Raw genomic sequence first — 72,089 nt, 5'->3', positions numbered from 1 at the left:
AATCCTTAGAAGCTCCAGATCTTTTTCCTTCTAACATTTCACAACACATTTCAAACAGGCAGAACAGATACAAGGTTGGGGAATTGGTGGTTGTGCTCTCCTTACCCAAGGGTGGGGAATGTCCAAGGGTAGTTGTGACTTAGGTGTGGCAGTAAAAATCTTGAGATTATTTTAAGGTCATTTCAGTTCTTTCAGTGCCATAAAAAGCACTCAATCACATATATCTACTCCGAGAGCTTACTTTATAAAGTTGGACTCAGATAATGCTTTGGGACTTGAGGATTTATTACTTAGAGATGTTTAATGGACAAATATTTACTAAGTGCTATGGCACTTTGCGTTACTGTTACCAAATATTTGCTGCCCCCTCCCTGTGGAAAGATTATGAATCTCTCTGTGCCAGGGATATCAGGGGAAACCACTTAGCTTATTTATCCAACGAGGAGTCAATAACAATGACATGTGTAACTCCCAGGCAGAAGTTGTAAACGCCAATGTGAAAGTCCCCATGTCCTTGTGCCAAGGACGAGCACCGTTCCAGGTAAAGGCTGACTCTGGCGTCTTGAGCCCCCAAGTTCCATAGAACATGAAGTGGAGCCAGAGAAAATGCACAATGGATTTAGGAGTGTGTTATTCTGTGTTCTTTGTTGCTGCAACAGAAACAGAACCAGGATATTTGTAATGATCTGAAGTGTATTTAGCTCATGGTCCGGAGCCTGGGAAGTTCAAGGTCAAGGTGTTCCATCTGGTGAGGGCCTTTCAGCTTGATCATGCCAGGGTGGAAGAATAGGTGAGCACGTGCAAAAAAACAAAGTACAGTGGTCCACATCTGTAATCCCAGCTATTCGGGAGGCTGAGGCAGGAGGATCGCAAGTTGGAGGCAGCCTCTGTAACTTAGCAAGACCCTGTCCCCCCCCAAAAAAAAAAATACATGAAAAGACTCAAGATGTAGCTCAGGGGTAGAGTGTCCCTGGGTTCAATCCCTAGTACTGGGGTAACAGGGGAGGGAGGGGGTTGGCAGAGAAGAAAGCAGAGCATAAGGGATCAATCTTACTTTATGAAAACCCACTCTCATGATAACTGACCCACTCTCCCAACGACACCATGATTCCATTCATGAGGGTGGAACCCCCGTGACCTAATCACTTCCTAAAAGTCACCTCATCACTCTTAGGATGGCAACTAGATTTCGAAAGAGTTGAAACATTTAAACATTTAGATCACAGCAATGAGCATGCGATGGTCATAAGTCTCTGAGGTTTGGAGGTATTTGTTACAGCAGCCAAAGTCAGCCTGCCCTGAATAACACCCATGACGAGTATGTGCTATCGGTATGCTGGCCTGTAATTCATTTACCATTGCACCTATTCGATCATGGCCCCCAAAGAGCTTTGCTTAATATAAACTCCTTTTTAAATTCAGGCTTCGCATATGCCACAAAAGCTTTCCGACTTTCCTTCAGCATCAGAATCCCCCTTACGCAGAACTCAACTATAATGCAGACACCAGCAGATCTGGTGAAAGGAGTGAGGACAAGAAACTTGGCAGATCCATCTCCCCAAGGACCATACACAGCCCAGTGCCAGACATCTGGCCAGCCCTCGGTGAATATTTGTTGAATAAATAAACAGATATGTTGTTTCTTGCCGAATTCTTTGAGGACCCTCTGAACAAAAACCTCGAGTTCCACAGGAGAGAATTTAAAATTTCCTTTCGTGACAGGAAGGTCCCTGTAGGCCACAGATGTGGCTGTCATATTCATGGGTAGAGAACAAGAGGACAAGTGCAGAGACTGTAAAGATTCAGGTCTTTCTCCAACCGATTGTTCCTACATCTCTGCACCCACTGGTCTATCGGAGATGTTAATGGTTATTACTGAAATGGTTTTGTTCAGTGTTTCCTTAGACGTCTTTTCCCAAGGCCCAGCCAACTGTGGAGGCGCTGATGAATACAGAAGAGGGAAAGGGCAAGATATCTAATAATTGACACGTTGGATAATTAGTCCTAAAGCCACCATTCAACCCTCTGTGTCTAGATTGTAAGGGAAGATGCTGAGACACTGGTAAGAACTGGCAGAAAATTTTACTTTCAATGTGAAAAGAATTTATGTCCTTCCCGTCTTCCCTTAACTGTGACCTGCTAAATATAAGCCCAAGACTCCTGTTGTTTGTTTATTTATTCTTGGCGGCGCTGGGGATTGAACCCAGGGCCTCGTGCATGCAAGGTGAGCACTCTACCAACTGAGCTCTATCCCCAGCCCTCAAGATTCCCATTATTCTTACTTTTAAAATAATAACAAGGGTGGGGGATTCTGCCCGCCAGATGGCAGACTAAGGTAAGAGAGAACCTCCAAAACCCCCTCATCAAACTTCTTGACACACTGTCTTAAACAGGGCCTTTCAGAAATTCTTTGAAAATGTACAGTTGAGCTCACATGACAGAAAGAAGAAATCCCAAAGGCGGCCACACGGAGGAGACGGCGGGGAGCTGGCCTGAGAGCTGACGCTGCAGGCAGAGGCCGCTGGGCCTCAGAGCTCTTGTGGAGACGGTTGTCCAGGTCCTGGGCCAGACGAAGATGGAAGAACTAACCCTGGCAGGTGGAGCTGCACTGTCAGAGAGAGGGAGGAGGAGGAGGGAGCTCTCGGGGATCCATTTCAAAAGGACTCAAATCTCACTCAATAGGACTCCACCCCCATGTCCTAGATGGCCTCCCCAGGGCCCCACCTCCAAAGACCATCTCATTGGGAATTAAACTCCAACACGAATAGGGAGTGGGCGGCAAAAACATTCAGTCCCTAACCAGCATATCAGAAAAAAAAAATTTACCTCTTGACCCAAAGAGCAGTTTGAAAAGGAAGTCATACTACCACCGGTGCATGACTCTACTCACTGGGGCATTTCTTTCCTTGTTAGTAGTTTTACTCTCAGGTTGGCCGTCACTAGTGCTCCTGTTACAAAGTTTGTGGTTCTGAGTAGGCCACGCCTAGCCCTGTTTTTCCCACCAGGCCTTCTTGTCTTTAGTGTGCAATTTCCTGAACGTAAGACCTGATTTTTATTTAATGCCTATTTGGTACCAGAGGTTTAGCTTGGTGTTCTAGGAGGAAAACAGATGGCTGGCACAGGCCATAGTACTGATTTTTCCTTTCCAGGCCGGAGATGGAACCAAGCATCATGAATCCTGGCAATCATCCCACCCTGAGTGTACCCCAGCCCTAGGCCTCGCTACTAAAGCCCGTGCAGCCTAAGAAAATAACATTTCCTAAAAGGTGGCAAGGTCCACCAGGGAGGGGAAAAGCACAAGGGAAAGTCAGCTGATTTGGAATTTCAGGCTAATGCTTTTAAAAGAAACATAAGCATCTACTAGTTATTTGGGAAGAAAGGTTAATGTTACTATTGCAACATCACTGACAGTTTTTAGCATTTGTTGACTTTATTTGCAGCCTCTTGGATTTCATCTGGACTTCCATTTTCATGTCCTCTCATGTGTTTAGTATTTTAGTGAGTAATTATTCTCCATTATTCATTGTTAGTCTTTGTAGGGTTTAAGTAGTCCTAGAAAAAAAAATCCAAGTGAGCACTCCACTTATGGGGAATATCTATATGGATAACACATGGTAAATGTAAATCTCCCTCAAACATCTCTGCTATTAAAAGGGCCACGATCGTAGCCATTGGAGAGGACAGAGTGTCTTAGTCTTAGCATCAGAACTCTGTGAGATGGATCCAAAGAACTGCCAATCAATAAATAGCACCCAAAATGTAAAAGTGGTGAAGATAATAAACGTTTATACAGAATCATTGGATTGAATTTTCCAGGGACACGTGACATCTGACATTTCAGATCATGACACACCTCCTGCTCATGTAAAAAATGGCCGGGTTAGTAGCTCTTAATCATGTCAAAGTTTATTTTGACCCAGTGTTTTCTGTCTTCAGATTTTATTTAAAAGTAATAGTCAAGGGGAAAAAACTATTTCCAAGAACACATAACATATACTTATATTGCAGTATTCTTTGAAAATTTCAAGGACTTTCTCTTATTAAACTACAGAGAGACATCACTGTGAAAGGCAGTATAAGGATAGATGGAAACCACTCCCCCACAAAAGCAACAAGAACACTGGCAAAAACAGTCAAAATCAAATTTTCAGAAGCTTAGAAATTAAGCAAAGTTTTGCAACAATCCTTCAAGAAAACACAACAGTTTTGTGTGGGCAGGGGAAGTACTAGGGATTGAATTTAAGGACACTCTACCACTGAGCTATATCACCAGCACTTTTTATTTATTTATTTATTTTTTTGTTTTGAGACAAGGTCTTGCTAAATTGGTGTAGCTGGCTTCAGACTTGGAATCTCCCTACCTCGGCCTCCTGAGTAACAGGCTTCTGCCACTGTAATGACTAAAACATAACAATGATAAACATATATGCACCTAGCAACAGAACCCCAAAATATGTGAAGCAAAAACAGGGAAAATAAGAGATGAGGAAACGGAAGACTTGAACAACATCATGCCACAATTAGACCTTATAGACATCAAGAGAACACCACACATTGTTCTTGGGTGCACATGGCAAATCCTCCAGGAAAGACAACATGTTAGGCTACAAGACAAACCTCATATGCCTAAAAGGATGGAAATCATACAAGTCTGTTTTCTAACCATAACATGATGAAGTTAGACATCAATTACAGAAGGACATGGGGAATTCACAAAAAAATGTGAAAATTTAACTACACATTCCTACTGAATCAATGGCTCAAAGGAGAATTCACACAGGAAATTTGAAAATGCTTTCAGATAAATAAAAATAATATCCACCAAGCAAAGAGAGGAGTTATAAATTAATTCTAGTTTTCCAAAAAAACAATAGCTGGGCTGAGCCTGTGGCTCAGTGGTAGAGCACTTGCCTAGCATGTGTGAAACCCTGGGTTCGATCCTCAGCACCACATAAAGTAAAATTAAAATACTGTGTCCACCTACAATTAATAAATGTATTTTTAAAAAATAAAAATAAGTGGAGGCTGGGGATTTGGCTCAAGCAGTAGCGTACTCGCCTGGGATACGCGGGGTGCTGGGTTCGATCCTCAGCACCACATAAAAATAAAATAAAGATGTTGTGTCCACTGAAAACAAAACAATAAATAAATAAATATTAAAAATAAAAATAAGTTAGAATTAGAATCTGAATGGTCAAAGCCATGATCTCTACCTTAAAAAAAAAGAGGCAATAGCTGAGGTTTCAAAATCTTGGTTTTTGTTTCAATTTTTAGGATTCTTTTTCTTCAAGACACATTGCTATTGATTTTCTTCAACTCACATTGATACTGATTTTCAAAGAGCAATCATGGAGGCCACCACTCTGTGGCGATACTAAATTGGGAAAGGATTTACTAGTTTTTAGGGCTGCCATATGAAACCGAGGCATTAGTAGAGGGAGAGAACCAACCCCTAGCATCCCTCAGGGAGAGAAGAAAGAGCACAAACACCCCAAGTTCACCCCTTTACTTCTGCCAGTGCCTTCCCCTGGCCCAACCCCAAGGAAGGCAGCAGTCAAGGAAATGCTGTAGTCCATCGAGACGAACCTCCCAGGACACCACGTGGGGCTGATGGCTGGACACTGGCACTGCACAGAGAAATGGAGAATGCCCAGCAACCAAGCTCATGTCAAGTGAGAGGAGAATCCAAGTTACCCAACTTGGAACTGATTCTCCGTCTGGGGAGGACAGGGTAGAGCACCTTCATTTGCTGTCACATTAAGATATCAAGGAGCGTGAATCGGGTTCTCTCAGGAAAACAAGGAACTCGCCTGGCAGAGCATGGCAGATACCATTGGACCATTCTCTTTGATTTCAATGTTTTTTGTCATCTCAAACAACTGGCTGCAACCCCAAACTGAGAATGAAGTGGATTGTGAAAGCCCCGGGATCCTGATCCATGAGAGGTTGAAAATCCAGTGAAAGGTTAAAAACAGGGACCCAGGAATCGCTTCCCTCCTTGGCCCAGCCTCTGGGTTGGGGTGGGGGCTGACAGGGCAAGTATAGAATTGGGAGTGACAGTTCTAAGGCCAATCCCAGGCTCACGTACTTCCAGGTCCTCTCTGCTGAGCTCTGGCGACTGGAGGCATGGACGATGGGGAGGCCAGGCTTCCTTCTGCACATTCTAGTGGCAGGTCTGAACACAACTCTGAGAACAGCTTTGGTTGGTGGACTTGGCCCTGTCCAGTACTAGCCTGCTGGGTGTGAGTACCCAACAGCCTGGGAACAACCAACGTCTCTAATTTCTAGAAATTACAGGTCAGACACAGAGTGGGAGCAGGCCAGATTTTCTGTCATTGAGCTACCTTTCTTCTTACTCCAACATAGAGACTCAGAGCATCTTAGCGCCGGAAGGAATCCTAGAGAAAATAAGTACCTAACATTTGAGAGGCCCTGATTATATACCAGGCCTTCATCATCTAAGGGTTTTCCATGAAATAATCACCCAGAATCTCCTGTTTGCTGATAAGAAAGTGCAGCACATAGTGGTTAAGTGAATTTGTCCCGGATCGTTCAGCTGGTAGGTGTTTGATTCCGGATCAAGCGAGGAGCCCTAGCTTCCCGCACTGCGCCATATTGCCTGAGATCAAGACAAGCCGTGGAGGATCAGGAAGAAGGGAGTTGCTTAGTACCACTCACACAACTGCTTACTGAGAAAGCCAGAATCAGAGAGTCTCCTGACTCCTCGACCATAGACACTCACCTTTTCTTCCCATTTTGACTTGGAAGCAAAAAGATGCATAAGGAAGAGGAGAGACCACCTCATGGAGGTCTGTGTTAATCCAAGTCCGTGGCTTCATTTCTTTCCCCCTTCCCCTCTTTGGGGATGCTGGAGCAACACTGACACAGTTAGCTCTCCACGCTCTTCCCGTCCTGGAGGGCATGGTACAGAGCGTCAGGAGCACGCACCAACAGAAACAGTATGCAAATCTGGATGTGAGGAAAACTCATTTGATTCTCCATCTGTCTCCCCGTTTAATTACTTAGCCATAAATTAGCACTTTTTACTAGCTGTGTTCTGCAAATGTGATCAATGCACTGACTTTAATGTCAAAAAAGGAATATCTTTTTATTTCAAGTATTTAGCCTTTTAATTTACATTCACATTTTGAAATATAAATTAACTGTTGAAATCTACCCAAATATAGCACTGGGGAATTTTTTTTTTCCTATTTGTCTTCTCTTTAATGACATTTCTTTGATTGAATCATTGATGAGATCCTTTTTTTTTTTTTTCTTTTTGAAACATGGCTTTTCCCCCCAAAGGGCAAGAAAAGAAAATGATTCAACATTTAAAGGATGTAATTAGGAAACATCATGAGCAGTGTGGGCTCAGGGCCTTAAAGAAACAGAGCCCAAATCCCTGCTCACGTTTACTTGCAGCCTGACACCAGCCTGACACCTCCCCTACACTAGCCTAACCAGACTTTGATGAATACAAGAGGCCAGCACCTTCGCAGCCCTCTCGTGCACACACTCTCCTGAAGAAGGCAACTTTTTAGTTTGTCTGTTGGTAACATCACCCCATTTATTTTATTGGGTACTCACCCCCCAGACTCAAGAGGGAAATACAGACGACAAAACAACTTCTGATATTCGTAGAAGATCAAGGATAAGAACAGACCCAGGAGAGGAAGAAAACATTTAAGGAAACATAATAAACTGTCTGATGTGTCTATGCACATAGTATTATATCCGTATTCTTTGTCTCTTCTTCCCTTGACTACATAATCCCAGTTTTATTCAAGAAGATAACGTGCCCACCTCCAGGCAGTGGATCAGGATCAATTGAATCCACTTGTGACAATCCTGGCCCCTAAAGTCAGATTTTTCTCAACAACGCATAGCTGTGGGACAGTATTCTAACAACAGGGAGTGTAACAGGGAGTCCCGGGAGGCGGGGGCTCCAGGAAAGCACCCATCTCCTGGATACAAGCTCCGCCGGAGTATTCTCCCACCCTTTTCTGTTATGAATGTAGACGGGATGTTTGGAGTGGTGAAGCCATCTTGAGATCATGAGTTAAAAACAAAAAGAATTTCAAGGATGCCAGCCCTGAAACTTTGAGTGGCGGAAATAATGCCAAAAGCCACCTACCTTTGGACTCATTGTGTGAGAAAAATAAATCTGTTACATGCAAATAAACTCATTCCATATATATATATGTGTGTGTGTGTATATTAAGTATATACATATAGATGAACTAGAAACATTTAGCACAAAAGTACTAAAATATATCTACAAGAGAGGAAATTACTGGAAAGCTAAAACTTAGTTCAATGTCTGCTTCCCAACTGAGCCTCCAAATACCCAGCTGGCCCAATTTCAGGTCCTCGGTTGGGTGCTGATTCATCAACCCACTAAGACAGAGGACTCTAAAGTGTGCCCTCTGGACTGAAACAAATGCAAGAAAGAGGTATGCTGGTGTGTTGAGTGATGTGCTCAGCTAGTTCTGGGAGACAAAAAAAAAAGGCACTGAGTGTCTGAATGATTTCATTGGTTCGAACTCAACATAAAGAGAGTGATGAGCAAAATAGGGTTTAGCTATGCAGTAGAATATTACTAAGCCATCAAAAATGAAGTTGTGCTACATGCTACAACAGAGCTGAATCTTAAACCATCCCAAATTAAATCAGCCAGACACAATAGGACAAATGCTATATGATTCCACTTAAATGAAATACCTAGAATAGATCATTGAGAGAGACAGAAAGTAGATGTAGGTTACTGGGCTCTTGGGACAGGGAAGAAAAGGAGCTACTGCTTAGTAGGTACAAAATTTCTGTTGAGGTGACGAAAACATTTTGGAACCACAGTTGCACAAAACTGAATATACTCGATGCCAATTTAAAATGAGTAAAATGGAAAACTTGTTGTTACATATATTTTACCACAATAAAAATTTCAAATAGCAAGTGCTGGGGCCCATGGCCCTGGTGGAAGGTGTTCCACTCATCCTTTTGGTCTGGTCTGCAGAAGCACTGGAAGATTCCTTGCAGAGCCTGGAATCACACGTCCAGCAACCAAGAATTGAATATTTTAAGGTTGCTCCCTGGGGAAATGGTTGTGAGTTTTCCCTCTTTTTAATTAGTGATCGCAATTGTTTTACACTGATGTTTTCCAATTGCTTTTTTTTTTTTTTGACTCACTGTGAATAACTGTAAATAAACTCCATAAAATGGAACGGGAGTGTCCATACCCCAAACTTTTCTTTGATAGAGTTATTTGATCAAAGAGGGCAGGAGAACTCTGCTTCAGCACTTACGGGGAGAGAGGATTTGTTGCTTTCCCCTCTGAGATGGATGGAGCTTGCTATGTTCGACCCCCCTGCTGCTCCCTGCCTCCTGACAAAGGATCTCAAACCCCCGTCCTGTGCTGGATCTCTGCAGACCCACCACTTCACTGCTGCTAGTCCAAGACCAGTGTGTCCAACAGCCTTACTGGGGGGTCCAGGGTGGTCAGAGGGGATTGGTAAGCACCTTAAACTCGCACGTTCATCATCGCTGTTCTGAAAAGTTGCTTACTTACTCCTGCCACTGGGAACCTGCCTCAGTCCCTGCTTTCCCAGACTCTGACCTCCTACCAATTTGTGGGCCCCCCCTCTCTTAAGAGAGAAGCCTCTTCCATCATTCTTGAAGCTTACAACAATTTCTAGATTTCTATTTTTTTTTTTTATTATTATCAATAGTGACACAGCCCCACACCAGGGTGAGATGCGGCCTGGTGTTCAGCAGGAACACGTGTCAATAAACAATGCTTCAGCCCTGCCTTGGGATACACCAAATCAAAATACTGACCATCTCCCTGGCTTCTCCCTCCGACTTGTGCTACCCAGAGGAAAATGGCAGGAACTGGGATCAAGGTAGCAAATAGCTCAGTGTCTCCATTCGAGCTTTGGCAGTAAGATTGTCTTCTGATGTGTAATTAAAGAAAAAATCATCCTGACATTACATTAAAATGGTAAGGGTGACTTAACTTCGGACGGTTGTAATTGATGTCAAGATTTCTGCAAGTCAGTGGGGAAATGAAGTCCAACTGCAATAAAACAGTGCCTGGGGACTAACAACCAACTAGCCAAGGGAGCCGGCAGTGGGTGGGAACTTCCCAGGAGGAGACTTTGAGGACAGGAGACTTTCAGCCCACTTGACGGGATTCTTGCTGAAGGCAGGCCAGGACCATCAGATATCGGGAGTGAGGAACTCTGCCGAAACTGACTTTATCAGGATTCTTGCTGCCACTGAGTTAGACAAGGGTGGCTAGAGCAGGAGCCGAGGCCCAAGGCTGGCTGAGAAGAGGGCTCACGGGAGCCTGACTAAAGTTTGATCACAGAGAGTCTTTGTCATTGTCCAGTGATCTCATGGTTTACCTCCTTGATTGCTCAATGTATCCTTTATCCAGGTCTGACACCCGCAGTGCCCTTGAGGTGGTGGGCGGTTGCCCCAGGAGACAGATCCCCACCTTCTTAAGTCAACCTGTAATATGTTGGTTGTCACCATTCTCATTAGCCCATTAGCTGTCATTTTGCCCTTCTCAGCATAATTCATCTTTCCAGTTTCCAGGCTCCTGTGAACTAGGGATCCAGGCTGCTGAGTTTGATTCTATCCAACCAGAAATTAAACGAATTCAAATTCCCCTTTAAGAGACTAGTACTACTTATCCTCACTGCTTGTGATTTCTTACCTACCTCGCTCTTTCTGAGGGAAAAAAAGAAAAAACATGAAAGGCGAATTAACACTGTTAAGTGCTGTCTTCAAGGAATAAGAGCAGCATATACCAGGCTCAGAAATGTAAATTTCATAGCATAGTAAGAAATTCAACCCAGGCTTGCAAGACTCTTGTAAGAAATCAGTTCCAAAGACGGTAAAGAGGCAGGCCCCTTAAGCCTGCCCAATTGGATCATGGAGACGTGACTGGACACTGTTGCTGTAGGCCACGTCTATCCCCAGAGGACCATGAAAGTGCCAGCATGATCTCCTCCTGAGCATATTAGAGCTCCAGACTCTACTACGAGTTGGGGGGTCCCATCTGTCAGGTGTGTAACTGAAGCTCCGTCTTCATCCTCGAGGCCAATCCGGTAATGAACACAAGATCTTGAGAAAAAGGAAAAAAAGAAGGTTCGTTGCTTTACTAGCAAAGAAGAAACAGGGGGGACTCCTGTCCCAAAGGCTGTGATTCTGCCTATCCTCAGGAACAAGGGGCTTTTATAAAGGTGATTCCGAGAAAACGAGATTAGGGAGGAGAGATCAGGAAGGAGATCAAGGAAAAGAAGATCAGGGAAGAGAAGTTTAGAGAAAAGACTCTCAGAGGAGATCAGAAAGGAGAAGATCAGGGAAGAAGATCAGGGAGAAGAAGATTGGGGAAAAGGAAAAAATATGTAAGTTTCAAAGCCACAACGGATACAGTCAAAGAATCAATGAACCCTTATTACAGATGCATCAAGCATGAATTTTTGTACCAACAGAAACATGTGTGATTATACCTAAAATATTATTATCATTTTAATAGAAAATAAGGGGAAAGCTGAAGGGAAAGCGAGGAATGAGAGATGGGTAAGGCAGAAATGAAAGACGGAGACCAGGCAGAGAGACACACAAACAGGCTGGGGTTGTGGGACTTTATGGGGAGGCTCAGGAATCAGAGCCCTGGGGTCCTAATGCAGGCGGTTAAGGTTGGGTTGGTATGAGGGAGTGGTGAGACTTTCTCAGAAATGCCCTTGGGTAGGAAAAAGCAAATTTTTTTCCTTAAAATGGCAGCTGTTACTTAAGACGGCTGTCCAGATGCTGAGCAAGGACTTTATAAAAGCAAAGCGACTTTTTAAGGACTCCAGGTCTCTCTCTGAGTGTCCTGAAACACTTACCTCATCACAGGTATGAATTAGCCCAACTAAAGGAGAGAATCCGCTCCTGATTTTGGCCAACAAAGATAATGCTTTTCAAAATGTTTTAAAGTTAAAAATCGTATTTATTTTTTAAGCTACTGTAACAGCGTCCACTTTATGCTTTATGCTTGCTACTCTGCCACTGCAACTGAGGAACTGATGTGACTGCATTTTTGAAAAACCAGCCTCTATCTCACAGCAGGGCCTGTCCAAAGTTGTGGGGGGAATGACCCTTGTTGCTGAGAGCCACAGCAGACTCAGAATGGCCCCTGGCATTTTGCAAATAGTATTTGTTGAGAGGCAAGCCATTAAGATGATGCTGAATTGATTGAATTGTATATTAGAACTTTACTGTCCGCCTCGGCCGGCCCGCTACTTTGGAGTTCTCGAAATACTTTGGAGTACTCATGGGGATTCCTGGAGAGTTCGCATTGGTTGGGGAAGTGCGGGAGGAGGGATTTCCGGTTGGTGGTTCCTGGTGGAGCCCTGTGGCATTCGGGAGAGTTCCCAGGGAGCGTGTGTGGAGTGTGCTGGTGGAGTTCAGAAATAAAGTTTCTTCCTGCTTCAGTGGCTCATGATTTGTGCCCAGCCAGACTGCGGCATTTGGCAGCCCGTGCGGGGAACGCCTGAAGCTCGGAGCTAAGTGAAATTGCTCGCCCCTAAGGGAAGGCGAGAGAATGGGTGACCATTTCAAAAAAACAATGTGTTCTTGTTTTGATTTGTTTTGTTTTTGTTTCAAGCTGCCTATCCCTAGAACTTTCTCAGGCAAACTGGGAAAAATGGTTGGCTCAAGGTTTGAAGTTGTTCGCCCCTGAGGAAGAGATAGAAATAGACCACAAATGCACATGTCAAGAAAATAGGAAAATTGATACAACGATTTTTTGTTCGGTTTTTGTTTCATTCTGTTTCGGTTTTGTTTTGTGTTATCTTGTTGGGTTGCGCTATCTTTATAGTAGATTAGAAATTAGTAAAAAACAAACTGAAAGAGTGTTAAGTAAATTGTTAGAGGTTCAGACCATGGAGAAAGACATTTTAGATCAAGCAAAAAGAGAAGGTCTCTTGAGCTAGTCAGACAGAGGAAGAAAATTTAAAGGAAAAGGGGCTATTAGGGAAAAAGCTACAATAGGAGGCTGCTACTAACACCATTCTATCACCAGAGGGCGTAATTCAACCAACAGCTCCACCTATGGAGACAGCTGAGTGGCCCTCAACCCCCGTAGTTGATAGATGGGATCCTGAGACAGGACCTCAAAGATTAGCATGCCCTGTACTTGAGCAGGCAGGAGGGCAACGAATTCACCGTGCTTTAGATTTCAAAACAGTGAAGCAGTTAAAGGAGGCTGTAACAACCTATGGTCCTCAAGCACTCTTCACTGTAAGGATGGAATCGAATCCATTACCAACTTGGACATGACGCCAGCAGATTGGGCTACCATGTGTAAATCTGTGCTAAATGGAGGACAATATTTGTTATGGAAGGTAGCCAATGAGGAATTTTGCACAGAGATGGCTAGGTGAAATGCAGCAGCCGGTTACCCTCAAAGAAATCTAGATATGTTGTTAGGAAAAGGGCCTTATGAGGATCAGCAGCAACAAATTAGATATGATCCTGCTGTATATTCACAAATTGCTGCAGATGCAGTTAGGGCATGGAAGATTTACAAGGTCATGGAGATTTACAAGGTCAATTATCTAAGATAATACAAGGAGCTAGTGAACCTTACGCTAAATTTGTAGATAGGCTTATTCAAACAGCTACCAGAGTTTTTGGAGACACAGAACAAGCAATGCCATTAATTAAACAGCTAGCCTTTGAGCAAGCAAACAGATGGTGCAAGGAGGCCATTAGACCATAGAAACATGGAGATTTAAACACATATATTAAATTATGTAGAGACATTAATGAACAAGGGCAAGTCTTGGCAGCTGCAGTACAACAGGCTTTAGATGCCAGGCCAAAAACATGCTACAATTGTGAACAAACAGGACATTTTAAAAGGAGTTGCCCCATAGGAGGAGGGTTTAACAAAGCTAGGTATCAAAGGAGTAGAATACCGGGTATTTGCCCACGATGCCATAGAGGGAGACATTGGGCTAATGAATGCCGTTCTCAAACCACCATAGAGGGTACTATCAAAAAACAGACAAGGACCAGGTGTTTACCCACGATATCATGGAGAAAAGCATCAGGCTCCATCACCAAAAAACAGACAGGGGGGCCCAATGCTCCAGGGCCCACGTCCACAAATATACGGGGCACTGGAGGAACCTAGTGACACCATCAGGGTAGTGCCCAGGACACATTATCCATCAGATCTCTCATCAGCGGGAGCACAGGGTTGGACATCTGCGCCTCCACCAGAGCAGTACTAACTCCAGAGATGGGAGTTCAAATCATTCCCACAGGGGTAAAAGGGCCTCTTCCCCAAGGAACAGTAGGCTTATTATTGGGACACAGTTCTTCTACTCTAAAAGGACTTATGATAAGTCCTGGGGTAATTGATCCCGATTATGGAGGTGAAATAAAAATTATAGCTAGCTCTCCAAGGGGTATATCAGTAATTTCACCAGGAGATAGAATAGCACAGTTATTAATAATACCCAGCCTGCATGATAAATTTTCCAGTCGTACTATAGAAAGAGGTTCCAGGGGATTAGGCTCCACAGGTGTAGATTTGGCTATGCTGTCTTTAAATTTAGATTCTCATCCCATGCTAAAACTAAATATTCAAGGACATGAATTTAATGGGCTACTGGATACAGGTGCAGACCTTAGCATCATATCTTGTTAAGAATGGCCGAAACACTGGCCATTACAACAGGCCACTCAAACGCTTCGAGGCCTAGGAGTAGCAACTAATCCCCATAGAAGTGCAATGGTATTAGATTGGAAGGATCCTGAAGGATGTGAAGGAACTATACAGCCATATGTATTGGATCAGCTTCCTATAAATTTATGGGGATGAGATGTCCTAGATCAATTAGGTTTGACATTAACAAATAACATCAATCCAAATGCGCCCACTATTAGGGCTAGACAAGGTTTTAGGAAAGAAAAAAGATTAGGAGAACAAGAACAAGGTATAGCAGCACCAATACAAATAGATCAAAGAATAAATAGACATGGATTGGGTTTTCAGAGGGGGTCACTGAGACAATAAAAATTACTTGGAAATCAGAAAGACCAGTATGGGTTCCTCAGTGGCCCCTGACTAAAGAAAAGATACAAGCAGCCCATGACCTGGTCAAACAATAATTAGCGGAGGGACATATACAACCTTCCATATCTCCCTATAATACTCCCATTTTTGTCATTAAAAAGAAATCTGGTAAATGGATATTATTGCAAGATTTAAGAGCCATTAATAATGAGATGGTTATTATGGTACCTGCTCAATCAGGGATTCCTCAATTGTCTGCTTTGCCAAAAACCTGGTATGTTTTAGCTATAGATATTAAAGATTGTTTTTTTTTTCAATTCCAATTCATCCTGAGGATAGTCCAAGTTTTGCATTTACTATCCCTGCACTAAATCATGAAGGTCCCAATCAGAGATATGAATGGAAAGTAGTCCCTCAAGGGATGGCTAACAGCCCAACTATCTGTCAAATTTATGTTAACAAAGTAATCCAGCCACTTAGAAATCAAAATCTTGAACTACAAATATTTCACTATATGGATGATGTATTGTTAGCACACAAAGATAAAAACACATTGCTAGAATGTTATGCCACACTTACAAAACTATTAAAAAATTATAATCTAGAGATAGCAATAGATAAAGTACAATTAAATTTTCCAATTAATTATTTAGGAGTTCTATTATCCTCAACCATGGTCCGTTCGCCAAAAATTCAAATATGAGTAGATCAACTCAAATCACTTAACGACTTTCAAAAGTTATTAGGAGACATAAATTGCATAAGGCCTTATCTAGGCATACCAACAGGAGAGTTGGGACCTTTATTTGATATCCTAAAAGGTCCATCAGATCCAAATTTACCCCACATATTAATGCCTGAAGCAAGAAAGACATTAAAAATCATTGAAACATATATGGAAAATATGCATTTGGATAGAATTGATATAAGTTTGCCTTTATTATTTATTGTACTACCAACAAAAAATATTCCTACAGGAGTATTTTGGCAAGAAGACCCATTATTGTAGATACATTTATCTTATTCTCCTAACACTATTCTTATTAGATATCCTGAGGCTGTAGGACAATTAATACTCAAAGGAATAAAAGCAGTAAAGGGAGTGTTTGGAATTTCTCCCAATAAAATTATTACTCCATATACTATGGATCAAATTGATGAGTTAGCTAATGAGTTAAATACTTGGGCAATAATCATGTGTAAATTTAATGTTTCATTTGATAATCACTTACCATCTAATCCTTTGTTGTCTTTTTGGTCTTCGCATCCTGTAGTTTTTCCAAAAATGACAAGAAAAACACCTATCATGAATGCTCCAAATATATTCACTGATGGGTCAAATAATGGTACAGCAGAAGTAGTTACCCCTGATCAAACTTTTACATTTTTAGTACCCAAACAATCAGCTCAAAAGGTAGAGCTTCATGCAGTATTACAAGCTTTTGTGATGTTTAAAGATTCTGTATTTAATTTATTTTCTGATAGTCAGTATATAGTTAATGCTATAGTATCCCTTGAAGATGCTGGTAGGATTTCCCCTTCTTCTACTGTTTTCTCTTTGCTTTCCACTATACAAAGTCTAATCTGGGACAGAAAAGATCCATTCTTTATAGGACATATCAGAGCACATACAGGATTGCCTGGAGCCCTTAGTTTGGGCAATGATTTAGCAGATAAAACTACACATGACATACATATTTCCTCCACAATAGAAGAAGCTACAATTTTTCATAAATCCTTCCATGTCAATGCAAATACTTTAAAAAAGCGTTTTAAAATAACTAAGGAATAAGCTAGACAAATAATAAAACAATGTCAAAATTGTGTGACCTTTTTACCACAAGTTAATCTTGGAGTCAATCCTAGAGGACTGATACCTAACCATATTTGGCAGATGGACGTCACACACTTGCCAGAATTTGGAAAATTAAAATATTTGCATGTTACAGTTGATACTTCTTCTGGATTTTTGATGGGCTCCCTTCATGCCGGAGAAAAAACTAAAGATATTATAGCTCATTCCTTACAAAACTTTGCCACTGTGGGCGTTCCAAAACAGTTAAAAACAGATAATAGTCCTGGTTATACTTCTACCTCTTTTAAACAATTTTGCTCATCATTTGGCATTACTCACATAACAGGAATTCCATACAATCCACAGGGATAAGGCATAGTTGAAAGAGCTCATCAAACTATTAAAATGTACTTATTAAAGCAAAAAGAGGGAATTGGAAAGGGGTATATATCCCCCAAAGATAAACTTAAAAATAACACTTTTTACTCTAAACTTTTTAAATTTGGATTCATCAGGGCTTAGTGCTGCAGAAAGGCATATGTGTTCAAAAAATGTACATAATCCTAAGGTACTTTGGAAAGATATTCTAACAGGACAATGGAAAGGTCCTGACCCAGTGATTATCTGGAGTCGAAGGTCTCTTTGTGTGTTTCCAGAGGGAGAACAGCAGCCAATTTGGATTCCAGAGAGACTAACCAAAGCGATTTCTACAGACCAAAAAGAAGATGATTTGACTCAAATCCATAACAGCTGATATCCAGAGGTCCAACTTGGCTATTCTTTACATCTGCAACAGTGGTTCTCCCACACCTGAAGGCTAATGAATAATGAACACCATTAAAGCCTATTTCAAATATAAAAAACCTTGGGGCTTGCTTGTGGGAATACCTTCAGACCCATTATGCAAGTTACAGGAAAAAGGATGGGATATCCAAAGAAGAGTCAAACCCAGGTGGTAACCAGGATGTCTTTTTTCAATATCTGTTTTATTATTGCCTTTTCCCACATCATAAAGTTCTATTTTATTTTTTGAGCTCATACAGACCTAGGTTAATATTTTTCTGATCAGTTCTATTTTTTGACTGTGGATTGTTTAAACATTGCAATGGAGATTTCACCTGTGTATAGCTACAAGGCCTTTACTATTATCTTATGTGTTGTATGTTATGTGTGCACACTTGTGTTTTGTGTTGTTTGTCTGTATATGCATATGTCCATATATCATATATGAGGAGCGCTCATGAAAAAATGGATCCGAATTTTTTTTTATTCACGTGATTTAAATGGTTTAATTTAAATTGGGTAAACAGCTGTTGAGGATTGTTTTAATATGTGAACAAATAAGGAGGTTAACAGATCTGTTTGTTTACTTTCACCTTTCCTTTTCATTATATTTAATAATTCTGTTCAGGATAATGTAAATTGTTCAGAAAATTGTTTTCTTAGTGCCTGTTGGAATGTTACATAATTTTTTTTTAGCCATCATTGCCAGAATTCCTATCTTCATCCTAGTGCCGGTGAAGACAAAGATAAAACCAAACTATAGCTTCTATAATAGCTATCACAGTAAACTGTATAAACTGGTGCATCAATGAATAATAACTCAACAAGTAATGCTCAATCAAGGAGTCAATTTACTTTGGGAGGAAATGGACATATTGATAGATTCCTCTGCTTTGAACTGCTTGCAGAACTTGCCTGGACTATGTATCACTTGTATGCATTGTGAACTATCTGTTGGTGCAGCAAATTGTGGTAGTGCTGGAGTATCTTTGCTGATGGTGTCACCGGTGGTACAATTTTTCCAAAGGAGCCGTTAATTGGCTTGGTGTCATGGAATTTTTGCATCCTCCTCCCTTCTGCTAGTGATGGTCTAAAATTTGGGGGCCAACAGAGGTGAGGCAAAGAACCTCACCCCCCCACTGATGCATAGGCCTATCCACAAGTATGGCCGTATGCTGGACCGGTAGTCAGTGATGGGTAAGATCCAATTGCAGTGGTACCAACCTAAGACAGGAGGCTGACGCCTTGAGGTCAGCTCATCCTATGACGGGTAAGGACCATATGTGGTATTGGACAACCTAACAGGCACGGTCCCTAAGCCACATTGCTTGTTGTTTAATTAAACAGAAGGGGGGAGATGCTGAGAGCCACAGCCGAGTTGGAATGGCCCCTGGCATTTTGCCAATAATATTGGTTGAGAGGCGAGCCATTAAGATGATGCTGAATTGATTCAATTGTATATTAGACCTTTACTGTCCACCTCGGCCTGCTACTTTGGAGTTCTCGCAATACTTTGGGATTCCTGGAGAGTTCGCATTGGTTGGGGAAGTGCCGGAGGAGGGATTTCCGGTTGGTGGTTCCTGGAGGAGCCGCCTGGCGTTCGGGAGAGTTCCCGAGGAGCGTGTGTGGAGTGTGCTGGTGGAGTTCAGAAATAAAGTTTGTTCCTGCTTCAGTGGCTCGTGATTTGTGCCTAGCCAGACTGCGGCACCTTGTCCTTGGAAAACCCGTTCCTAGGCACACAGCTACCCTGTGTGAGTCATTTGTTGTACCAGATGTCCTTAACTCAGCAAATACAAGTTCCTGGAAATACCAAAAGAATGCTTGAGGCCTAATCCGGACCATAGCAACAACCAATCAGAGTGAGACAGAGAAGGTACCTGAAATGCCAGGTGATCCTCCCAGTAGTTTTGGAGATTGATAACATGATTAGGAAACCCTGCACGTTTAACATAGACACTCTTGCAACCCCTCACAGCCTAAACCAATCAGTTCAAGACTTCAATCAGTTCACTTGAAACTAACCAATCACCCTTACCCGACTTGTTCTCCCCAATGAATGTGCTAATCAATGTTAAGAGTTGTTGTTTGATTTTCCCGCGGTGTGAAATGATTTACTGTGTGATGTTGTGATGCATAGAGTACCCCCAAGAAACTTATAAATCCTCACTGAACTAAAGGCCAGGACTCACTCCTCGGGACCACTGCATCAGAAACGGTTGTGAGTCAAGGCTTGAGCTTGCAATAAAGACTCTTGTGTGATTGCATCGGATTGGGTTCCTGGAGGTCCACTGGGGTCCCACGAATCTGGCATTTCACAACTTAATTTTAAAATGGACGGTTCTTTCTGTAAGGGACGGTGGAAAAGCTCCGTAATCTCAACAAGCCAAAACAACCGTTTCCAAGATTTTATTAGCAGGACTGTAGCGGCCAGTCGCAGAAGAGAAGGGGGTGGGGGGGGAGAGAGAGAGAGAGAGGGAGAGAGAGAGAGGAAGACAGGGGGAGAGTAAGAGAGGGGGAGGAAGAGTAAGAGAGGAGAGAGAGAGGGTGAGAGGAGTAGAGAGAGAGTAAGAGAGTGAGCACAAACAGGGGGTTGATATTTATGGGCTTAACACAGGATGAGGAGGAGCAAGGCGAGTAGGCTGTTACTTCTTCATTGGCCACTTCAGGGATTGGAGGTGCGCCATTCAAAGTTCGCGCCATTCACAGGGATTGGAGGTGAGGGTTCGCACACGCCATTCAGTGCCTCACGGGCTCCGGGTGCTATCTTTACCAACACTTTCTCTTCCTATCTCCCCTCTCCTCCCGAATTCTCTGTCCCGTGAAACATGATTATCTTTCAGATTTATCTGTCCTTGAGCACACACCCACTATAGGGTCTTGATTTAACATCTGAGCAGCATCTTAAATGTTAACCACCATCATAAGAGATAAGTTTCACTTTCCTGGACTTCCTCTAACCTGAACTCCCCCCACCCCCATTAGTGACCTCCCCCTGTGGTTCCATAACCTTATCAATCCCAGAAGGACAGGACCCTTTGCTCTGGAAAACCCCATGGTGCCATTGACCTAAGCCAATCCCATGCTATTCCCACCCACCTAGCTCTGACGCAAGCACCCCCAGTCTATATCACAGTGCCACAGCTATGACTCCAAACCCCTACCCCACCAAAGCTGAACCCCTGAACATCTTGGGGCCTCTCTCCTGTCTATAGAGAGATGGCCTTTATTTGTCAGCTTTGACAAACTTTCGTGTGGATCTCTGCCTGGTCTCCATCCTTCATTTCTTGCTCACCCACCTCTAGCTTTCACCCACCACAGGAATGAAGTAATCCAGATTTGGGGTTGGTAACAGAAGGTCTCAGAAATGGCTGTCTCCCAAATTAACCAGTGAATTACAACTCCAACAGAGCATGTGTGGCCTTTGAGTCACCTCTTTAAAAGCCCTCTGTTCCTGCTGATGGGCAGAATCACAGCTTCTGGAACAGGAAGGAGTCCCCTGTGTCTCTCCTTTGCTAGCAAAGCAATAAACCTTCTTTTTCTTTTTTCTCAAAACCATGTTCTTGTTATTGGATTGACATCAGGGACAAGGACCGAGCTTTTGGCAACACTACTAGGGTCTAAAATAAGAATAAAGAGACCAAATGAGGGACAAAGGAGCTTTTCTGTGAATAAAGAAAGTAAACTTCAGGGCATGGGTTCTTTTGACGTTGAGTCTTCCTGACACGTGAACTTTTTTGCTTTCTGCCAGGCTCCTGGGTGAATTCCAAATGGCTGAGGTCATTGGGTAATAAGTTGCTCCCTTTAAAACGATCATTATAAATAATTTGCATTTATAGATCGTTGCTTTGTTCTGAAACAGATTTTTTTTCCTGTCACCCTGGTAAAATAGAAACACTGAATTACACAAATGTGATAAAAGAGATTTCCCTCTGCCAGGCCAGGGGTTTCCACTGAGGGGAAACCAGCAGCCCTCTGCATGCGCTGGAAGTGAGTATGACAAGGGTTCACTTGATGCTTCGACTATATCCCTTGTGGCTTTGAAACTTACATATTTTTTTCTTTTTCCCAACCTTCTTCTCCCTGATCTTCTTTTCCCTGATCTTCTTTTCCTGATCTCTCCCCCGAAACTCATTTTCTCTGAATCACCTCTATAGAAGCCCCCTGTTCCTGCGGCTAGGCAGAATCACAGCCTTTGGGACAGGAGTCCCCTGTGTTTCTTCTTTGCTAGCAAAGCAATAAACTGTCTCTTTCCTTTTTCTCAAAACTGTGTCCCCATTATTGGGTTGGCATCGGGGACGAGGACTGATCTTTTGGCAACAAGAGGACCCACTTCCTATCTTTCCAGTCCTTACCTCAAGGGAGCAGAGGGCTATCCTGTTCAATCCCTGAAGGTGAAGCCCTGTGGGCTCACACTAACCCCGTGTTTTCCAATCATTTTGGGCTATAATTCTTTAACAAGTATGTGTGTAATCAAAATTAAAAATCTATCAAATTACACCCTTTACCCTTTGTGTTACTTTGCTAACACTGCCATAAGAAAGCACCACACACAGCCTGGGTGGCTTGAACAACAGAACATCTTGTCCCACAATTCTGGAGTCTTAAGATCAAGGTGTCAGCAGGGTGCATGTCTCCAGGGCCTCTGTCCTTGACTGGTAGATGGTCACCTTCTCCCTCTGTCTTCATGTGCTCTTGTCCTTTATGATCATCTGTGTCCTGATCTCTTTCTTATAAAGATACCAATCATATGAAATTAGGGCCCATCCCAAATTTAATTTGACTTTGGTCACCCCTTTAAAATGCCCTGCCTTCAAATAAGGTTCCATTCTGAGCTACTGGGGGTTAGGACATCAGCATATGAATTGGGCAGAGAAGACATGGTTCAACCCATAACACCTTATGCACATATACCATGCAGTCTGGTATTGTCTAGTTGATTCTGACTACTCAGATCAGAGGACCTCAAGCATTTGGGCTCCTTCTTTACTGACATCCTAAATCCAAGATGGCCAACCCTCAGACCCTGGTTCCAGAGTTGAATGTCAGTCTTATGTCCTGTGAGCTCTCCAGTAACAGATTATTATCAGGGTTAGACAGTACCTTCTTGAAGGAAATTTAATTTCCCATTCACACAAATTCCACCATAAATCAGAAATTTTGTTCTCTGTGAGTTTGCTTCATAGCTAACCCTCTTCCCCATGCCTCAGAGAGCTGTGTCTCATGTTATATAAAGGCGTGTCTATAATTAGTGTTTCTAATTTGAATTATTTTTTAAAGGATTGTTAACATCCTTACCTTTTTTTCAGTTTAATTCCTAGTGAATTAATTATAAGTGAATTTCTCTTGTGCATAATTAGATAGATTTTTTTTTCTTCTGGAAAAAAAAAGTCTTTAAAGTATTTTTAATAAAGACAAGCTGGTTATTAGTTATGAATTTAAATTCTTGCCACCTACATCTCAGTGTTCAGCAAAATGTCTTATGTTGAGGACATCACATTATCTGCTTTCCAACAACGGGACAAAGCTAAAGACACTCGCAGATTCCCTGGGGAGAATTATGTCCACAGAAGAGCAAAGAGTAGATCTGAGGGTCAGAAACCTCTGGGTTAAGAAGAAGGGAAGACTCAGAGGCAGCAGGGGAAAGCCATGTGCCCGCAACAGCCTAAAAAGGATCCCTTCTCTGCATAAGAGAGAAATGTGGACCCCTTGGTGCCCTGAACATCCACAGACACGGTCATCGAAACGCACATTAGGGTATTTCCGAGTTTCTGACTCAAGAAGTGAGGTGAGAGTGTAACAGGGGTTCACTTAATGCTTTGACTATATCCCTTAGGGCTTTGAAACTTACTTTTTTTTTTCTTTTTTCCAATCTTCTTCTCCCTGATCTTCTCCACCTGATCTCATTTTCTCTGAATCACCTTTCTAACCCCTCCCTGTTTCCCATGATGGGCAGAATCACAGCTTTCAGGGTAGGAGTCCCCTGTGTTTCTCCTTTGCTAGCAAAGCAATAAACCTTATTTTTTTCCTTTTTCTCAAAACCATGTCCTTGTTATTGGATTGGAACTGGGAACAAGGACTGAGCTTTTGGCAATAAGTGGAGAATTTGGGGAAGAAGCAAAAGCACCCTTGATTTTAGAAGGGAAAGGACACCTGGCGGGGAGGAGAACTTCCCACCATCTTCCTCTAGCTGCACCTGCTGTCCCCTGCGTCTTCCTCTCTCCCCACCTTTCCACCACCATTCTGCAGCATGACTCCTTTCTTACCCTCTTTATCCTTCGCTGCCATTCTCTCATCCCACCACCCCATTTCCAAAGTCCTCTTTTTGCCCCTCTCCCATAGGGGTCACCCCCAACACCAGCTTCAAGGCCCCAAAACTCATCCATTCACCTCTGCACCCTGATGTGGAATATAGGAAACAAAAGGCTCTTGATCTTTTCAAGGATTCAAGATTCAATAGTATTCATACTGCTATGCTATGCCTTATAAGATTTGATAATCGATAGGCATTGATCAGTTTTTGCAGGGTAACAAGAAAAACCCAAATCTCGGTCTTCCAACATCAACCCTTTATCTCCTGCTCTTGTTTCACAGGGTTACAGGTCAGCTGTGACTTTGCTCTAGGTGGTAGAAGGTCTCCAAGTCTACCACAGCTGTCTTTCACTCTGGGAGACCCAGAATGAAGGAACAGCCCTTAGCCTCATGATGTTCTTTTGCAAAAAGCAGGGGCACAAGGGGCCAGGCGGAACTCACAATTGTACATTTAAGCTTGTACTCTGTTGGAGCCTTAACTGGGTTTGCTCACATTGCACTGACTAAAGTGAGACACGGGGCTAAGTCTGACAATATACTCCACCTCCAAGGAGGGAACAAACCACTGCGGCCAAAATTGCCACCCACCACAAATGCGTAGGCTCAAACGTGAGCAAGCGTCTAGCAGCTAATGATCTATGAACAGATACTTTCACCAATATGGGCAGTACTTTGTCTCAAAATTTTTTTGTTTTCTGGCTGAGGGATGTAGAACCCTTTCCTAACATGTGTGAGGCCTGGGTTCCATCCCCAGCAACACACACACACACACACAGCAGTTATTTTCTGGGTAAAATTGTTGATTATAGCTGTTATAAAATGTGGTGAATATGGGGAGGGGCCAAAAGAATAAATAAGAATACAAAAAATACCTACAGTATTCCTGCCTATTACAACCCACTGGATAATTTACTACATCTCCTTCAAGGATTTTATCTACAGGTGGGTGTGAGTGGGAAGTAGTGGCTGAATTATGATTATACTTCAAAATCTTACAATTGCTTTTCTTCAAACTGTGTAGCTCTCTCTGGATCAGTAAGTTTATCACAAATCTTATGTAACATAAATGTGTGATACTTGCTTTTACAGTGTCAAAGAACATTTTACTTCATATCTTCCCATTATTAAGGGTTTTAATCTGCCTCTGAATTTTTATGCTCCTATCAATATTTCTGTAATGACCATCCCTACAAATACATTTTTATGGTACTGGTGAGTATTTCCTATGGATCGGATTGGCTGAGTTATAATTGATATACAATATGCCACATAAATTTAAAGTGTGTAGCTTGACATGCTGACACACGTGTACATGCATAAAAACATCCACATAATCAATTATGGATAACGAACACATCCATCTTCTTGAAAATTTCCTCGTGCCCTCCCTCTTTCTTCCCCATCCTGCTCAACCCATTAGACAGCTTTCTGTTGCTATAATTGTTCTTCTAGAATATTACAACAAATGGAATCATATCTCATCTGCCATGTTATTGCAGGTGTCAGTTCAATAGTCCTCTCACTTTTATTGTGTAATAATATTCTCTTGTATAATTATACCTACAGTTTGCTTATCCAGTCATCTGTCCATGAACATTTCTGTTGTTTCCAGTTTGGGGATACTACAAATTTTCTCTTATGTTTTATTCTGAAAGTTTATAACTTTACATTTAGGTCTGCGATCCATTCAGTTATTTTTGTACATGATATAAGGTGTTGATTAGAGTTAATATTTTTGCATGTGGGTGTACAATTATTCCAGCACCATCTATGAAGAAAACTTATCTTTTCTTCACTGAATTGCCTTTGTACCTTTGTCAAATATCAGCTGTCTATATATAAGTGACCTATTTCTGGACTTTCCAGTCTATTTATCTGTCTGTGTAGGACTGCTACAATGTGTCTTGGTTACTGTAACTTTGTAATCAGTTTGAAGTCAGTTGGTATAAGTTCTCCAGCTTCCCTCTTATTTTTCAAAGTCATTCTGGGTTCTTTGCATTTGCATATGAATTTTATTTTATTTTTTTTTTTAAGAATTTTTTTTTTAATATTTATTTTTCAATTCTCGGCGGACACAACATCTTTGTTGGTATGTGGTGCTGAGGATCGAACCCGGGCCGCACGCATGCCGGGCGAGCGCGCTACCGCTTGAGCCACATCCCCAGCCCCTGCATATGAATTTTAGAAATTAAAAGTTTAGTAGTTTCTATCCCAAAAGAATCCTGCTGTGATTTTGATTGAAATTGCATTATAACTGTAGATTAATTTGGAGATAATTAACATCCTAACAACATTAAGTCTTTCAACCCATAAACATGATATATCTCCCTATTTATTTAGGTCTCTAATCTATTTGGGCAATGTTATATGGTTTTCAGTGTCAGGTTTTTTACAACTTCAAGTGTTGTAAATTGTATATTCCAAAGTTGTATAATTGTATCTTCCAAATTCAATATTGTAAATTGTATATTCTAAAGTTTTCAATATCTGTTTGTAGATAATATGTGGAAATGCTATTAGCTTTTGTATATTAATCTTATATCCTGCAACCATGTTAACCTCATTCATTGGTTTCAGAATCTTTCCTATAGATTCCATAGAATTTTATTCAGATGACATGTCATCTGCAAATAAAGTCAGATTTACTTCTTACTGAATAATGTAGATGAGATTTCTTTCTTTCCTGCATTATTTTTCTGGCTAGAAACTCCAGTATAATGTTTGATAGAATGGCATGAACCCTTATTGTGTACCAGATATTCAGAGTCAAGCGTTCTACGTTCCTCAATATATAAGATGTCAGTTATGGGTTCCATAGATGCCCTTCATCAGGTTGGTAGAATTTTCTTCTATTTCTGGGCTGCTGAGAGTTTCTGTTAGAAATTTGGAAGTTGAATTTTGCAATATGCTTGTTCTGTATCTATTGACATGATTATATGGTCTCCTTTTTAAAATTTCTTTTTTATCTATTCTGTTAATATGGATTCTGTTAATGTGAGTTGTTATTTTTATTTGTTCCTGTCATTTTGTTGATTTTCTTCTGGTTGTTTTGAATATTCTATGTTCATTTCTTACTCTCTTACTCAGCATAGAAGTTTGATGGTTTACTGTATTGATAATGTTTAATTTTTTCCTATTTATTTGTATGTCTTCTCTTCCAGTAAGATTTATTCTTTCATGTGCCTCTCTTGTATTTATCTTTCTTTGTCTTCTGGGGTAACAGTCCCTTAAATATCTTCTTGATGCTGTTGTAGTCATGAATTCCCTTAGTTTATGCTTACCTTGAAGGTCTTTATTTCTTATTTGATTCTGAAAGTTATGGGTATAGCAATCTTGTTTGGCAGTTATTTTCTTTCAAGACTTGAACTACATTGTTCCACATCCTCCTGGCCTTTACGATTTCTGCTTAGAAATATGTTTTTAGTCTAATGGATTTGTCTTAAAGGTGACTTTGCATTTCTGTATTGCGGTTTTTAATATTCTTTCTTTGTACTTTAATATTGGCAATTTAACTATAATATGTCATAGAGAGTTTCTTTTCTATTCATGTCTATTTAGAATTCTTAACACTTCCTGTACTTAAATGTCCATGACTTTCCCAAGATTCAGGAAATTTTCTGCTATTATTTCATTGAATAGGTTTTCTATGCCTTCAGCCTAGAGGTCTCCCCAGGCATCTCAATAATATGTATGCTTCATCTTTTAATGATGTCCAAAATCTCATATACTCTGTTCATCCTTTTTTTTCTGGCTAAATGTAATATTTCATCAGAGTTGTCTTCAAACTATGATATTTTTCTTCTACTTGAGCTAGTCTGATGGTGAGAATTTCAACTGAGTTTTTAAATCTGTCTTACTGAACTTTTCATTTCCGAGACATTTGTCTGATTCTTTTTCAAATTGTCTATCTCTTATTGGACTTACTGGATTTCTCATTCATATCTTGAATTGTCTTTCTTAATACATGTTTATATGTATTCTCTTGGAATTCATCGAGCTTTTTTTTTAAAAACCACCCTTCATGAGCTATTTATTCAGCATTTCATCCTGTCCCATATCTTTGGGTTCTCTTACTGCAGAATTATGAACTTTTGGAAGGTGTCAAACTGCATTGTTTTTTCATGTTCCTTGTGCCTCTGTGTTGAGATTGGAGCACCTGCTGAGACGGCTATCTCTTCAACTTTTGTGTGAGGCCTCACACAAGCAAACTTCTCCTGATGACAGGTCTTGAGGTGCCAGTTTGTGGTGTAGTACTGAGTTCAGTTCCAATCGGACTTCATAGAGGAATCCCCCTGTGGCTGAGATTTGTGAGTTTGACATAATGTAAACCATCTCAGAACCTGAGTGACCCACCTTCTCTGTGGTTTTCTAAGAGTGGAGTCGTTTCAGTAATGGAAGGAGATGTGCTGTGGACAGTAGAGTATGTGGGGTGCTGTCCACAATGGGAGTGGAAGCCCCTGTCCAGGGATGGGGACTTTCCACAGGCCCTGTTGGTATTGGCCGTTACTTGAAAACAATTCTGACACTGACTGTCCGGCTGGTGGTAAGGGGCCAGAAGTGCTGTTGTCTGTTTTGACACTGACACCGTTCCTGGTGCTTCGGGTGGTGAGGTGGGGGCCGGGATCACCACTCCCCCTGTGTAGTGCTCACGCCTCATCTTGTCATTGACAGGTGATCTGACAGTGTGTGGGCGTGGCCCAGGCAGTTTTCACAGCACCTGTGTCATTGCTCTTTGCTGTCACTGGGAGAATGACTGTCCAGGAGTGGGTGACCGAGCTCCCTGGCGGTTTCCATCTGGGAATAGGTCTTTGACTGGTGGCTTTTGTTTCCCCTATTTTTTAAGTTGAGGTATCCACAGAGGTTCCAGAGGGACTGAAGCCAGGCGCAGGTCCTCTTGGCTGGGCTGGGAATGTAGATCAGTGCCGAGCACCTGCCCAAAGTGCACGCGGTCAGGCTCAATCCCCAGCACCGTGGAGGGAGAGAGAGGAGAGAGAAAGGGAGAAGAAAGAACAATATAAAAAGACTTAAAAATTTAAAATGAAAACAAAAAAGCCAGCATGCCTGTAATCCCATCAGCTGTGGAGGCTGAGTCAAGAGGATCGAGAGTTCAACACAGCTCAGCAAAAACAGGGCCCTAAGCAACTCAGTGAGACCCTGTCTCTAAATAAAATACAAAATAGGGCTGGGGATGTGCTCAGTGGTCAAGTGCCCCTGAGTTCAATCCCCAGTACGCCCCCCATCAAAAAGAAGAAGAAAAGGAGGAGGAGGAGGAGGAGGAGGAGGAGGAGGAGGGAAAGAAGCCAAATGAGGGGAGGGGGAACAAAGAAAAGAAAATGAAAGACTAAAAAGAGGAAAAAAATAGAAAGCAACAACAATAAAACTGTATAAATAAAAAAAAATAAAAATGTTCTCTCTATCAGGACACCCAAATGATGGAAAGGAGAGTGGATGATCACAGCCCAGAGCAATTAAAACCTCTCTCCCGATTTCTCAGGCTGTGCACCCCACAGAGAGCAGAGGCTAGGGGCTATTCACCCTGATTCTTTACAATGTGGTGCTCACCAAGTGACGAGCTAGAGTGATCTGTGGCTGAAGCTAGCTGGGATTCCTGTTGATTGTGCCTTAGAACAAGGTGCAGAATGCCGAGCAAAGATTTCCTCCCTATCTTTGTGGGCTGTGCATTCCAAGTACAGGGCAAGTGCTAGCTCTGTGGGGCCTAGGTCACTCCCAGGAGTGAAGAGAGGGATGGAGCCCCAGAGATCTGTGCTGGGAGATGGGGGTGGGTGCGGGGGGCATCGAGTCCTGAGCAATCTCCTCCCACAGCCCTGGTGTTCCCAGACTCGGCTCCCACTGCGAAGTCCCATGCCATTGTTCACTCCCGCAGACTCGGACAGCTGGTTTCCTGGACGTCTGATTTTAAAGGGAAGTGCCTTCTGCTCCCTTCTCCTTCACAGTCCAGCTTCCCATCACAGAGAACCCCAGCAGGATTGCCAAGGTGTCACGGACTCACCAGGTGGCCACCCACTAAGCCATTGCAGTGAAACTTCTGCAGAGTCTGAGACAGGAAAATGCAAGGGTTCCTCACCCCCCAGAGGAGAGGGCTCAGGCCACAGGACACTAGTCAACACCACTGCCTGCCATGGCTCTGGGAGAAGGTACTAGAATGGACAGAGAAAGGTCCCTGAGCCAGTTCACTTTGCAGTTCCCATGCGTCTGGGCTGTTTAGACGGCATGTCCACCAGGTACTGAATCCCACGCTGGGGAGGCTCGCTGGGACCCCCCCTCTTCACCCACACTGCACCAGATGAGATTCTCCCTCCCCAGCCATGAGGCCTGCAGTCAGTCCTTCCACTACCCCATGACTCCAAATCCCTGGGTTTCTCCAGGTCACTTTCTTCCTCCTGTTAATCCCAGTGCTCCTCACAGACAGCTAACACCTGTTTCTTTGGTTCTATCTCAGGGCTGGTTGCCTCTGATCTGCCATCTTGAATCTCACCTGTCCAATACCATCTCCTCAATAATTTTGCTGCTCAAACTATTCTAGTTTTGGCTTTTAGGTGCTCTTCCCACAGATTCCTGTATCCCTCTGACGCACCCACACCATCGTGGGGATTTACTTGTTGTTGTTTTTGTGGGTTTTTTTAAGCACTTCTTTGGTTTCTGGCACCACAAGATGCTGCAGGCTCACCTTGTGTATCTCTTAGCCCAGTCTCTTGTTCTTTCTTTCCTTCTCTCTCTCTCTTTCTCTGTCTCTCCCTCTCCCTCCCTCTGTTATGGTTTGGATGTGAGGTGTCCCCGAAAAGCTCATGTGTGAGACAATGCAAGAGAAGAAATGATTGGATTATAGCCTTGACCTAATCAGTGAACTGATCCCTCATGGGATTAACCAAGTGGTAACGGAAGGTGGGTAAGGCGTCGCTGGAGGAGATGGATCACTGAGGCATACATTTTGTATCTGGAGAATGGAGTCTCTTTCTGCTTTCTGATCGTCATGTGAACTACTCCCTTCTCCATACTTTTCTACCATGATGTTCAGCCTCACCTCGAGCCCCAGGGAATAGAGCCAGCTGTCTGTGGACTTAGATCTCTGAAACCATGAGCCCATAGATAAGCTTTTCTTCCTCTAAAGTTGTTCTTGTTAGGTGTTTCAGTCACAGCAGCAAAAAGGTTGACTGAAACACCCTCCCTCTCCCTCTCTCTGGTTAATAAGTTAATAAATTCAAAAGGGAAATACTTCCAGAGTTGGTTGATATGAAAGCCAAGCTCCAAAGCCAAGAACCCATAATTTTTGGCATGGGGGGGTGGATTGAACCTGGGAGCACATTACTACTGAGCTACATCCCCAGCTCTTCTTATTTTTTTTAACTTTAAAATAGAGTCTCACTGGCCTCAAACTTGAGATCCTCCTGCCTCAGCCTCCTCAGTTGCTGAGATTGCAGTTGTGCACCACCAGACCTGGCTGGGATCCACCCTTAGTGTGTTAGCTTCTCCTTTTGAGTAGGCTCCTCTCATGGTCCCTACCAGGTTGCCATAGTTCCAGACATTGCCCTCACACATGCACAGTAGAATCTAAAATAAATAAATAAATAAATAAAAGGAACACACCCCTGGCCTTTCAAAAGCTAAGGAAAATTTCCCATTAGACCCTTTTTAGATTTCCCCTCTCATCTCATTGGCCAAAACTGTGTCACATGCCCATTCATAAACCGACCCCTAGAGAGATTAGTTCATTTCATGTTGCTATACCAACAAAATATCTGAGGCCAGGTGACTTATAAAGAAAAGAAGGTTTTTGTTTTGTTTTTTAGCTCACAGTTGGAGGCTAAAAGTCCAAGATTGGCAGCCACATCTGGTGGCCTCTGAAGAGGATCCCGGGGCTGTGTCTTGACGTGGCAGATGGCATCATGGATGTGCAGGAAGTAAAAGAAGAGGAATTCACATGGGGAGAGAAGAAACAAGAGCGCCGGGGAGGGGGTGGGGGTGGGGCGACTCTCACAGGAACTAACCTGCTCCCACAAGAACACAAGAACCACGTGAGTCCCTGCAGGGATGGTGCCCTCCAGGTCTAATGGTGTCGTAAAGGTCCCATGGCCCATTGCCAGTACACCGGGGACCAAGCCTCCAGCCTGTGACCGATGGGAAACAGCTCAGATGACATCCAAACCACAGCAGAGGGGAACCAAGATTCCCCACCTGGGTCTAGAGGCTCTTAAAGTCCGTCCTCAACCTGAGGACAGCACCATCCTCTGAAGTGCATTTAAAAACGGGATTCTGGGGCTGAGGATGTGGCTCAAGCAGTAACGCGCTCACCTGGCATGCGTGGGGCGCTGGGTTCGATCCTCAACACCACATAAAATAAAGATGTGTCCACCGAAAACTGAAAAATAAATATTAAAAAATTTAATAAAAAATAAAAAACAGGATTCTATTCACATGAAGCCAGGGAGGCATCAGGGGTGAGCGGGGACCCAGCAGCGTCTGCATCGCTCAGGAGGCAAGGGACAGCTCAGGACATCTTCACAGCCAGGAGAGGCTGGCTAGGCAGGCAGAGGAGGGGGAGGCTGGGGCTTGGCTGAGGACCACCTGTGGGTGCACGGCAGGCACCAAGCTCTCCTTCCTCCTGTCTCCTGTTCTTCCACGTCGTGGCCACTTTACTCTTGCAACTGATCCCCTCCCCGTCTGAGTGTTTTCTGACGTTTCTTGCTTTCCAGCTCTTTTTCTCCTCAAAGGATCATCCAACCTTCTACATCACCAACCTCCTTTCAAGGCGCTAAACAAAATGATAAGCCAAGTCAGTGTCTGTGGTGTCCTCCTGAGCCCAGTGGCAGAGTTCAGGTCTCTGTCCTTCAACATCTTTGATAGTTTGATGGGAGCACAATGAGAATCAACAAAGGGCAAGTTTCTCTGTTTACGAAAAAAGAAAAAAGAAAAGAAATGGTCATTGAACATGTGGGCTTGGCGTAGGCTATAGAAAAGGAGGAGATGACAGAGTACCATGGGAGGGAAGGGCAGAAAAGAAAAGGTGACTGTGTCCTCAAGGTTCATACTCCATGAAACAATCAGAAGACAAAGCAATGTCCCCACCACAGCCCCGCATTCCACAGAGCTTCACCTCTGCTTCCTGCCTCCTCCCCACTGGGTCTATTATGGAGCTAGCATGTGGTCAGCTAGAGTTAGTGGGAAAGTCTACACTCCTGGTTTCCTTTCTTCCACATTTTAAGAGGTCCAGACAGGAGTCTTTGCTGTTATTAGCTCATCTGTTCACGCTCATCCTCCGTTTGTTGGGACTTTTGTCTTTGCAGTTTCATGGTCACAAGTTGGCTGCCGTATCTCCAGGAATCATGACTGCATTCAAAGTCAGGATGCAGCAAGGCAGCTAGATAATGAAGGACCTCCCCTTTCTGTTCTTGTCTTTCATTGGGGGGATCACAAATATCTTTCATAAACCCTCAAAAGACCTCCCTTTTGTATCACTGATCAAAACCTGGTCACGGGCCTGCACCAACTATAAAGGGTAGGACCAGGAAGTGTGAGTACCAGGAAAATAGTATTAGTTCAGCCATAAATGGCTTAAACCAATCACAGCTCATCCCTAGGAGTGGGACATGTGGCTGCCCATCTTCCTATCCCTTTCAAAAAATAAGTTGTTTGCAAGAAAGTAAGCAGAGAAGTGGCAGGTGCCCAGGACGGCCCAGATCCTTCGTATATGTGCCTTTTACCCTCTTCATTTCACCTGTGGTAACCTCACCAACCCTCTTTTCTTACCCAGGATCCATTCTCACATCAAAACCCTAGCTCACCCTCATCTTGCTACCTTTGGGACACTCCTGAGACCTACAGTCTCACCCCAAGAGTAAGGCTCAGCTAGGCAACACCCGGCCTGTCGGAGAAACTGAGGCCCCAGAGTCTGCTTTACTGAGTTTGTATCCCGACCCTGCCCCTTTCCAGTTACAGCCCTTGAGGAATTGGTGTGACCCTCTGGGAGTGAGGACTCCTCCATTCCCTCATTGTCCCATAAGCATGAATATAGTGATTGGCCTGAAGCTGTATCTCAGTTTTAAAGAGATGGATGAATGGATGAGTGGGTGGGTGGGTGGGCTAATGATATCTACCCCACAGAATCACCAAGAAGATAAAATGAGATAATGTGTAGAAAACACAGAATGACGTCTGGCATTTAGTAAATGCTCATCAGATGCAGGGAGAAACTGATTGTATCACCACCTGCTTCAAAACCTTCAAGTGCCTGAGTTACCCTTAGGGGAAAGGATCAAGTCCAAACTACTGGAACAACCTGGGCTTTGCCCACTTCTTGGGACTCGCTTCTTGCTCCAATCATGGTGTCTCCCACCTGGGCTTCTGCACACCTGCTCCTCCCCCTGGAAACGATGACATCCATTCACCCTCCTTGGCCTCCTCTAGGAGTCCCTTTCCCCCAGAAACCTTCTTCTGTCTTCTCAAAGGTTGGGCCAGGTAAGGTTCCCAGGTAGATGGGAAGTCGGGAGCCTAAACACCTGAGAAGGACACATTCAGGAGACTTTTCAGAACTGGGATACAGAAGGCATCCTCTCAGGTCTGGCCCCAGGGCCCTGGGCTGAGCCCCCGAGAAATGCAACATGGCTTATCCTGGGAAGTTGTAGGAGGGAGGACAGCAGATGGGACCACATATGGAGTCCAGAGAGCCAAGAAGAGACAGGTTGCTCAAGGAACCAAGCTCAGAAAGAATTTGGAAAGGCCCCATAGTGACCTGGGAACCTCCAAGGCACCAGGAGTTGTGGCTGCCATCTCCTGAGGTCCCTCATGTTGTGATTAGGACGCGTCTTGTACCCCTTGCCCGACCAGGCTAAACTGCTGACCTTCCCTTCCTTCCAGCCCCCTCTTGAGGACCTCCCCATCTCTGTCCACATGTCTCCCAACCCAGACTCTCAGGTTCTGCAAGACTTGCTCGGCTGGGCTGACCGTGAGCGGGGAATCTCACCCTCTTACCCCAGCACCTGCACCCCCCACTGCCCCACTGCAAGTGCCAGACGCTGACGTCACTCCGGAGGCTCCTCCCACCTGTGGCCGCTCCCTGCCCTCTGCACTCCTGCATACAGAGCCTGGATCCCTTCCTTCACCTTGGCTTTCCTTCAGTACCAGTGTCTCCAACCTGGAGCCCTGGACCCTGCACGCTCTGTCCACACACTTTTCTGTCCTCTCTCTCCCTTGACTTTCCCCCTCCACCTTTTCTTTCACTTATTTAAAAACCTGTCATAACTTCAAAGAGTGTTCCTAACAGCTCTACGAGTTGTGGCAAAGCTGCACCCGTGAAACCGCCCCACACAGGAAGCCATCCAACGTGTCAGGTTTGTTTGCCATTCATTCTCTGCTCCCACACTTCATAGATGCCCCCTCCTTGCTCCCCGGGGCTAACGCTCCCTGACGTCTTCCTAATCATTCACTTTGAGGTTTCTTTGAGGTTTTCCCACCTCTGCCTAACGACATATTGTTCAGTGTTGCCAGATCCTGAGTTTTCTACAGACCGTATCATTCTATATTTATTTGGCTGTGATTAGATTCTCCCTTTTTTTGACAGCTTATTTGGGACATAATTCACAGACCATACAATGCACCCACTTAAATCATACAGCTCACCGGCTTTGGTATATTTAGTGCAACCTTCACCACAATCTAATTTTAGAAAACATCGCCTCACCTCCGCCCCCATAAAAGCCCTGCTCTCTCTCCAGTCACTCCCCATCTGCCAGCCCCAGGCACCCGGGAATGCACTTTCTCTGTAGATTTGCCTATTCTGTTCTCTTTCATACCAATGGAATGCACCCATTTGGCCTTCTCTGTACTCTAGGCTCAAACCAAGCGATCATTCTCCCTATTCTGCCTGGAGAGCCCCCCAGACACTACTGCCCACCCAGATCTCAGAGCTCCTCTGTGGCCCAGCACCGGGCACGTCTCTTCCATGAAATGTCCCTCTTCTCCACTCTACGCCCATGTGATTTCTTCCCTCATCAAATCCTCAAAACATGCTGTGTAACTTTACCTCACAGGGTGCCACTGCACTGTTTTCTCAGCAAAGTGTCAGAGCCTCTCCTGGCATTGATCTGTAGTATTCTCCAGAGCCTTCTCTGTGCCTGGCACAGAGCAGGTGTCTGACGGTGTGTGAGAAGAGGATAAGAGACATGCTATTCTGCTTAGATCATTGTTACTTGTGCATATAACCAGGAGGCACAACAAATGAGAGGAATTTGCCAGATGTGTCTTAGTCTGTTTTGTGCTACTGTAACAGAGAACCTGAGACTAGGTGATTTATAGACAAGATAAATTTATTTATTACTGTTCTGGAGACTAGAGGTCCAAGATGGAGGAACTGGTCTCTGGCATCTTCTTGCCACATCATAGCATGGTAGAAGGCATCACATACCAGAAGCACCAAGAGAAGGGGAAAGGGAGAGAGAGAGAGAGAGCAGGAATTGCAACTGGCAGCCTTGAGCTCTCTTACAGTTTCATCAATCCATGGTGAGCGTAGAGCCTTGTCACCTACACACCTTCCAACGGGACCCACCTCCCAACAGTGGCACACTGGGGATTAAGTTTCCAACTCATGCTTTTGTGGGAGCACATTCAAATCAAGCAAGATACAATCAAACACCATGTTTTGTTTCCCTGAAAGGGCCTGTTTTGCCCACTCTATGGGGCTGGAACTTCCTTCTGCAGATGAGATGTCAGGTAGGCCCACTGGCTTCCGGAAGGTTCTCAGATGATGCCTTCACTACACCCATACTATAGAGGCATCAAAACTCCACTCTGAAGGCCAAGCCTCTCCCTTGGTCAGCCTCGGTCTCTTTCTGGCTGTTGTCCTGGGGGCTCAAGGTTGGCTTTTTCTCTCTTTCCCCCACTTTCCTAACCACACTTTCGGCCCTCTTCAGGATCAGGGAGCTTCGAAAGCTCAGCAGCCCTCTATGTCATTTTCCCCAGGTGTGGCTCATGGAGAAAACCAGCTCCTTCCCTCAACCTCCCTTTCCCACCCCCCATGATGGGATAGTTCTCCCCTGTCATGCCCTCTATTCAGGCAAACATCCATCTAGTGAGTACTTAAGAGCTCTCCTTGGTCCCTGGTCACCTTGCAGTACCATTGGCTTTGTTCTGTTCATCCGGTTATGGAACCCGGAAGCTCAACTCACGGAAAACCAGAGTCTGAGAGGGAAGAGTGGAGAGGAGGGAGCTCTGCTCATGAATCAGCTCCTCAACTCTGGGGGGTTGAGGGTCACAGATGCAGGAAGGGAATGACAGGGAAAGAGAGCCCAGAATGGAGATCTTCCAGGAACTCAAGCGAAGGAGACAGACAGGATATGGAGGCAGAGATGCCAAGCCTGTTGGTCCTGTGTCTGTCATCCATCACGCATCTGCAGGTCCAAGTGAAAAGTCAGTGTTTTCAGAAAAAGTGGCCTCAGATCCCTGAAATGCCACCTAGGCAACCATGATCATAGCCCCCACATCAGAGGTGTCACCTGTGGCAAAGTTAGTGGGAGACTGTGTATTGCCTAGCCGTGGGACCTCCAAAATTAGTGAGGGGTGTGGACTTCCTGCTGTACCCAAGGTTTCTGCTTCCATGAATTCAACTGGCCACAGAACAAAAGTATTTGAAAAAATAATTGCATCAGCACTGAATATGTATGGACGTTTTCCCTGTCATTACTCCCTAAACAATACAGTCAAACAACTATTTTACATGGCATTTACATTGCATTAGGTTTTATGAGTAACCTAGGGATGATTTAAGTATGTGGGAGGATTGTGTAGGTTATATGCCAATACTACACCATTTTTTATAAAGGATTTGATCATCTGCAGGGTTTGGTCTCCATGGGGGTCCTGAGAAACATTATGAATGTTATACCAACAGAACCTATAATGCTAAGAAGACACAAAATAGAAATAATGAGGCTTAAGAGGTGGGGAAAGGGTCACTCTTGCTGCATCTAGGTCCTTCCAATTGCTTTGCTAGACAACTCTGTTCCTGAAAATCAGATTTGTCACAAACTACTCCTTTGGGATGAAGGTGACACATCGGTCCCTTTGTTTTGCCCAGTCAAGGCAGGTGCTCAGGTCTTGGGCTCTAGAAGCAAAAGGGATGCAAGTTCTCTTTCTGTAATGTGAGGACATGGTACAAAGGTTGTCCGTCTACAAGGAAGAGTCTTCATCAGGAACCAAATAGGCTGGCACCTTGGCCTTGGGCTTCTCAGCCTCCAGAATCGTTAGAAAATAAATTGCTATGATTATTTTGTTATAGCAGCTGAAGCAGACTAATACACCTAGAAAGAAGAATAAATGAAGAGTTACCTTCTATTATTTTAACCACAGACTCTCCCCCACACCAGGGAACTGTGCCTTACAGAATCTGCTAGACCTCCTCTGTCTTAGTTTCCTGTCACAGATGTGCTCTCAGATTCTTACCTATTCCAGGTGTCCAGCACCATCTGCATGGTGTTCCCAGTCACTTTGGGGGGTTGGGGGGGACTTCAAAACTGGCTTTGACTTTTGTTAATAAATCTGATGTTTCTTTTTTCTGCCCTAGAAGTTCCTTGTCCTTTTATTGTGATTTCTTGTGTAAATCAGCCCTTGCTAATTATCTCCCTCATCCAGGTCTTTGCCAGCATCACCCAATTACAACCAGATTATTCTACCCTGGAGAGAGGCTGCCTCTTGGAAGCCTGAACCCAGCCCAAGCTGCTTTCTTCGTGCAAAGCCGGAACTCTTCGAATTCCGCTCTGGTTATGTAATTGTAATTTCCTGGGGCTTTCTCCTAAAATGTTGATGACATAGTACCTTCAAGTATACATAATTCTCAAAACTTGCATTAGTTGAAATACGCATTAGATTGAAATAGAAATGTGATCCACTTGTGACTCAGGCATTTCATTTTGGGGTTCAGCTGTTGTTATCCTCTGCTCATAAGTAAGTAAACCTATTGGGTCAACAGAGAAAATGCCTGGTGGAGAAATGAAATTTTCTCACCCCTGTTGCTGACATTTCAGTAAGCCTTTCCCAACCCACCCTCGCACTCATTGTGTGAAGGAGACTGAGAGCTGGAGGAATTGCAGAACCCAAGGAGCCAAAGACAGCGAAGGAATGTGCTCGGATCACCTAAGGAAAAAAATCTGAACTGGGCTTTGGAGGAGGAAATCCTAGAGACACATACATGTTCTATAACTACGCCATTCAGTACTCCAGTCTCCAGCCAATGTGACTCTTTAAGTTAAACACAATTGGAAATGTGGCTCCTCCATCACATGGGTCACAGCTAAAGCACTCACAAGTGGCCTGTGGCTAGTAGCTACGGTGGACAGTGGAGACAGAACATGTCCGTCAGGGCAGAGAGATTTGACAGGTAGTGCCCATCCATAACACAAATGCTTATAAGGAAGACCACAGTGTGATGTTCCTGTTTTTAAAATGAATGTTGGGAACATATGGAATGGACTTTGCTGACCGAGATGATGGCAAAATAAGTTTTCCAAAGAGGATCATTCCACTGGCACATTCCTGTAATCTCAGAGGCTCAGGAGGCTGAGGCAGAAGATCACGAGTTCAAAGCCGCCTCAGCAACTCGCTGAAGCCCTAAGCAACTCACCAAGACCCTATTTTGAAATAAAATATTAAAAAGGGCTGGGGATGTGGCTCAGTGGTTAAGTGCCCCCTGGGTTAAATCCCAGGTATCCAAAAAAAAAAAAAAAAGAGGATCATTCCTAGGTTCTTTGCCAACACAAGTAAAAGAAAGGTTGAAGGACAGAGAGGAAAGGAAGAATGATCAGATGGTTATCAGCACCAAAGAAGATCAGTGGAATCTATCATTCCTAAGGCAAAAGGAAATGGGTGGCCAGAGGCCAACTTGTCCGAAGCCCCATCAGGAGACGGCCAACACCGTCCTATGTGAGGAATGCCTGCGTGACCACACACACAGGCCAGGGGCCGTGCAAGTTAAGTTGTGCCATGGAATCCACAGGTCGCTGGTTCCAGTACCCCTGTGGATACCAAAATCCGTGGATGCTCAAGTTCCTCATATAAATAGTGTAGCATTTGCACATGACCTACACAGTCTGCCCGTGTACTTTTAAGTCTCCGCTAGATGGCTTGTAAGACCTAATGCAATATGAATGCTATGCAAATGGTTGTTATGCTGCATTGTTTAGGGGATAATGAAAGGAAAGAAAGTCTGTGCATATTCAGTACAGACAAATTTTTCATTGTTGTTGGATCTGGGGATGCAGAACTGTAAGACACACGGGGGCAGTCTGTATTTGGTGTGACTATTTAAAAGACCTAATATCAGAGAGCAGAATGATGTAGCTTTTAAATAGCTCCTAACCCTTACTTATACATCTCTCCCTTCTAAGACCACACTGCTCCAGCTGTGCAGTATTCTACAAGAGCACCCATTTGCACTTGCCAAAACCTGTCAGGAGAGAAACCTCAAGAATGTGTCCTTCTAAGGGGTCTTTGGTGTTCCAGTTCTGGCTCATGGGAGCAGCTGGACACCCACCTCTCCACTTCTTTCTTCTACTCTCTAGGTTTTTCAGCCTTTGCTTTACCTAGTAAGACTCCATCCCTTCCCCACTAATAAGTAGTAAATGGCTAGTATGTGTTCGCTGCCATATTGATTTTTCAAGGCTCAACTTCCTGGGCTCTCTAAGATATGAAGAAAATCCATCAGACCTGTGTCATGGGTCGCTCCAAGTGCAGCACGATCCAGAAAAGCTCTGACATTGTGCAGGCCAGCACATCTGAGCATGACCCTAGAAGGAACTATCTTCATCAGTGCTTTTGCATTCCTGAGATCCTAGGCCAGGGGCATCTGGAAGCCCAGGATTTCTATGTCTCTGGTCGGCACCAGCGGCCAGGTCAGCTGCTTCCATCAGCTCCTCAGACTGGCAGGATGCCTCAGGCTAGTTTTTGTTAGCAGCAAAATGAGCCTGTTATCCCCTCTGCCTCCCACTCTAACCAGCAGAGAGAAGCCAGCCCACGAGTGGAAACACCTCCCATCAAGCCTGTGCCTATTGCCTGGCCTCTGCCCCTTCTCTAGTTCCCCAGCACTGTCACCCACCCTCTTACCAGAACAAGGAGCAAGGAGATGTCTTGTGCACCCACCAAGGCCCAGAACACAACTGTCCACACTTGAGATCCCTCCACAAGGCCATGCACATACACACACAGACACCATTTCCCCACACATGTATACACATGCATACATATACCCATTCCACACACATGACATAACACATACACAAATAAACACAAACTCATGTACATACACATGTTCACATATGTACCACCTCATGCACACACACACATGACATACACACACAGAGATACACATATACAAACTCACATACACACACATATTCACATATGTACCCACCTCATGTATATACACACACACGACATACACACTCACACACACAAGTACACAACATATACATGCTTTTAAGAGTCCGGCCACCCTCTGATGGTTTTGCCTGGCTAAGCTGTAAGCTGCCCATGAATAGGAGCAGGGTCAGAGGTGGGGCCAAGTGCTCCCCTTGGTCAGGGAGGGAGGGGCCTGTGCTAAAACCCTGCTCTGTGCCCCTCCCACCAGCATTAGGAGGCCTGAACTCAGCAAGAGGGTGGGCTGCTTGCTGTCCAGGGTTTTCAGCTGTCCTGTGACATTAGCATATCTCTCATTAAAAGATGGGAGATATCTTAGCATGTAGTACCGTAAGGTCTATGATAATACATGCATGGCATATAAAAGACACATGAGCTATGAACCGGACAGTGGCAGCCTTCCAACAAGACAACTGCACACTGTTTGTAAGTCAGACAGTGGCCCAGACCTCGGGCTGGATTGAAATCACATTCACACACGTGGTTGGACACAGTGGCCTCTTCAGTTCCAGTGAACAGCTCATACTGAAATCTGCAGGAGTCTAGCTATTTGAAGAAACAAGGGCTGACGGAACTGCAGAAATGTGTTTTTTCTTTCTTTAAAGTGGTACTAACTGGCTAATAATACCTGGGCTTGGGGATGTGCTGCAGACACCCAAAGGCTTCTGCAAACATGAGCTAATTAACCCGGACTCCGAGGTAGGGACGCGTCTGAACTGTTTCCACTTCAACTTGCAGAACCACTTAGCTCGGTGGCACTTCTTGTAGCAACATGCCAAGTGATTGCTAAAAACATGCTGTTTAAAATACCTGGATCTAAACTAACAGTGCTGGGGATTCTGGGGCTGCTCATGCATGAGAATTAGAATGCTCCCTCTCTCTCCGAGCTCTCGGCTGCTATAGATTCTTCTAGATTTGAACACCCACTCAGATGTCTCCCTCTCCTACAGAGCCTTCCTCAGCTTTGGTGGCTCCCAAGTCGATCCTTCTCTATGGTGGCCAAGTTTTCCAGTTAGCCCAGGCCTGCTTCAGATTTAACACTGAAAGTCCCAATCCCAGTCAACCCCTGAGTCCTGGTCAGGCCGGGAAGGTCATCACCCTCAGGCGGTCGCCACCCTGACACTGTCAACTACAGAATCTGTAGCATGTGATTACAGTACTGTAATAATACTGTATGTATGCTATGGAGAAGTATCGCCCAGTGACTCAACAAGCTGAATTTGTCTCAAGATCATAAACTGCTCAAGATTAAAGACCCTTCTTAATCTCCTGGGAACATCTAATTTGGGCACTAGGAATTACACATGAACTTCACTTCTCTCAACAGCAGGTCTCTGCTATGACACAATTCAGAACAAGACTCTTCCATGTTTTGCCTTCTGAAGGTGGAATGCAACCTTCCTACCAACTGGTGTCTTGAGCTCTCCAAAGTCAAAGGTCCAGAATGAGAAGGACTCTGGGTTGCCCTAACTGGTAAGAGCCCTCAGCAGGCAACTGTCCCAAGTAGGTCCCCAGGAAGTCTGCTTAGCTGTAGGTGCTGGAGCCACGCCCAGAACTTCCAGTTCAAACTTCAGCAACCTGGTGATTCTGATTCAAGTGGATCTTAAAAACTAGAGTCTAAAGCTGGGTGTGTTTGCAGACACCTGTAATTCCAGTGGCTTGGGAGGCTGAGGCAGGAGGATTGTGAGTACAAAGCCAGCCTCAGCAAAAGCAAGGCACTACGCAACTCAGTAAGACCCTGTCTCTAAATAAAATACAAAATAGGGCTTTGGGTGTGGCTCGGTGGTCAAGTGCCCCTGAGTTCAATCCCCGGTACAAAAAAAAAATAGACTCTATAAATCCTTTAATCCACTCCAGGTGGTACTAGCTGTTTGTTGCCAATTTAAAAAGCCATTTCACAGTAGAAATTCATTTTTAAAGAAAAAGATAAATATTTACCTTAAACATGTTATTTTAATGTAAAACTTTTTTTTTTTTTTTTTGGCATAAGCATAAGACCTTTCTTTGGGTTTCCTGATTGGATTTCTTTGTTGCTGTCAGTTTATTTTTTCTTGTATACATTTCCAGTTTTGATTTCTTTAAAATGGAACACGAATTTAAGAACACTTGTGAAGTATTCTGAGACTGAAATCCTTCCAGAGCCTCACGATATTTTTTTTTCCAGTCTTTTAAAAGTTGTCTCAAACCCACCAGGTTAAACATAACTTACACTTGTTGGGTCTTATCAATATGTTCGATTTCATTCTCTTTGTGATAGAGTATATCTTTGGTGGGGAGAACTGGGGGTTGAACTCAGGGGCATTTAACCACTGAATTACATTCCCAGCCCTTTATATTTTTAATTTTGATACAGAATCTCATTAAGTTGCTTAAGGGCCTCACTAAGTTGTAGAGGCTGGCATTGAACTTGCAATCCTCCTGCCTTAGCCTCCCCAATTGCTTGGATTACCAAGCATGTGCCACCATGCTGGCCGAGATTTTTTAATTTTTTATTTTTGCATACATAATAAATTACATGGGAAAAAGGGATCTTTGTTTCTTTGTTCACTTATTTATTTGAGGTGTGAAGACCAGGGCCTGGCACACTGCAAGTGTTCAATTTCATAAATAAAGTGGTTCATGGAATTTTTAAGTGATTTAATTAATTAAGCACAAATGGCATGAAGAGGCCAGGAGGCTCACACAGTTGACTCCTGGTGCACATAGCAGGTGAGTACCCAGGTGTTCCTGCTGTCCAGGGCTGCAAGCAGCAACTCACTGTCAGCATCATTTAGCACCTTAATCCCTCTCCTGTGTTTTGGAGGGATTGAAGGGTGTTCATTAGTCTGCTAAATCAATGAGGTGGAGTTTTGCTAGGAGACCGTTCTTCTCCTAATAAGAAGCCTGGGTTTTGCTGGGGATGGTGGCATGTGCCTGTGATCCCAGCTACTCAGACTGAGGCAGGATTTCAAGTTCAAGGCCAACCTGGGTAACTTAGCTAGACCTGTCTCAGAGAAAAAGGAGGAGGAGGGGAAGGGAATGCAGGGGAAGGAGATAGAAGAGGAAATGGAGACGGAGAATAAGGCTAGATCAATGCAGGGGAATAGCAAGAGTCAGCGGATGCCTTCTGGGAGCACCTCCCATTTCTATTTCTGGTGGTGCCCTGTATGGGATCCCAGGGCCAGAGGAGAAAGGTCAAGACTGACAGATTCCCTATAAACTCCAAGTCACCATCCTGCCTTCCTGCATTGCCAAGAGGCTCTCCTTTCAAAGAAATCATTTGAAGTCTTTCAACCTGTTCTGATAGCTAGAGCCAGCAGGAAGTGTCTCCCCTCAAGAGATAAGATACCCCACCGCCATTTCAAAAGAAAAAAATCCACCCACCGCTTGATGTTATTTATTCATGTCCTTCTTTGCCAAGAATTCATTTGAATAAAATCATTTGAAACCACACCCAGCATGATGTCAATGAGGCAGACTGCCTGCTGCAGACCCAGCCTCACACCAGACACTGAAACCTTTATACCTTGGGAATGAACTCTACAGGGTTTCATGACAACTCCACAAGATAGCACACATGAGGCATCTTAACTGATGCATAAAGAATCTTTGTGGATGATGAAAAGTGACTATAATATGAGTTGAAGCTTTTAAAAATAATCATTCATTTAGACATTCATTTATTAATGTGAAGACAGCAGCAAATAAAACAAATGACATTTCTGACTTCCTAGAATCTATCTATGTTCCTGGAAGATAAATATTCATTACAGGACATAGGAAAAGATACCTGCCTATATTTTAATCTTTTGTTATTGTTGTATTGTTTCTGAGCTATTGGATTACATTTTTATTTTTATGGTTTTTTTTTTAATTTTCTGCATTTTTTGAAAAGGAGTGAGGGAACATATATAAAAGATATTTTGACAATCCAGAGCCTAAGTCCCCTTCGTATAACTGGGGGCAATCCTCCTTAGGAAGCTTGTCTACCCATCCACCCGATACAGAGGCTGAAAATGCCAAGATATCTGCTTTTGGCTAGCATACACGCTAGCTAGCCCTAGGTCACTTGGATCTCATATTGTCATTGCACTTTGCTTTAAGAGCAAGTGAGGCATACAAACAGGGATGAGAGTCAATCCTTCATGACAGTGGAAACAAAGTTCTGATGGGTGCAGTGATGCATGCCTGTAATCTCAGTTAGCTCAGGAGGCTGAGGCAAGAGAATTGCAAGTTCAAGGCCAGTCTCAGCAACTTGGTGAGGCCCTAAGTAACTTAGTGAGATCTTGCCTCAAAACAAAAAACAAGAAAGACCAGGGATGACATACTCAACGGTAAAGCATCCCTAGGTTAAATCTCCAGTACGAAAAAGAGAAAAAAGAAAGACAGAGTCCAGCCCAGGGGTTTCAGGATGTGAGTGGCAGTAGTTGCCGCAAGATCATAGTGGCCAAGCTTCAGGCTTCTTGCGATGAAGTAACTAGAATTTTCTGCCATAACAAAAGCAGATAACCACAGAGTTCCCTTATCAGGTGGCATAGGTAGTCAGGTGAGGGCTTGAACAGGCTATGAAGACACCAGCTGTTTCATGAGCAGGGGGTTCACCCTGCCACTCTACCATCCTTCCCTCCAGTGACACCTACACCCTCATGGGGGACTTCCCTGTGCAGGGAAAAGTCAAGCCTGGCTTCAGAGGGACCTGTTCACTGTGCTTGCACCAGCCAGAAACAGACTACTGGCTCTGTGTCCTCATTCTGGAATGGCCCTAAGGGCTGTGGGTAAGGGACATCATTCTGGAGGATAGAACCTGGACATTCTGTTGTCCAGTCTAGAAGGATGGTGAGATGGCTGAGGTAAAGCATTTTCAGATTCTTGGACAGAGGGCTGTGGCTAATATTAGATAGCTGGTCATGACCTTGGAAGGAACAAGATTGGAAAAGTAGCAACAGAGAGGTTTAAGAAGGAGATATGTGAATGGACATCTAGAAAAATGTCTGAAGTACATATTCACCAAAAGGCTTTCACTCCGAGTGGGAAGAGTGAGGAAGAAATGAGCAGATACAATGATCAGTCCTGTAGCTCTCAGGCAGCCTCCCCAGCTGCCCAGGTGATCGTTCATTGGATTCATGCACAAAGTGGCTGTGGAGGCTGGAGTGGAACCTGCTCATGGAACGGAAGCTGTGGACTTGCCTTCATCATGGCTAACCTGGCTGCTTCCAGGGCTGAAGCTCCACTTGCAAGGAGCTCCTTCCCTGGAGGCAACAGCCTGACCCCTGGTGGCAGATTGGCAGTATTGAACCCCCCCTTCATCTTGAAGTATCAGCATTTGTCCCCATGGAGAGAGCTGGACACTTATGATCTTGTTTTCTCACCAACCATGCTTCGGTCAACAACACCAACCTTGTTGCTTCTATCCAAGGAACACACATTACAGAAAAGAACCAAGTCAGTGGGCTGCTGCAGGTGTCTTTTACTGATCCTACATGATTGTCACCCAGAATAGCTGGGCAAACAGACACACGCACGGGCGCGCGCACACACACAAAAAAAGATGCAATGATGGTTTTGATTGTCCCTGATTTCAAGGGGGACATAGGGCTGCTGCTACAAACTGAGGCCAATCTGGAGATGAAGGAAACCAGGGGATTCCTGTGCTATCTCCTAAGTGCCACCATATTCAATGGCAAACGTCAGTGGAGAAATGCAGAAACCCTCTTCAGGCGTGACCAGCAAGATCTCAGAATGCTTGGTCTTCTTGGGGGTTTTTGTGTGTTCATTTGGTGCTGGGGATTGAATCTAGGCCACACGCATGCTTGGCAAGTGTTCTGCCACTGAGCTACACCCGCTCCCCACCAAGAACTCTTGGAATGAAGATTTGTATCATCCTATCAGATGCAGAACTCCAACCAGATAAGGTGTTGGCTGACTTCAAATGACATAAGGTAGTGGAGAAGGGAAGACAATATCTAACAAAATTTATTTGTTTATTTATTTTGTGATGCTGGGGAAGGAACCCAGGGCCTTGTGCATGTAAGATGAGCACTCTACCAACTGAGCTATATCCCCAGCCCAATATTTATCAAATTTAACCTCTTGACCAGATATGGAAATCAGCACTATTTTTCCTTTCTGAAATATATATGCTAACATTTTAACCATTCCCCCCCCTTCTTCTCCCTTTTTCTCACAATTGTATAAGGGATATATGGTAATGATTACCTGTATAAATTTCCCCAGAGGTTACAGAGCATTGAGATGGAATCAGGAGGGAATCGATGAAGAATTGTCCTGGCCCAGCAATCCCGAACCACAAGATGGACACCCAAAAATGGAATTTTGATCCAAATCTACTTTAAGAGCTGACAGCATGTTTCCAATGGTACGAATGACGGTTGTCTTATATTAGGTGGGAAGCATGAGTGTAGGACAGGCAGGACCTGTGTATTTTGACAGAGGACCACCGAAGGGCTCACTCTAAAGGGCAACTGTCATTTTTTCTGACTGTCCAGCCTAATTCTTCTACTTTATGAGTCTCTGAAGGGTGTGAAGGCAGCCACCTATGATAGACTTGGACTCGATTCCTGGGACGAGACACATCCACATGGACTTCAAATGAGCAGCCACTGTTGCCACCAAGACAGAATGGCAGAGGATTCAGCACGTGTGTGTCACGATGGCAGGAGGACTGAGATAAAGGAAGATGTTGCAACAGAGCCGGCAGAGGGGTGTGATCAGAGGCCTCCAGCTCCTCAGCTGCGCTGGCCACCTGGCCACGCAGGGTGGGTTGGGGCACCCATGCCCTCACTGGGGTGGGATTGTAGGCATTTCCCACTTTGCCTTCTAGCTCTGCCTCCTTCAGCCCTCCTGATTCTTCTATGAGCTCCCTATTATGGAAAATTGCTTTTCTGCTGAAGTCAGCCAGTCATTTAATCTCACAGTCACCTCACCATACTGTGGGATAAGGAAATGCCCGTTCTGGAACCTGACCTGACCTGACCCACACCTCAGGTCTGACATCCATGAGGAGGCTGCCTTGGACTAAACCTCTTTCCCTTCTTTCTCTTTCCACCCTTCAACAATCTGTTTTGATTCTGATTCTTGTTTAATCCTTCCAGTGGATTATTCAACCACAGGGCATTGGGGACCCCAGTCTCTCTCTGTTTGGGAAGAAAAGGACTCTAGACTTTGACAGACCCTCTTTGACATGGAGGAAAAGGCTCATGAAGTTTTGTTTCTGTGCTTCTAAGTTTCTGCCAAAGGTCCTCCCTTTTTGGAGAAGCCTCACATTCTTTCTTATTATAAAATTTTGCTCTGTTTTTATTCTTTTTTCCCATTATCTGATGGCCTGACTTCATGGCTGCCATTTTTGATACTAAAAAGGGACCAGTAATCTTCCTGCTACCAATTCCAGTGTCCAAACCCTTCTTGCATGGCTCCCAGAGCCCTCAGTAAGCATGCTGGCCTCTCTCAGTGGGTATAACTTTTCAGGGCCCTAGAAGTTAACCTTGCTGTTTCTGTTTAGGCAGGAGGTGGCGTGAGGGACACTATCTAAGGCTGCATCAAATATATTGGTTAATCCACCTGAACAAGAGCCCCAGGATGAGTCATACCAAGTGACCTCAAGCCGCATGCCCTCTCTTTCTGAAAAATCCAGATTTCCCTTCACTGCAGCCAAGGTCAGCAGCTTTGCCTTCTCCAGATAAGCAGAACTGCACAACTAGGTATTCTGAGACTCCACCATGACTACTAGGGATCCTTCTACCATTTCCCCCAAGGCCATTTGGAATCCTCATTCAAACAGGACTGGTAGTAACTCACTCTTGTATGCCAGTGTCCCCAAGGAGGACAGATGGGTTAGGTCTACTTTATTCTCCAGCTGGGTGACCCACTGTTCCACTTTGCTTCATAACTATCCTGGATCTAGCACTGACAGTCCTACATGTCAGGAAAATCCTCAGTCCCACGTAAACCAAGACAGTTGGTCACCTTAGCAAAGTGAAAAACAGAAATGTCCAGAAGTTACAGTCAGCAGAGCGTTAAGTAAAATGATTTGATGGCCTTGTGTTAGGATGAAGGCATCTTCTCTCTTTGTAACTACACCCAGCACATTTCCTTAGACCCACCAGTATGGGAAAGCCATTCTGTTCCCTTTTCATTGTAGCTTGAAAATATTCATAGGAGTCCTGGAGCCTGCTTTCTTCCAACCACATGACTGCAGAGTGAAGCGACCCCTACTTAGCTCCTTCCATCTTTTCTTCCCCCTCGTCATCATTTAGCTGATCTCCTCTGGACCTCCTCCAATTTATCTGCATCTTCTTGATATCAGGACTGTCCAGATTGAATGCCGCGCACATTTACGTAGTTTTCCCTCCTGTCTCATTATATGCCTTGGGCAGAAAATGCAGCAAAACCACCGTGTAAGCATCTGATCCAACAATTGTAATTGCTTTTCAGACACATGCACATACACGACTTTAGTCAAGAGAATTCAATGCCTTCTGAAGGTCAAAAACACACATCTCTTTTGGTTGGAAAAGACAGGGAAATAATGTATCATGTAACATTGATGAGCGGGCCAGCAGCACAAGCAAGCAGTGGGCAGAGTTCAGAGGATGCTGGTGGGGGGCTAGCTCCACCCCCATGAGCTGGGAGACCTTGGAGGAGAACTTTCTCCAGCCTGGCTCTCCCTTTCCTTGTGAATGAAAAATGAATGGGTTAGAGAGTTCATCACAGCAGCCCCTTCCATCACTGCTACTTGGGAAAAGACAAGTCCCGACTGTTTCAGGCATCTCAACCAGAGAATCTCAACAGTGAGCTTCAATCAGAGTCATATGAAATACACCTGCTCCTCCATCCCTCTTCCTGCTGCCCGTCCAGCATGTTCACATTTGGACAAAGGGGAAGAGGACTTCTACTTTATAAAAGACCTTCTAGTGATTACAGTGGTGACTGTGGTGGGCAGAATATTGTCCTCCTGCTAATCACAAGAACCTATGAATGTGGTAGGTTGCAATTCAAAAGAAAATTCAGGCTGCAGATGGAATTAAAGTTTCTAATTAAGTTGAATTTAAGATAAAGAGATTATGTTGCATTGTCCAGGCAGGCAGTGTGATCACAAGAATTCTTAAAAGTGGAAGAGAGAGGTAGAAGAACAGATCAGAGTATTCAATAGGAGAAGGACTCCACCTACTGTTGCTCTTTTATCTGGATTCTGTTGCTATAACAGAATGTCTGAGAATAGATAACTTATAAGGAAAAGAAGTTTATTTTGGCTTATGATTCTGGAGGCTAAGAAGCCCAAGAGAGGGTACTAGCATCGGCTTGGCTTCTGGTGAGAACCTCATGCCAATTCCAAGGATGCAGAAAGTGGAAGGGCAAGTGGCAGGTTCAAAAGAGAGGGAAGGAGGCTGAACTCCTGCACCAGCAAGAGAAAGGCATTGACTCATTGATGAGGGCTCAGTCTCCATGATCCAAACACCCACAGGCCCCACCTCCAACACTGTTGCAGGGCCACCAAATCAGGAGCAGCCTTTAAGCAAGTCATGGTGCTAACTGAAGATGGAGGCAGGGGCCACAAGCCAAGGAATGTTGGCAGCCTCTAGAAGCTGGGAAAGGCAAGAAAACAGTTTCTCTCCTAGAGCCTCCAAAAAGAACACAGCCCAGCTCACGAATTGATTTTAGCCCAGTGAGCCCCATTTAGATCTCTACGATAACAAATGTGTGTTGCTGCAAGCCACAAAATGTGTGGTAATTTTGTTACAGCAGCAACAAGAAACAAATACATTGACCTCCATAGCTAATGTACAGGCATTTACACTCTCTTACATTCTCTCTCTCTCTCTCTCTCTCTCTCTCTTTCTCTCTCTCTCTCTCACACACACACACACACACACACAAAACACACGTAGTCATACACATACTCACTTGCACATGCTGTCCACACTCCCTCCCTCACACACATGCTACTTTACATACATGCTCACACATATGCCACTAGGAGCTAATCCACTCCACTTCCCTGGATATCATAGAAGCATACCTAAGGACTTCTCAGTGTCCCCACAAGAAAACTCTGAACCTCTACAAACTATGCCAAGACATACACAGCACTGAAACCAGCTATGGAACATTGAGGGGGCTCATTTGTCACCTCTCTGCTGTGATCTCAGCCCTGTGGCAACCCTGTGAAGCCCCTCCCCTTGAGTTATGCAGACTTGGCCCTTTCCCATGGGAGACCCTCTGCTCCTCACTCAGGCCTGGCTGAGATCCCATCCTGGCCTCAAGGAGACCCTTGTTTTCCATCCCACTCTGCACAGCCAACTCTTAGACTGAGAGGATGGCCAGGCCATGACCACACACCTGATCCTTTCCTCTCAATCATGTCCCTTCCCTCCTTCAAAACACATTTGAAATGCCTTTAGTGATGGCCAGATTTGACACTTTCTTCCACTCCCTCAACACTGGAACACTCTTTGTATTGCAGTTGATGGAGCTCATGGTGGGCAGCCGTGGAGTTGTCTAACGGGAAAGTACTGGCCAGAGTCAAGAGGCCAATGGGCCCATCATGACTGTGCCATTATTTTATTAAGGTCACTTAATTACATAACATGTCACTTCCACAAAAACGTTAGACTGCTCATCTCTCAATCTCACCAGAAGTGTTTCCCTGTTCTTTGGTGTCTCCGGGTTCAGCAAGAAGAATTTCTGTGCCCCCAGGAAATTAAAAACTCCTTAGGGGCATGAGTTGAGTTTCTGTTTATTTTAATGTGCCCCACACCTAGTAGAATGTACCATGCCCTGTGGGTGCCCAGTTACTGTGGGTTGACCAGCTGTTGCCCTCAGGTGAAGGCAGGGAGTCTCCATTCCAACACCGCAGACTACGAGCCCGCCAAGGAAGGAGACTGCAAGCAGCATGCCCTTGAGTCCTCTTCATGTCACCAGAGCCGTTTTGGAAATCGATGTCTAAATTTGTAAAATAATTTTTATCATCCTATAAAATAATTATTGGCATGATCATATCTTTATGCTGCGAGCATGTTTTTAAAGCAGAAGGAACTTCATGTGAGAGCTACGGGCCTCCTTCTCCTATTTAGAAGGCAAGCCTTGTGAGCTGGCTTGTGTCCTCCCAAAATTCCCAGGCTGGAGCCCTAACTCCCAGTGCCTCAGAAGGTGACTGCATGGGAGACAGGATCTCTGAAGAGAAGAATAAGTTAAAATGAGGTCAGTGGGGTGGACCTGATGCAATAGGACAGATGTCCTTTTAGGAACAGATGAGGACCTAGACACACCAAGAGGGATCCTATAAAGACCCACAGAGAAAGTGGCCATCTACCAGCAAGGAGAAAAGCCCCAGAAGAAACCAGCTGTCTTGGACAGCATTTTCATCGCTGTGACCAAACGACCTGACAAAAACAATTTAAAGGAGGAAAAGTTTATTTTGGCTCATGGTTCCAGAGGTTTAATCTATGGTTGGCTGACACATAGCTTTGAGCCCAGGGTGAAGTAAAACATCATGGCGGAAGAGTGTGGCAGAGAAAAGCAGCTCAGGACATGGTAACCAGGAAGCAAAGAGAGAGTTCCACTCACCAAGGACAAAATGTAAATCCCAAAGGCATGCTCCCAGTGACTTTCTTCCCCCAGCCACATCCTACACCCAATTAATCCACCAATGGATCAATCCACTGATTAGGTCACACCTCTCATAATCTGATCATTTCATCTCTGAAAATCCTTGCATTGTTTCACACATGAGCTTTTGGGGGACACCTCATATCTAAACCATAACACCAACCTTGCAGACACCTTGATCTTGGACTTCCAGCCTCCAGAATTGTGAAATAATAAATTTATGTTGTTTAAACCACCCAGTCTGTGGTACTTGGTTATGGCCACCCTTGTAAACTAATGCAACAAATATATACATTAGTTTTGTTTCCTTTAAATGTTTAGGAAAAGTATATCAACTCTGAAATTACATAGTCAATGCACGATTATTTGGGAAAAAATTAAAAAGAGAAATTTAGTGAATGCAACTTATTGTTGGAGCATGTGCTTCCAGAAATTTTTCCAAACAAAAACAAAAATAAATACATGCATGTAAAATATAGAAGTTTTGAATTGAATGATATAATCAGCTTTTTCACTAAGTATGCCAGTTTATTCCTTCATCTTAGTAATTATAAATTTAATTTTAATGGCTGCATAGTTTCCTAGTATAAAATGTAATTAAATTCCAAAATCAGTCCTCTGTTCTTTAATGTCTAGATTTTTTGTTGTTGTTTTTTAACATCTAAATAATTTTTGTTGTTGTTGTTCTGATAATGTATCTTTCATCCACCTTCGCACATTTCCCCCATAATTTCCTTAGAAGAAATCCCTAGGAGAATGCTCTATCAAAAAGGATCTAAGTTCTTCACTGTATCCTCAGCACCCCAAACCTCTGGCATAAAATAGAAGCTAATAAGTATTTGTTGAATTAACCAATATTGACAAAGGAAGAAGATGTAGTCACAGGATATCATTTCTAAGTCTATTTTAGAGGCCATACAATTAAGATTGATTCAAAAAACTAAAATCCTTTGTGAGCTGGGATAGAAATGAAGACTCATCCATGCCTTGAATTCATGGGTGTCAATTGGTGACTCTTACCTCGTTCCTGAACCATAGTGCTGCCTTTTCTAGGTGACATGTCTCCCCCAAATCTATGCTTTGGGCAATGTGTGGACCTAGAGAGAGTGGAAGAGTGGAAGTGGATTGGCCTGTGTCAGTTACCACTATCAGAAAAACAACAGGCTGGAGGTCTACTCGCAGCAGAGCAAATCCCTGGGTTCAATCTCTTGCACTAAAAAAAAAAAAAAACAATTATCAACCACAACAGAAAGAATAATGACAAAAAACTAAAGACACAGATTTACGCATACTCATCCCACCCAGCTCAGCTTTTCCCACCAAACCGGCACACAGTGCCTCCAACACCCACCTCAACAGAAATAAGAAAAGCAACCCTTTGTCTATATCAGTGAACCCTCTTTAAAGATAAAATACTTGAACCACGTATTTTACCATGCTGATGGCCACACATCTGTGTAAGTGCTCATGCCTGTCTAAATGGAGACATCCATAAGAAGTCACATGCCTGCCTTCACCTGTCAACTCCCTGTGAACTGGACAGCGCCCAGTGCATGCCAACCAGCAACTCAAATCCGAGGCAGTTTTCAGAAACGTGAACACAACGTTGTTTCAATTTATCTGGTCGTTACACACCTGGAATATTAAAAGGGTACCAATACAATTTGCATTAAACCTGATTTCAATGTTACATAATGTAACAAGCAGATGGAAACGTCACATGATTTTCCATAAATATGTATGACTTAATGTTTTATACAGTGAATAAAAATAAATTTAAGTTAATAAAATAATAATTTGTTAGATAGAAAATGGAGTTCAGGTCTGGCATGAGATTATTATCATTAGGTTTTTCATCTACATGAATGACCAACAAAACATTCAAAAACAATGCAGGCTAGGAGACAATTCCTCATCATGAGAGAAAACCCCACACGTTGCAGGATGGCTAGCAATCTGGGGTTTGACCTAGTAAGTGCCAGGCACAGCCCCAACACTGTGCTTACCAAAAAGTACCCCACAGGTTTCTAAACACTCTGGGGATAGAATTGTTCTCATGAGGCATCACTGCACATTTATCCTTACAATGGGATGCCCTGTCCACTCTACTGTGAATGAAGAGTGATGGAAGAAGAACGAAGAACATCTTCATTGATGTTGAATATATTAAACTCCACCCGAATTCACATTTAATATATTTATGTTTAATCGACACATGGTAATTATACATACTTTTGGGATCCAGTGTGACATTTCCATCTGTGTGTATAATGTGTAGTGATTAGACAAGAGTAGACGGTATACCTATCACCTCAAGAAAACATTTCTCTGTTTTGGGAGGATTCAAAATCGCCTCTATTAGCAATTTTAAAACATTCAATTAATTGCTGTCAACCACAGTTCACGGCCCGGTGCTGTGGAACACGAGACATTACTCTTCCATTCCAACTGTGCCTGCACCTGAGATTCTCTCCAGCCCTCTCTATTCCACCAAATTGGTTTTATCTCAAATGCCATTGATTGCCAGAAGCTCACTGAAGGGCCCTGTTGGGAAGGTTCTCTCTCTGCCTTTGTCTTAGCAAGGACAATCGCCCTCTCGATGCCATCATTGAGCAGGAGAGGAGGAAAGGGTGTCCTGCATGCTGGGTGTTTGCAGAGTCAGCAATCTTGTTCTGCACGTCTTTCACCTTTGTCTGAAGCCTAAAATCAAAATCGCTTTCAGGCAGGAAAAAAAATGCAACTGACTCATATCAAGTTTCATTTTCCCACAGTTTGCAAAATATTTTAGAATGTAGAACAAAGGGGGAATACTGGATTCAAATATTCAAAATCATGCGCATTTCACTGAACAAGAGAAACTCACTGACAGAGAAATAAAGCAAAAATCAACCATCTAGCAGATACATAAAGGCTGGTTTCTGTCAGGAGCAGTATGGAAGAATTTACATATATAAAGCTCAAAATGTTAAGAATTGGGTAAATTCTTGCCTTTAGCTTTAACTTTGGCAATGTTTCTTTTCCATGGCCTGCCCCCTGGTGGAGACATTAGTAAACTGCAAACTTACCTAAAATTGAATTCAATGCTATTAGAATCCAATACTAGCTCTAAGACCTTCTGAAGAAAGGTGGGGAAATGATGTGGCTACTGCTGGTGGTGGTGATGATGATATTGTTGGTGGTAATAATGGTGATGATGAAGGTGATAGTGATGGTGGTAGTAACGGTAAGGGTGGTGGTGATGATAGTGATGATAATGGTAGTGATAGTGATGATGGTTGTAGTTATGATGGTGGTGATGGTGATGATGGTGATGGTGGTGGTGATGATGGTGATGGTGGTGATGGTGATGATGGTGGTGGTGGTGATGATGGTAGTGATGATAATGGTAGTGGTGGTGGTGATGATGTTGGTGATGATGGTGGTGGTAGTGGTGATGGTGGTGATGATAATGAGCTGACACAGCTTTATGGGGTAGGTATTTTTTTGATGGCTATTTTTACACACAAGAACCTGAGCACAGAGAAATTTAGCACTTGCCTGTGGTAACACAGCTAGTAAGCAGAAAGAAACAAAGAGGTTCCTCCCACCATCCTGCTCTAAAATATGAATTAAACGAATTCTCCTAATAATTTGTTCCTAAAAAGAGTTCCATTAATGTTCTTTCTCAAAAGAAAAGTACAACTGAGGGGATTTAAGATCATCCAACATTCATACATGTGTATAAATTACCTTCATCAAACATTATTCCCTAGATTTACCAGTTCTCACTGGAGATGGGCAGGGAGAGGGAAGCAAGGCTGGGGAGGGAGTGTCTATGTTTGGAGGGCTGGTCTCTGACATAAGGTAGATGCGTTTGAGTCAGGAGGAGGATGTCTGAAGGCAGGAGGTTCCCAAGCAGTCCTATTTGCCCTGTTAATTTTCCAGAAGACTTCAAAAGGCATGTAAGGACTTGGGTGATTTTTCCACAGGGACAGTGGATTCTCTCCTTAAAAGGCTGAGGTGCATCTTCCCAAAGACCATGCATTGGTTAAACAGAACTCAAGAGTTCTGTTTGAGCCCCATTAATTTGAAGTCACAATGATGACAGTTCAACTACCCAGTAATTGCAATTTCCTCCCAAATAAACAAGACAGGCATTCAAGAAGAAGCTTGGAAAGTTTTATTTATTCATGGATTATATTTAACATAAGAGAGGGGGTGAGTGGAGAGGATGCAGGGGAAAGGAGTGGGGATTGGTTTTATCTATCATGATTTCCTCTGCGTTTGTCAGAGGAGATGCTAAGCAAATGTTTGGAGATAAATAACTATGGAAATGAACATATGAAATGTGTCAGGGGCATCCCTACAGCAAGAATTCTGATTCCACATTGGTAATTCATCATCAGTTTCTTGGTTTCCATGGATAATTCATCCAGAGTCATATCTAGTGTGGATTTTCCCCCAGATTCTAAAATCACCAAGAGGAGTCATCAATGTTGAGTGGAAGGGCAACATTAAGGTTGATATCCTTAATTATGATATCCCTATTACAATTTGTGCTTTTGCTTATGTTTAAAAACCTTTTCTTTATTCTTTTCTTATATTGTTTAATGCCAAAGAAGTAATGGTGCACCACCTTGGTGACCCTACTAATGGAGTTGTATCACAAGACGGGATTTGAACGTCAATGGTTTATTGCATGATGTGGTTGGTGACGATTATTTCATAGATAGTTCAGGTAGGGAGGGTTTAGATTGGGAGATCAGCGAGGGCCTCTCTGAGGAGACATCTAAGCTGAGAATTGGCTGCATCAAGGAAGCCAGCCATGGAAAATGAGGAATCAACATGTGTAGTGTCCACAGTGTGGACAGAAAGGGTGGGGATGGAGTACAAGAAGGAGAGTGGTAGGGGGGGAGTCCATGAAGGTCAGAAGGGACCTGACAAGGTGGCTCCTTCAAAGCCTGGGCAAGGATCTGGATTTTTATTTTGTGTAATGGACATGCCCCCAGGGGGCACAGAACAAGGGAATGTCACGATTTGATTCCTTTTATAAGGACACTCTGGCTGTCTGAGAAATGGGTTGAAGGAGGAAGACAGGACCACTAGGGGGCTCCTGGCAGGGGTCAGGCTGGCAATCATGGTGGCTTCTGTCAGGTTAGAAGCTGAGAAGACAGAGCAAGGAGGACAGGGTCAGGATGAGCCTTGGAAGGAGAGTGGGCAGGTCTTGCTTTCAATTAGCAAAATGGGGAAAAGAACAGAATCCTGGATTTGATCTGGGGCCTGGGTTGTTGAGTGGACACTGGGTCACGAGTTCTGTTTGAGCCCCATTAATTTTGAGGTGCCTATTGAACCTTAGGGAGGGGTTTCACACCTAGCAGTAGAGATGCAGGTCTGAAATTCTGGAGAGAGGACAAGCTGGAGGAACAGTGCTCCCTGCAAGTTGGTAGCAAACAACAAGCATTTGCACTGCACTTCACAGCTGGTGACACTTCACAGCTGGTGGCACTTCACAGCTGGTGGCACTTCACAGCTGGTGGCACCTCTGTGAGCCTCCGTGCATTCATCTTACAGCAATCTCAAGGGGCAGTTACTGCTCCTGCGGGTTTACTGATTAATAATAATATTTTCCATTTGTATCTCCCTTTAGAGTTGCTACAACACTTTCCCCAGACTCTGTCTCATTTTGCTCCTTTTAACAGCACCAGGAAATTGTGTCCATTAGCACAGCAACTAGACCTGACATAATTCATACCTATCAAGGCACAGGGATGGTGACAGTGGTTTGCACACCTGTGGTATTGCTCTAATGCAGGCAAAGTCGTGTGCTATGTACATAAGAGCCCTCTGCTGTTCAGAGTTGTTTGTCCATTAACTCAGATTTTTCCACTGAACAAAATAAAAGTATTGAATCAGTACTTAGCTGGTATGCTTTCCTGATGTCTGGGTAGAGTGGCATTTAAACTGGGCCTGAAAAGATCTAGATACCCAAAAGGAAGGATTTAGGTTGTTTTAGTCAGCCTTTTTGCTTCTGTGACCAAAAAACCTGACAAGAACAATTTTAGAGAAGGGAAAGTTTATTTGGGGGCTCACAGTTTCTGAGGTCTCAATCTATAGATGGCCAGCTCCATCACTGGGTGCCAGAGGTGAGGTAAATACCATGATGGAAGGGGGTGGTGGAGGAAAGCAGCTCAGGACACGGCACCAGGAAGGAGAGAGAGACAGAGAGACTCCTCTCACCACAGACAAAATATATGTCCCAAAGGCACATCTCTCCATGACCCCCATGACCCACTTCCTCCAGCCACACCCCACCTGCCTACAGTCACCACCCAGTCCATCTCTGTCTGTGGATTAATGCACTGATTAGGTCTAGGCTCTCATAACCCAATCATTTCACCTCTAAACTTCCTTGCATTGTCTCACACATGAGCTTTTGGGGTGGGGGGATATCTCATATCTAAACCATAACATAGGGAGAACCTCTGTGACGTAGAGATTGCAGAAAGAAGTGACAAAAGGTGTGCCAGGTAGAAGGGACCATTAAAACCAAGAGCCTCATAGACTCCAGGGCTGGAACGAGAGCTGGAGGGGGCCCGGCAAGGTTGGCTAAAGGCCCTAGCACCAGCCAAACCTGGCCTTCAGTGGGCTGGCTGGGAGGACCCCAGAGGACTCATTAACTGGACAATAGCAGAGATGATGAGACCTGAGCTTTGAGGATGATCCAGGAGGCATGCAGAGCCCCACTGAGGGGAGGGAGGGGCAGGAGGAAGGAAAGTCATCTAGGGTCCTCTTGCAACCACCCACAGAAAACAGCAGGTTCTCAGCTGGTGCTGATGTCGTGGAAAAGAAAACAGGGCAGTGTTGAGAAGAAGGAAGGAAGAAGGGAGATGGCTGGGAGAATAGAGGAACTGCACACAGAAGCCTCGAAAAAAATCCATTTCTCAACAACACTAATGCCTCTTTCCTCACTCCTAGGCCTGGCTGGCTTACCACCTAGGCTCAGGAGCATTATGAACCCATTAGGGGACATTTAAAACTGTCTGAGAGCATCTGTGGTTGGTAAAACGGCTTAGGGTGGTTCCTGGCATCTATGAGGAAGGAACCAGGGATGGCAAACACCCTGAAGTATTTAAGGAAGTCCCATTCCATGCAGAATTGAGTGCAAACACCGTACAGGCTTGTACTTTCTCTACAGTGACAAAGACCCACCATTGAGGGGCACTGCCATGATCTGCCCCTATAATCCCAGCTTCTGCAATGTTCTCTGAGCCTGTCCTTGTCTCAGTCTTGGGTCTTGCATCAGTATTCTTCAAGGTCTTGGTTCTGTCTTAGTTTTACAGCACTTGTGTTAGTTCATTATCTGTTACTATAACAAAATACCTGAGACAATCAACCTATAAAGAGAGAAGGTTTATTTTAGCTCACAGTTTCAGAGGTTTTAGTCCATGATAAGTTGGCCCCATTGCTTTTTGGGCCTGTGGCAAGGATCATCATGGCAGGAGTACATGGTGGAGCAAATCTGCTTACCTCATGGTTGAGGTATAAAACAAAGAAGAAGAGACTGGGGTCCTGCAACTCCTCAAAGGGCACACTCCCATGACCTAAAATCTCTCAATAGGCACCACCTCCTCAAGTATCTGCCACCTCCCAAAGCCACCCCCCTGGGAAACAAACTCAAAGCCACCACCCCAGGGAACAAACCTTTAACACATAGATCTTTGGAGGATATTTAAGATTCAAATTCAACACCCGCCTTTCCTAAGGATCAGAGTCCTGTTCCACAGGCTTCCCTGAGACTGCTGCTGGACTACCCAACCTTTGGGCACAGAGACATCTGCCCCTGATTTCCAGTAGCCATTCTTTGCATGCCCACTGGATGTGCCGACCCTTAGACCCTTCCTTAGCATTTGCCAGGGACCTGCCTCATCCTGGCCATTGGTCTGGTTCTAGGTCCCAGACACTTCCAGTCTGCCCCACTCTGTAACAGTCACTGAGAAGAACAAGATTCATGTCAAGGAGTGCAAATATGTTCCACATACCAGCCAACACTTCCTCTGGAATGACAATCCACCACCCATCGGAACACTTCAAGAGGGGATGACTACAGCTTCCCCCAAACCCCCTTCCTTTCAAACTTCCCTGCAGCTTTTCTTGACTTAGGACTTTCAGGGAAACATGGTGAGTTTGCGGGACACAGCTGACTTGCATACATCACGTTTCCTGGTCACACAATCACTTCCCTACCTCATTCCTCAAACTCTTCCTAAAAATTAGCAGAATGTGGTAGACAGACTCAGCTCCCAAGGACACTAATGCCCTTACCCTCAGAACCTGTGGATATGTTCCCTTACCTGGCAAAGAGACTTCGCAGAAGGGGTTACAATCAAGGATGTTGGGGTAGGGAGGTGATCCTGGATTATCCAGATGAGCCCAATTTAATCCCATGTGTCCTTAAGAGACATGGCAGTCAGGATGCTGAAGGTGGAGAAAGGAGCAAGAGCTGAGGTCTCCAGAGGCTGGAGAGAGGAAGAATCTGTTCTGCATCTTCCTCACAGAGGGAGTTCAGCTCCGTGAGGCCCACATCAGACTTCCAACCTCCAAGACCGTCAGATAATGAGCTGGGGCTGGTTTAAGCCATGGCATTTGTGATAATTTGTTATAGCAGCAATAGAGCATTAACGCAGGAGGAAGAATAGAGAGATGAATTACATTTTGGGTTATATTAATGGCTTATAGTTACATGGCATTAATTTGGTATAAATGGGGAAACCTTAGAGGGTTTAAAGGAATGAGATTGAAAAAGGAAGATGCTCCCTTCACTTTAACTACCCAAGAGAGGGATCAAGTGGAACATATTTCACCAACCCTCAAAATTGTTTTCCACAAACGTGTGCACAACGCCATCTTCTCCTGAGCTCCTTAGACAAGAGCACAGTGGGTTCTCAGAGACAGACAAGGCAGTAGACAGGCAAGTTCTCTGAGTCCACAGAGGCTGAAGTTAAATTCTCCTGCTGGGGTGCTGATGCATTTTGGTCTTAGGCAACACAGCCTGTTGGAGGGTTTGGGGGTGGGGAGATTGAACCCCAAGTCACTAAAGGTCTTTCTCCCCTGCTTCAGGCAGAAGTTCTAAACCTCTGTCCTTCACATGGGTGAGAAACAGCACCTCTTGCAAAGTTGGATGTGCCCAGGGACCCCCGAACACAAGGCTTTGAAGGCCCAAGTTCCTGTGCCAATACTTTTGTAGTCTTAGAGCTCTCAAATTACCTGCTCCTTTCTCCATGTTTTAGGAACTTACCAAGAACCATATTCACACCTGGGGATGAAAGGAGGCATAAGGAGCCCAGGATTTCGTCCCTGCCCACAAGGAATTTAACATCTCATTGAGGAATAGAGACCAGCTCACAAAACTTTCTTCCCATTTCCCAGAGACATCGTTAAACCAAACTGGGCATATATAAATCAGAGCCAGGTTGCTTGACACAACTAGAAAGGTTGTAGGATTGGGGAAGAGAATGGTAACGCTCTGAGAGTGAGTGTTACTTTTCAGAGTTTGCCCCACTTATTTGACCCTTGTTTAAGTAGAAGTTCGTGGTCGCGATACTCTGTAGTCTATACCTGGAAAGACCTTTCCCATCCAAGAAGCACACACGGTAAGGCCTGGTGGGAAGGTCGTGAAGTGGTGAGAGGAAAGGCACCAGCAGACAGAGGGAAAGCCAGAGGACGACCTGTCCGGCATTCGCACTCTCCCATCAGACCATACAGGCGCAGGCACTGCCTCTGCCCCTAGCAGCCGCACGAACTTGACCTGTTCAGTTCACCTCTCTGGGCCTCAGTGTCCGCACACATAAAATACGAATGATGGTAGTTAGTTCCTGTCTTGCAGAGTTGTTATTGGAATTAAATATGGTGGGATAACATAGGGCACTCAGGACCGTCCCTGACACAATGCAAGGTTAGTGTGGCTGATGTTAGGAGTCTGGAGGGGACAGAATGTGAAGGGCTTTTAAGTTAGGTAGGAAAGTGTGGTGCTCTGGGAAAGGATCGAGTCTCACAGAAGTGGTTTAGTTTGTGTATTTTTCCAATACTAATTAATTCATACAAAATCAAGAACAAATGTATATACGTATGTCTGCATATATAGATATTCCTACACACTACATATATAGGCACATTATGTGTGTGTGTGTGTGTGTGTGTGCGGGCACATGCTGTTAGATGCAAAAGTTAAAGAATAATAACAGAACTAATCCTAATGGACCAACGACTCAGTTCAAGAAATCAAACATCACCCAAGCAGCAGAAGCTCATGCAGATCCCTCCCTGGCCTCTGGCCCTCCCTCCCTGTCCAAGGAGACCACTCCTTGTGTTTGGGCATTTAGCCCTCCCTCCTTTATTTCAGTAGTTTCACTCCATTTGTATGCTCCCTGGAGGTACTCTTAGTTTGTGGATTTCTGAGCATTATATGGATGGCGTTCCACTGTGCTTGTTTCTCTGAGACTTTCTTTTTTTATTGAACTTCAGATGCTGAAGATACCTATAGTGAGGTGTTGACCCCAGTTCATTCATCTTCACGGCTCCTCAGCCCTGCAGTCTGCACTGTGATCACATCCCACACTTCTTCATCCACTTGCTAACCAAAAAGGGCTGGGGATGTAGCTCAGTGGTCCGGTGCCCTAGTCCAATCCCTGGTGCCAAAAACTAAAAAAAAAAAATAAAAAAAAATGAGTTCAATTCCCGAAAGAAAGAAAGAAAGAAAGAAAGAAAGAAAGAAAGAAAGAAAAGAGCCAGGTGCAGTGACAGTGGCTCATGCCTGTAATCCCAGCAGCTTGGGAGGCTGAGGCAGGAGAATCGCAAGTTCAAAGCCAGCCTCAGCAACTCAGCGAGGCCCTAAGCAACTTAGTGAGACCCTGTCTCTAAACAAAATTTTTTTTTTTTAAAAAAAGGAAGTCTGGGATGTCTCAGTGTAGTGGTTAAGCACCCTCGGATTCAATTCCAGGTAACAAAAGAAAGAAAAGAAAATAAAGAGTTGGCTGGGGACATAGCTCAGTTGGTAGAGTGTTTGCCTCATATGCACAAGGCCCTGGGTTCAATCCTCAACACCACAAAAAAAAAAAAAAAAAAGGAATGAAAAGAAGCCTCCAAGGCAGTTATGTGTGTGGCCTGGTACCTGCACAGGGGCTTCCAGGTGGCAGTGTGCTCCAGCTGTCCTAGATGCTCACAAGCTGTTTCTGAAATGATTGGATTAACTTGTTGCCCGCCCCCTCTATATGAACATTCCCTTTCTTCATATCTTTCACCTTGAATCTGCTTGGCCATAGCCGAGGGGAGAAGCCCCTTGCCAGGTTAACATGGATACCAGAGCAGAGGCCATCATCAGGGACCTTCCTAGAGAGGCCCCTAGATCTAGCAGGGAGCATGCTTCTGGGGGGAAAGAACCCCTGCGTTATGAGTTGGTTTACACCAACCCCGCTCACAGTGCTTAGAAGGCACCTAAGAGTCAATGACTTGGGAATTGCAACATGTTCCCTTGATTCGGTGGAAAGGAACTAGCTCTGGGAAAGGTACCACACACTTCAAACCCAATTCCCCTTGTCTGTAAATTGGGCGTCATTATCTGCCCTGGTAGAATTGTTGTGTGGCATAGCAGGTAATGAACGGAAATGGGCCCTTGGCACCTATAAAACTAGACATAAATGTTGAGCTGCTTATGAGCAAGAACAGGTGACAACCTGTTCTTCACATCAGGCTGGAGGCAGGTCTGAACACAACCAGCCCACATGGTGCTTCCTGCTGACAGCTGGAAACTAAGTTTGAAATGGTTTGTTTTGTATCAGCAGGACTTTCCCCAAACCGTTGGCTTCCTTTACCTCCTACACAAGTCAACAAAACGGCCCCCGGGGAGAAGGGCAGAAAGGGCAGACAGGTTTCCTGAGAGGCCACATCTCCCCCTGCAGACCTGGCCAGCCCCCTGCACCAAGGACATGGCCTCATCCTCATCGGCCCTCAGGTCTATATCAGATCTTCTCCCTCCTGGAGTACCAACCGCTCTGAGAAACATGGACCCCCAGCAGGAACTGATTTCAGGAATTGCTATAATATCCCCCTTTCGTGAGGAAAAGAAATGTGTTCGTGAACAACCCTTGTAAATCCGTGGGAATCCAAGTGCAGAGGTGGATGTTCTGACAAGGTCTATCTTGGATGCTTTTAGAGAAAGTCTTTAATTTGTAGACAACAGCAGAGCTCACATGAGAACCCAGAGCTGTGACTTCAGGAAGCTCTGTCCCCAGCCAGCTCAAGCCACTATAACAAAGTCCCAAAGGCTGGCCATGAAACAATAGAAACTTGTTCCTCACAGTTCCAGAGGCTGGAAGTCCAAGATCAGGGTGCCAATATGTTCTAGTTCTAGTGATGACTCTTCCAAGTCACAGCCAACCACTCACGATAGGCCCTCGTGGTGGAAAGAGGAAGAAGGATGAGAGAACTCTGTGGGGTCCCTTTTATAAGGGTGCAAATCTCATTCATGGGGTTTCCACTTTTAGGACCTGTAACCTCCAAAAGGCCACTACCTCCTAATACCATCACGTTGGGGATTAGAATTTGGCAGGGTGGGATGGAGCCAGTGGGGTGAGGGGACACATCCAGTCCATAACACCCTCCCACCCATGGGCACAAGGAGAGCTGGGCCAGCAGGTGCTCTGCAGCAGTGTTCCCATGCCTCCAAACACCAGGAATGACCAAAACATCCGTCAGTCCTCAGTCCGTAACCAGGGAACGCTTCCACGGAGCAGCCGTCACCAGCACAGGTGATGGTACAGCTGGGACCTCCCAGCAGAAGAGGCAGCAATGGGCAGGGTTCTCAGGGGAAGGGCAAATGGCAGCTTCACATTTGAGGGCCACCATGGCTGTGGCTGTCACCTTAGCTCAGAGGGAATGTTCAGCTTAACCCGGGTCAGGGACAAGTCTCCCCTCCAGCCACCATGCCGCACACGTGGAGTCAAGGTTCACACAGTTGTCCTGCATGGTTGAGTGTCCATACCTGGCTGGCAAACTCTGCTCCCCTTCGCTGCCCCTCTCAGCCCACAGACCTTCTGGCCTCCCCCTCCTGCTGGGCACCCTCTCCCGAGCACCCAGGTGTGCCTCTCCTGTGCATCAGAGACTGTCTCTGGGAGAAGCATCCATTCCTATCCATGGACTCTGAGATTCTGACCCATTCCTGTGTGATCTGGGGCAGCCTCAGCAGAGGGAAAGCAAGGTACACGGGAAGCCATCTGCCTCTCTGCTTTGAGAGGTAAGCTGGGTCCCCCGGGGTGGAGCTATTGGAAGGTGGTGGGAGCTTTCAGAGGTGGGGCCTAATGAGGAGGCCTCAGATGATGGGAACAGGTCCTCAAAGGTGATTGTGGGACCCTGGCCCCTTCCTCTTTCTCTAGCTTCCTAGCAATGAGGAGACTGATTTTGCTCTGCCCTATGCTCTCACCATGATGTGCCATCTCATCACAAGCCCAGAGCAACAGAAACAAAATAAACCTCTTCTCTTTATAAGTTAATTATCACATGCATTTTGTTATAGTCATAGAATGATGACTAACACATGGAAAGATGACTTATGCACAAGAGATACATTCTAAGATCCCCAGCAGGTGCCTGAGACTGTAGCTATTACCAAATCCTATATATACTGTATCTTTTCTTGTGTATACACATCTATGATAAAGTTTAGTTATAAATTAGATACAGTAAAAGATTCATAGCAATAACTAAAAATAAAATAGAACAATTGTAGCATATATTGTAAAAAAAATGCCAGCATTACTACTTTTGCACTTTGGGACAATTATTAAGCAAAATAAGGATTACTTGAATATAATAAGCACTGTGATACCCGGACAGTTGATATAATAACTGAGACAGCTATCAACTAACAGGTGAGTAGCACATACAGTGTGGATATGCTGGTGTACATCTGCAGTGAGTGGGAGTGAGAAAAGAGGGATAGGGCTGCTGTTGGTGATGACATGCTTCCTGGTGTTCAGAAAAGAATGAACCAAGGCTGGGGGTGCAGGTCAATGGTAGAGCATTTGCTCAGCATGCATGATCCCCATCACCACAAGAAAAGGGGGGTGAGGCATGGAGGGAGGGATAGGATGAGTCACTGAGTTACTTTGGAATAATTATTGATCATCTACATGGTCTGATTTTTGAAGTCCACACATATTTTAGCTAATGGATGAGGATCATACCTTTCTAAGTTTTTCAGAAATAAGTGAAAAACTGGGGTTCTGCTTAAGATTTCACGAGTCTGACATGTCCTTTCTACTGGTCCATGGTGTCCTCCCCTTCCCTGGGACAGACCTCCACCAGTCCTAACACTGCTGGACTGGGGAAGAGCCCAGCAGCTACTGCTTGGCCTCTGATGTCCAGAATCAAGCCAGCAAGGCCCCAGCACAACCTGCTGGCGCTGGGCGCTCTCCAGCAGGGATTGGGCTGGTCTCCTCCACAGCATCTTTGCTGGAGAAAAGATTGGGTCCTGCACCTCTGCCCCTCACCTCCCTTTCCTTCTCAATGCATCTATCCAACCAAAAATTCTCTGTGAAATTGTGGGAAAAGTAGAACTTTGAGATGTGGGGGAACAAGAGTCCAAGGAGAGTCCCAGGAGCCAGGAGCAGTTCCCAGAGTTTACAGTTCCAACACGTCTGACATCACTTTGGCTCCCATCTCTTCATTCCTTCACCCCTCCACTCATTCATCCCATACTGTGTCAGTCAAGATGCACACAGCACACCATGCAGAACGAAGCACCGCCCCTCGTCCTTGAGGAGCTCACATACCCGTGGAGGAGACAGACTTCAAACAGTCCCATTCACAACAGAAGGTCCAGAGGCTGGAAGCACTACAGGGGAAATAATTCGGACAAGGGAGGAAGAAAGCCTGGAGTGTGGCTGGCCCCATCATAGAAGACCTCTGAGAGGGCAAAATGGCAGCAGAGACTTGAACAAAGGGAAGGGTGTTTCCAAGGCAGAACCCAGCACCTGCTATGAACTCCAAGAGGCTGGAGATGTTACTTAGGAGACACAAGCCCCTGGGTTTGATCCAAGGCATGGCAGAAAAAAAAAAAAATCTAAGAACATCAGTGTTTCTGGTCCATGGGTGCAAGGAAAAGAGTTAAAGAAAATAAGAAGAAATAGCAAAGCTTGGACCATGGAATCCTTGTGGAGCAAGAACTCCAGATTCTTTTGTTTTTAAATGAGATGGCAATCCATTGAAGAGTTTTGAGCAGAAGAATGGCAAGGCCTGACTTTTCTTTTAAACCTGGTATCAGCCGGGCATGGTGGCCCACACCTCTAATCCCAGCAACTCAGGAGGCTGAGGCAGTAGGATCCTGAGTTCAAAGCCAGCCTCAGCAATGGTGAGGTGCTAAGCAACTCAGTGAGACCCTGTCTCTAAATAAAATACAAAAAAAAAGGACTGCGGATGTGGCTCAGTGGTTCATTGCCCCTGAGTTCAGTCCCTAGTACCCCCTTCCCCCACAAAAAAAATCCCTAATGTGAGCCCATCCACACCCAGTCGGCTGACTGCTCTTTTCAGTACCTGAGTCACGGACCTCTGGGGCAGGCCCTTCTCCCAGTCCTCTTCCTGGAGCCCAATCTTCTTTCCATCTCGCCCAGCTGTTGGCCCCATTTTTCTAGGGTGTCCACTCACCCCTCCTGCCTGCAGAGCCGCCAGCTCCACGATGTACTTCCTCATTTCTTCAGCCTCCCATCTGTCAACTGCAACCAGCCAACAGCTCAAAACGCATATTTGCATCTCACCTGCACCCGTAGAATGAAAAGGAGGGGACGGCTGTCATAAACAAACAATTGTAGGTTAAGAAGTTTAAAGCAAAGAGAAGGAAAGAATCATCCAGACCTAACTCAATATAGATTCCACCGCGGGCCGCGATGCTGAGATGCACACACTGACAGCAGGTGTTCAGTTGTGCTTAACGCAATGACCCAAGACTCTTTGTGAACAACTTTAGTTTGCTTTGTACTTTGGTGCTAGGGATCAAACCTAGGCCCTTGCTCTTTGCAGTCATTTTCAAGTCTCACAATAAGAGGATCCTTATGAAAAGAGCCCTCTACATTGCTTTGAAGAAATGAGGACCTGGGAAGCAGGCAGGGGAAGTAGCTCACCAAGTTCTCATGGCTGCTAAGTGCCACGGCCAGGGCTCCATCCCCAGGACTCTCATCAAGGCCTTTTCCAGCATCCCCACATTCCCTCTCAGCAAAGGCATATAAAAAGTTTGGCAATAATAAAATAAGTTTGTACAATACTTCTACCTAATGCAAATTAAAAAGCTGATTTGAGGAACAGAAACTTGGTGCATGTTGGCCCACCTACAAATAACACCAGAGAGAAAGTTGAATACTTAAAATAGACAACATCGCATGAGATCGCTCTCGTGAGACATTCAAGCATCATTTCTCCTCTGAAAAGTTTGAGAGGTTGCCTGTCAAAAATCTTATAGCCAGCCTTGGAATTTTAAAGACTAAGGTGAGCTTCTCCTGTACACCATTAAAATAAGCAATATTTGCGGTGGGTGATTGTTTGCAAAACATTATGATTACCCAGCCCCATGTGTTCTTCACAAAAATCCTGTGAAGGACTGAGAATCTGTACCATCTTTATCCCCATTCCCTGGGCAAGGACACTGAAGCTCAGGGAAATTAAATGACTTCTTAAAATCACACGATTGAGCCTTGAACCCCAGAATGCTGATTCTTTTTATACAGGATAGTAGAAACTGAAGCTTGGGGTGAAGATGATGATGCAGACTTGAATTCTGACCTTGCCGCATACTTATTCCCCATTCTTGGGCAACTTACTGCACAGATCCTCAGTTGATTCACCTATAAAATAGCAAGAATAAAATCTGCATGGCAGCTGCCATGGAGATTCATGGAGAGAATGTATGAAAAAGGCCCGGTTTGGTTCCTAACACAAAACAGGCACTCAGACAAGTGGTTTTTGTTATTACTGATATATGTGACTTCTTTTTATTATTCTCATTCACAGGTTGTCTAGATTTTTATTACACAACACACAGCTTAAAGACACAGAGAGTTCCTCCTTTCCTCTGGCCTCACTCCCTGATTCATTGTTTTGGGTTCTTATTAAGAAATATCATGGCCTGATGCTGTGGTTTGTCCCCCAAATACTTGTGTGCTAAAAGCTGGGTCCCCAGTGTGGTGGTATGTGAGAGGTGGTAAAACCTTTAAGAGTTGGGGCCTAGTAGAAGGTAGTTCACAGGACACCACCCCTGAAAGAGACTAATGCAGGTCTCATGGGACTGGATTTTTTCTCATGAGAATGAGTATTATAAGGGAGGCTGACACCTTCCCTGAATCCCTTTCCCATGTGTACCATTTGCCACTCATGTACACCTTCCTGCCATCATGATGTCATATACCATGAGGGCTTCACCAGAGCTAAGCTGATGCCAACCCTGTGCTCTTGAACTTCCAGAACTAGGAACCAAATAAATATCTTTTCTTTATAAAGCTCCCATCCTCTGGAATTTTATTATAGCAACAGAACCCAGATCCTGGTTTAAGCAGAGATTCACTTACTAAAAGAATCAGTTGAAGCCAGGCATGGTGGCACACGCTTTTAATCCCAACGGCTAGGGAGGCTGAGGCAGGAGGATCACGAATTCAAAGCCAGCCTCAGCAAAAGCAAGGCACTAAGCAACTCAGTGAGACCCTGTCTCTAAACAAAATGCAAAATAGGGCTGGGCATGTGGCTTAGTGGTTGAGTGCCCCAGGTTCCATCCCCATTACCAAAAAAAAAAAAAACCAGAAAGAAAAAGAATCAGTTCATAGGCTCACCAGAAAGTAAATATGAAAGAAAAGAGAGCCAGCACTTCATTTATTCATGCAATAAATAGTAATAAAGTGGCTGCTATAAGCCAAGTTTTAGTGAGACCAATGGCTGACTCGGTAGGCAGGGCCCTTATAGTTATGGAGAAGACAAACATCAGACAAGTCTCTGGCAGCACCACCATGACTCAGACATCTCTGGTCCCCTAGATCATCGCGGGCTCAAAATAAGCAAATTGAAGCTGCCCTCTGCTTCCTCTATCTCTCTGCAAAATCATCTCCAACTGAGTGATCATCCAACCTAAGCGGAGAAAATAAGTCTTTAGTGATTCCTATCACAACTGCTCGCATTTCATTGCTGAGAATCATCACAGGGTCACACCAGGAGGACTGGAGAAATAATCCTTAATAGGGAGTCACTTTCCATCACTAGGTAGGGACAGCATGGATTTGTGGGGATCCTATGACCACTTCCGCTGCCCCAGAAAGAAGGTCAACCAGTAACCACATTTATGGAAAATGGCACAGGAAGGCTGGAAACAGAGATGGGAAGGAGAGGGAAAGGCCCACCAGGTGATATTCACAATCTTTGTTTCCCACAAAATAAGTTAAAAATGAAAACCCCTGAACAGACACATCATAATTAAAATTGTAATCCACCAAATATGAGTCATAAAAGCTTATGCATCCAACCCCTTAGTCTCACAACCTTAGTCTCACAGTCTATAAGGACAACCCTGATGGCTACACTAGGAGATGCTGACCAGTCCTCACCTCGAGTGAGTTTAAACACATTTCTCAGAAACTGGCTGATCAAATATGATAAAAATGAATGAGGCTCAGCAAGCCCTAATAGCATTAATGTTTATAATCTAAAAAATATACATAGGAAAACAAGTTTTGCCCCACAGGAATTACATATTGTTTCAAACTCCATGAGACATTCCCTAAATGTATTAAGCCACAGAAAGAATCACAACAAATTCCCAAGAGTAAGACGCTAACAGTACATATTTATGAACTATTATGGAATAGAATTAGAAAAAACCATGAAAGGACGATAACCAACCAAAATCTACCCTTTGGGATGTTTTTAAGCATTCTACAAAATAAATCTTAGGTTTGAAAGGAAATAAAAACAAATTCTAAGCACCTTAGAACAGAATCACAATAACAGCAATACATACATATCAAAACCCATGGGATAGACGAAGACGGAGTTCAGAGAAAAAATATACAGGTTTATGTGCTTGTGGCAGAAAATCAGAAA

The 72,089-nt window shown here is 44.3% G+C and overlaps 1 long non-coding RNA gene across 2 annotated transcripts; it reads right to left on the bottom strand.

Moving 5' to 3' along the window:
* Positions 1-25,583: 25,583 nt before the first annotated feature.
* On the bottom strand, positions 25,584-69,221 carry LOC124089181 (uncharacterized). 2 transcript variants are annotated; one of them, XR_009226224.1, is made up of 5 exons: positions 69,134-69,221; positions 68,550-68,770; positions 32,547-32,867; positions 32,274-32,340; positions 25,584-32,089 (listed from the first exon to the last, which is right to left on the bottom strand). It is a non-coding gene; the product is annotated as an uncharacterized LOC124089181 (long non-coding RNA). The 2 variants fall into 2 exon arrangements; XR_006850651.2 differs by having other exon boundaries at positions 25,584-32,340.
* Positions 69,222-72,089: the final 2,868 nt, after the last annotated feature.

This window comes from Marmota monax, unplaced genomic scaffold, assembly GCF_021218885.2.
Source record: "Marmota monax isolate L192 unplaced genomic scaffold, Marmota_monax_Labrador192_F-V1.1 WCK01_AAM20220418_F8-fsc00125, whole genome shotgun sequence".
Classification (NCBI taxonomy): domain Eukaryota; kingdom Metazoa; phylum Chordata; class Mammalia; order Rodentia; family Sciuridae; genus Marmota; species Marmota monax.
Note: the sequence above shows the minus strand (reverse complement) of the source record. Positions and strands in the feature narration are given on the sequence as shown.